Below are 70,888 nucleotides of genomic sequence, written 5' to 3'. Positions count from 1 at the left end.
CCAAAGCCTGGAGAACAAGCAGGAGTGGCAGTAGTTTTGTTACAACAGACGCTGTGTTCTGGAGCGGCTAGCACCAGCAGTTTTAGAGACGATTCCAAGGCTCACACGTAGTCTAAATAAAGTGGTTGGGTTGGTCAGGCATGGGATGCTCGGTTTTAGGGGCCAACCCTAGCTTATGGGGATACTGGGCATTTAGTTGTTCATTTGAAGGGAAACCCCTTTTCTCTTCACAGGTGGGGTGGAGTGGCCACTGGCCTTGTCTGTCCCCCATCGTGTTCCCTTCCCTTCCCCACCCCCAAAGCTAAGACTAGAACTGGTGATGAGAGAATATGCTGCAGCTATCATCCAGGAGGGAACCCTCTGGCAGGGAGAACCAGCCAAAGCTCCTCTCCTGCCCCTTTTGTGAACATTCACTTGAAATTATAAGTGGGGAAGAAAACAACCTGACTGCCCTTTGTCCTCTTTCCAGATGTGGCTGCGAAGACTAACATCTGTAACCATCTAGTCTTTCTGCTCTTTATTTTTCTAGACCCTAAGAACATAGGACATAAAAATGAAATGGGGGAGGGCCCTGACCCCTTGCTTCATGGCTCTTGTTCAGGAAAGTGAGGTGGGAATGAAGAATCCAATAAATACCTAGACTCCATCAGTCTACCACAGACCGGTAGCTCCCCCTGTCCTGGCCTGAGGCCTGTGGGAGCAGGGGCTACAGTGCCTTAGCCTTACACATAAGCCCTCTTCATTTGGGCCTGGTGGAGGCAGGTGGACTGCAGGATCCCCATACTGAACACATTACGCCCCATCCACCCAGTGACTTTGGAGGTGCCTTTCTCACCCTCCCCCCATCTGGGTGCCTTGTCTTCCCGTCCCTTTAAGAGCTCCTTTGGGAGAGGATTTTTCTTGATGCTGTCTCCACATTGCCCCTCCCCTTCCTCCAGTAGGAGCTTGAGCTATGGGAGATCAGAGAAGGCAAGGACAAGTGTAGTATTAGCCCCATGGAAGACGGCCAGAACCAACCTCAAGCTTCATCCCTGTTCACCCATCTGGTTGGACTACTTAAGGGGAACAAGGGCAATAGGCCTATTGCACTTTGTCCTAAGGGGACGCTACACAGGCCATCAGAGCAACTTTGACAAAAGATTGACTAGGGGCTTGTCTTCCTCTCTCTCCCAAAATAAAACTTGTCTTGGAGCCAGAAACCCCAGACATTGGAGCTGGGGGCAGTTGGGATGCTTCTTTGTATCCTCAGTGCAGTCTGAGTGTGAGAGGCCCCCGATTTTTCACCCAGAAGAGAAGCCCAGGGATAGAGAGAGGCAGATTTCCAAGGATGGTCAGTGAGTCTCTGCCCCAAGACATGTGCATAGAAGGCCCATGAGTCCCCTAGTCCTTGGGATAGGAACGGAGCAATTCCAGTTAAGACCTGGAAGCTAGGAGCCACATACCCTGAGTGTGAGTTAATACTCATCTTCTCTGAGGTTGGTCAGTGGTCATCTCCTTCAATTCAGCACCATCTTCAGCCCCAGTCCCAGGAGGAATGGGGGGGGGAGGGGAGGCTGTCCCACCTTTGCAAAGTCTCCTTGGGGATCAGTCTCTTTCATAAGCAATCGGAAAAAGAAAGCAGACCTCCTCTAGCCACTGCCGTCTCCCAGTGTCTTCTCTCTAACCATCAGGTCCTTTGCTTTTAATTAAAAAATAACACTAGTACTAAAGAAGGGTGTGGGAGGGGTAGCTGGTGGCCCTGGGTCCCTGGCCTGTTATGTGGGGCAGAGCAGGAAGCCGGAGAAGGACGAGTGGATGTACTCGGTAGAGTAGAGGCCGTTGGCTTGGTCTGAGGGCATCTGCACCCAGACCTGGTCATTGGTGCGAAGCTCAAGCACAGCTCCACCTGATGCCTGGTCCAGATAGCCTTTCTTGTACTCATCGTAAGTGTAGGTGGCAGGGACATTGTTCTTATAGAGAGCTACCCACACACTGGTGCCCTTGACATGCACATGGTAAGCAAAGTAATAGACACCACCAATGGGGCAGGTGAAGATGCCTGTGGCAGGGTTGTAACCGCTGTGGCCGTTGTACAGCGTCCGGTCAAACTTGACTGGCATCCCCGAAGCCGGGAAGGGTGAGGTGAGCACAGCAGTGAAAGCTGGGGCAACTCCGACTGAGAGTTCCCCAAGACCAGACTGGGGTTTGGCCCCTCTGCCATTACCTAGCACTGCCCCCTCAACCCCACCATTGGGCAAATGTAGACCTGCAATGCCCATCTCATCTAACCCCCCTGGGGGCCCAGGCGGACCAGGGGGTCCTGGAGGCCCTGGGGGGCCATTAAGTCCTGGGTTGCCAGGGATGCCAGGGGGGCCTGTAGGTCCAGCTAATCCTGGCTCACCCACCCTTCCTTCCCCTGGGGGACCTTGGAGGCCTGGCTCTCCTTTTAGGCCTGGAAGACCCTGAGGCCCTATGGGACCTGATGGGCCCTGAAGCCCAGGAATCCCTGAGGGTCCCCTCAGGCCAGGCTGGCCTGGAAGGCCTACCTCTCCTTTCTGTCCTAGCCCTCCTGCTGCACCTGGTCCCCCAGGAAGCCCAATGATACCTGGTTCTCCCTTGGGCCCACTTGGCCCTGGTGGTCCCTGTGCCCCAGGTAATCCCCTCTCTCCAACAATCCCGGGCTTTCCCACAATACCACTTGGCCCCTGGTCTCCTCGGATCCCAGGCACCCCTGGAGGCCCACTTGGCCCTGCCTCCCCCTTGGCCCCAGGTAGCCCATGCCTCCCTGGTAGTCCCATGGACCCAGGCAGGCCAGGAGGGCCCATAAGACCTTGAGGTCCTGGTTCACCTGGCTCACCATCCTCTCCTGGCTCACCTGTATCACCCAGCCCTCCTGGGATGCCTGCTGGGCCCCTTTCCCCTTTGAGGCCTGGGATCCCTGGCTTCCCATAGCCTGTAGGGCCTGGCAGGCCAGGAAGGCCCCTGATCCCAGGTTCTCCTTTTGCACCTACAGGCCCCTGGGGCCCAGGCACACCTATTGCCCCAGGTACCCCAATGCCATCTAGTCCTGGGGGACCCCTTGGGCCCAGTGCCCCTGGTTCCCCAGTTTGTCCAGGTCCCCCAGGGGCCCCAGTGGCTCCCTTGTCTCCTGGGGCACCTGGAAGCCCATCCAGGCCAGGTTTGCCCAAGCCCATGGGACCTGGAGGTCCTGGAGGGCCAGGGGGACCTCCATTGCCTGGGACACCTGGCTGGCCTGGTGTGCCCACCCCATTATCACCCTTGAGGCCTCTTTCCCCTCGAGGTCCTGGCTCTCCTCTGGGGCCTGGTTCTCCCCTAAAGCCTTGTGGACCCAGAGCACCCTGTGGACCTGGTTTGCCAGTGACAGCAATGCCTGATGGGCCTGGAAGTCCAGGGGGCCCTGGCAGTCCTCGAAGGCCCTGGTCTCCCCGAAGACCTGGCTCACCCTTGGGACCTGGTTCACCCTTGCTGCCCACTTTGCCTGGGACACCTGGGACACCTGGCTTACCCATCCTAGAGAAGCCTGGGGGGCCAGCGGGGCCTGGCTGACCATGCAGACCTGGCTTGCCTGTACCTGGCTTTCCCGGGTAACCAGGAGGTCCTGGAGGGCCCCGGGGGCCGGGCTTTCCAGGTGGTCCAGGTTCCCCTTTCAGGTCCATTGGCAGCATTGGTGGTGGCAATTCTGAGGAAAGAAATAGACAGGCAGGGTGTCCATGGTCAAAGGCCTTGGGAATGAGCTCACCCCCAGCACTTCTCCCCTTCCTACCCAGCCTAAGATAAAGAACCTCCAGGTTTTGAGGGCAGAAGTTGGGGAGATAAAAGACTCAACAAGCAGTGAGAGAAACCTCAGGAAGCTATCATGTGTGTGGAGAGGGCACATTTCCCTGTGGGAGACTCGTCCAATGGGACCGCTGAAGAGGCAATAGGATGTACTCATGTTCTGTAGTTCCCCCCAGTTAGAGATTGTGGCGGGAGGGGAACAGCTGTACACCTATAACTTGAGACAGTCTCTTTATTGACTTTCTCCCTCAGACCCCTAGCTGGGGCCCTCTGACTAAAGCAGACATTCCTGGGAGCTGGAGCTCCTTCAGTGGGAGGGAACTGATCCAGTATCTCATAGCTGCCCACTCAGAGCCCAACCCCCAGCCTTGCCCAGTCACCCAGAGGAGTGAAGCCCAAGGGCTGCAGGTGTATAGGGGGAGGGGTGTGCCCAAATTATAGAAAATCTTCTCCCCTGGGCATCTGAAAGAGGGAAAGGGATAAGATGACAAAGCCCCCAGATGACAGTCAGAATCTCCTCCCCCTTTGCCACTAGTATAAAGCTGTCACCGCTAGGCAGGATGGAAACCCAGAAAGGCAGACAAAGCATTTCACAGACACAATGGAGGTACTGACAGAGGCCAAGAGAACTAAGGAACAGGAGGAGCCATCCATCTCCTTTGACTGGCTCGGGACACAAGGTTAAGCTGAAGTCCCCACAACCCTTGAATGTGCTCCTTAGTCCAATGAGAGCAGTCCTAAGTAGGGACAGGGCAAAGAATGAAGAGGAAGGAGAACAGACTGAGAAGAGAAGCAGGAGTGGGAGAAGTGGCAGTGGCAGAAGGGGGAGTGGCAGGATATTTGCAGATGGAGATGTTGGGTGATTGTTGTTTGTCCTTACTTCAGATAGGACCATGACATTAGGGAGATGATGCCATGACATGCAAGTGAATTGGACTTAAGTGAGGGAGGGCTGAGCAAAGTTGCCAGCCTCACTTTCTCCTGGGGAGCCATCTGGGTCTAGTGGCCAGATATAGATCAGGAGAACTGGAGATGGCTCTGGATGCAGTGGGAGACCTTGTTCTTTTTAAGCTAAGGTCTTTAACAGGTCTCAGTTGACTGAGGCAACACTTCCTTCAGTGATTAAGGCTCGGTAAGAAATAAGGCAGAAAATGGCCTCTTTTACCTAGTCCAAAAAAAATCAGTCTGGGAGGGGAAGACTCTCAGGGTTTAGGCGAAGAAGCATAGGCAGAGGAGGAGGGAAAAGAGGAGGGAAAGGAGGGGTGGAGGAGAGAGGAGGGGCGGAGAGAAGAAGGAGGGGAGGGGCTGAAGGAGGGATGGGGCGAGGGGAAGGACAGGGAGAGGAGGGGCGAGGCCCAGGGAGGGGCGGGCCAGGAGACAGGGCGAGGCTGGGCAGAGGTGGTGCTTACCCAGATATTGGCCCTTGCCCTCCCGGAAGGGGGGCCCGGCTGGTCCTTTGACCATGGGCTGCACGTACTTCACTTGCGCGTAGCCTCCCCCACCAGCCCCTCCTCCAGCTGCCGCCCACAGCCCGGTCACCAGCAGCAACAGCAGCAGCAGCAGAGAAGGGGGCGAGGGCCCCGGAGGCATGGCGGCTCCCGCTCCTTTTGGGCTCCGGCTCCGGCTCAAGCTCTGGTTCTAAAGGCGATTCGCTCTGCTGGGAGGAACAGCAGAAGCTCAGTATGGTCACGGGCGCCGGGGCTTTCCAGGGAGATGAGGCTCTAGGGGTTCACTATGGGAAGGGGGCGAGGTGTCAGCAGGGTCACTACTGGGAGATGAGCAGGGCCACTGTTCGGAGAATATCAGGGTTACTACTGGAAGTTGATAAATCACTATTGGAAGGAAGTCAGCGTGATCACTATACAGCTAGTGGGGGTGATGAGGCTCTAAGCAAGACCTTAAGGAAAGGGAGCGTAGCAGCAGGAGGAGAGAAAGGCAAATGTTTCAGTTTTCCAACAAGAGAGAAGGCATATTCTGCAAACTATAGATCAGCGAGCTTGGCTTTGCTTCCTGGCAAAATGAAAAGGGGGAATCATAAAAGCTTTTTTAAAAAGGAGAACCAGAAAAGCTTTCATGACAGGTAGAATTTCTAGAGCGCCTTAAGGATTGCAAAGCATTTAATTTATCATCTCTTTTGAGCCTCACAACAATCCTAGGAGGTAGGGGTTATTATTAGACCCGTTTTACAGATAAGGAAACTGATCCTGAAAGAGGTTAAGTTATTCACCCAGGGGTATACAACTAGTAATAATAATACTATTAACTTGCAGTTATATGACACTGCTTTACAAATAGTATTTTATTTTATACTCACAATAACCCTGCGAGGTAGGTACTCATAATCTTCATTTTATAGATAAGGAAACTGAAGCAGACAGAGGTTAAGTGACTAGCCCAAGGTCACACAGCTAATAAGAATCTGAAACTGGATTTGATGTCCAGCCTTCTTGAGTTCATGTCCAATTCTCAGTCTACTTTGCCACAGGGGTATAAGACCCTATCAGGGAAATTCTGACTGCAGCTTTTTGCCAAGCTTTCGGCGAAGCATGTGACAAAGCTTCCCCTGTTTGTAAGATAGAGAACTGGGCTAGATGACAGTACAGTTAGGTGAACTGGCAATAAGTCAATGTCATCTTGAAGGGAAGTCTAACAGAGTGCTTCCAGGGGTCTGTTCTGGTCCACATGCAGTTCAATGTTTTTATAAATGATTTGAATGAAAGTAGAGGTGGCATGCTTATCAAAGTAGCAAGATGACAAGAAACTTGGAGGGGTAATTGACACATTAGATGATGGGAGTCTGGAGTCCCTCAAAAATCTCAGGCTAGAAAAATGTTTTAAATTTAAAAAAAAATATGAGATTTGGTAGGGATAATTGTGAAGTCCTATCCTCAATTTCCAAAAATTAACTCCACAAAAATAGGATGGGGGATATTAAACAACAATTTATGGGAAAAGCTGGGGGTTTTGTGTATTATAAGCACAATGTGAGTCAACAGTGTGACAAGGGAATTAAAAAATCAATTGGTCCCCTGGCTAGATTGTAGTTAGAGAGGGTCACTAATAGAGTTAGTACCCTCCCACTGAGGGAGATCTAGCCCCCAGGAATATCTGCTTCAGTCAAGAGGTCCCCAGCATTGGGAGTGGGGGTCTGAGGGAGAAGGTTGAGGGTAATGGAGGTGATGATCTTACTGTACTTTACCCTGGTCAACCATATCTGGGGCATTTCATTTACTTCTGGGCATCATATTTTGGAAAAATATTGAAAACCTGGAGCATGTCCAAAGATAGTAACCAGAAAGCTAAGACTGGAGTATATGCTTAATGAAGATTGATAAAAGGAACTGGGCTAAGGTCATTCACCTCACACACAGAAAACTGGTAAAGATGGCAGAGTCAGGCTGGAGAGGTGATGGTAAGATGGATACACTAATGCAGTGGTTATCAAATTTTTTAGTCTTAGGACTCCTTAACACTCAAAAATTGCTGAGGACCCCAAAGAGCTTTTGTTTATTTGGTTATAGCTATCAACATTTACTGTATTTGAAATTAAAACAAATTTTAAAGTATTAATTCAATTTAAAATAACAGTAATAAACCCACTAATATGAGCCTGAATCTCATTTTTAATGAAAATAATTTTATTTTCTAAGCCAAAAACTTTAATGAGAAGAGTGGTATTGTTTTACATATTTTTGCAAATCTCTTTAATGTCTGGCTTAACAGAAGACAGCTGGATTCTCCTATCTGCTTCTACATTCAATCTGTTATGATATATTGTTTTGGTTGAAGTATATGAAAAACATTCAGCCTCACACAGATATGTAGCTGGCAAAGGAAGGAAATATTTTAATATGCAAATAACATCTTAGTATTATGACAAAAATAGTTTTGACTTCATGGACCACCTGAAAGAGGCTCAGGAATCCCAGTGTGTCAAAGGACCATGTTTTGAGAACTGATTCACTAATGCATTGTTGGTGGAGCTGTAAATTAGTCCAGTCATTTTGAAAAGCAATTTGGAATTAGGCTAAGAAAGTATTTAAAATGCCCATACTCTTTGGCCTAGAGATCTCACTGCTAGGAACATACCGTAAAGTAATAACTGACAAAAAGAAAGGCTTCAAATACACTAACATATTTATAGCAGTACTTCTTACAAGAAGTAACCCTGATTATTGTCTATGAATATAATTCAGTATTAACCAGGTTGTAAGAAATGACTATGATGAATCACAGAGAAGCAGAAGATCTACAAGAACTGATGCAGAGTGAAGTAAACAGAACTAGGGAAACCACATACACAATTATTTATAAGAATGTAAACTGGATGAACAACCACAACAAAATCATTGAAAAAAACGCTGTTGAATTATAAAAACTAAGCCTGTCCCCAAAGAAGGGAAATAAGAGGCCACCTTCTCCTACTTCTTTGCAAAGGCAGAAGACTGGCTGTGGAACAGTATGTAGGTCAGATTTTTTTTTTTAATATGTTGCTTAGTTTTGCTGAACTGTTTTTTCTTTTCCTTTCCTTCTGCCTTCTAGAAGCCAGGAAGACGAGAGTTCAAGCCCTGCCTCTGACACATGCTGGCTGTCTGATGCAGAGCAAGCCTCCCAATGCTCCAGGCAATTCTCCAACCCTGGATGTAGTAGAAATGGTGTCAGCCTCCTTTGGCAAAAGGAGTTTCCTCACCTGAGTGCTCACCAAGAAAAAGTCCACTCCCTATCCCTGGGGGAGGACCAATACAAACAAAAGCTATCAACAATTTTTTTTTAAAGAAATGGTGGGGGAGGGGCAGCTAGGTGACTTTTTTTTAAGGAAATGGGGGGCCAGCTAGGTGGTGAAGTGAATAGAGCACCAGCCCTGGAGTCAGGAGGACATGAGTTCAAATGTGACCTCAGACACTTGACACTTACTAGCTGTGTGACCTTGGGCAAGTCACTTAACCCCAATTATCCTGCCTTTCCCCCTCCAAAAAAAAAAAAGAAAATGGGGATGTTTAGTCTGGAAAATAAAAATAGAAGGCAGAGGCAACTTCATAGTTGCTATTAAGAATCTGAAGAATTATCATGTGAAATTTGTTCTCCTTGGTGCCAGGGGACAGCAATGGTCAGGGCAGATTTAGGCTTTCCTAAGGCAAAGCTTCTTCATCATTGGAGCTCTCCCCAAGACTCAAAGGTGTCTTCAAGACAGAAGGAGTATGATCCTCCCTTCTGGAAAATCTTCCTGTGGAGGCTGGATCACCACATGTTCAGCATTCTTGTAGAACTATATAGGAGCCAGTTTCCAGCTCAGAGAGTCAGTGAATCTATTTGGGTCCACTAGAGAAGGGGGCAGTACTATTACTCTTATGGCACAGTCAGCAGTCACCGGAGATCAGCATGGTCTCTCTTAAAGGGGAGTACAAAGACCTGGGTTCAAATCCTGGCCCTGACATTAGGTGTGTGATTATAGTCCAGTCAGCCTCTATTTCCTCTTCTGTAAAGTGGAGACAATATTGGTACTTGGCACATAGGAGGTGCATTTGTGAATGATGATGGTGATGACTATGTAGTAATACTTGCTGTATTACATGTAATATATGTTGTTTTGAGGCTCAGATGAGATAAAATGCGTGAAGTGCTTTGCAAATATTAGAGGGCTCTAGTAATGTCAGCTGATGTTATTATAGAGAGAGGACCTAGAGTCAGGAAGATCTTGGTTCAAGTCTTGCCTCTTACACGAGGTTTTATGACCTTGGACAAGCCCCTTAACCTCTCAGCGCCCCAGGCACTGGGAGTTGGTGAGCAGGTGTTCATCTTCATTCCTAGACCTAGTTTTATCACTGGGAGCTCCTTATACCAATGCAACCCACAGGCCTGATCTGAAACATTATATTGTCACTTTTAGTGAAGCTGGATTTAGTGTGGAAAGTGGAGAGGAGAGGAATCAGAGAAGAACGGAACATTAAAACTGGGAGGGACCTTAGTTATTGTTTTATCCAGTGTCCTTACTTTTTAAGAGGAGAAAACTGAGCCCCAGGGAGGGGCTGGATCACAGGGTCAGTTAGGAAAGGAAGAGAAATAGAGGTTTTGAAGGAGAAGACTGGGGAATTGGGGGGTGGGGGGTGGAGATGGCTGAGAGGACTGTGGAGGTAGTGAGAGGAGGGTTTGGAGCCTGAGCCATGACTGTGGGTTGAACCAGGTAAGACAAATACAGGAAGTGCTGATTCAGGGGGTTTGGGAGGAGTCCACTCTGTATTGTGACAGCTGTAAACCCTTAAAGGAGATTTTTCCCCCCTTTCACCAAATCCCTGTGAAATAGAGTTTTATCCAAGTCAGCGATTCTGCAGTAAAAGTCTGGCTGGAGCCAGAAAACAGCCAGAATTGTCTTGGGCCAGGGCCCTCCCTGCTTTCCTGCCCATGGAGGGGCCAGATAGCAGGCCAAGATGGTGGAGTTCACCCCTGTCCTTCCTGAGGGGTTCCTGAAGATTGTGAATGTTTCTAGGGCTGGACTGTCTTTTGCCTTCTTTTATATCCCTAGCACTTAGCACAGTGCCTGGCACATAGTAGGCATTTGGTAAGTGTTTATTGATTGACTGACTAGCTGTACTGAAGGGTGGAGGAAATACTGATTTTCATGACATTTACATGTCCATTTGTTTCTCATCTGACTTTTTAACTGCTGAGGGGATGGGACCAGTAGAGCAGATGGGGAAGGGTTGGGTAGAGGTCTTTTCCCTCCAGACACCCTCCTGACCAATAAGATTGAAGGATTAAATCCAGGCTCAGAACCTAGAAGGATCTTGGAAACCATCAAGCCCAATGCTTAAACTCAGACTCAGAGAGGGGAAGAAACCTGCCCTATCCCAAATAATCAGTAACTGTCAGAAATGGGCTTTAGCTACTGTACCATGAACCTTGTCCAATATCACATAACGAGTCAGCAAGAGGGAGCCCCATCTTCCAGTCTCCTCCTCACCTCTTCCTCATTGCCATTCTTTTTTTCAGGGCCCAGGATAGTAAGGGAGTGTCCAGAAGTGGAGATAGTCATAGAATTAGCTAGAAGAAAAGCCACCAGACTCCTGCCCTCTCCAAGGATGCCAAACTCCTGGAATTCACTCCTTCCAAGATGTGTTCTCCTCTACCTCCTTCAGAGCTTAGGACCACAAGCACTAGCCTTGCCAGGGTTCTGGGGCCCTTCTGAAGTTGCCATGGTTCTCCTTTCCTCACCTTCCTTCAGGATTACATAAGAAGGATCAATCCCCACCTTACGATGGAAATGCTCAGAATCCTCCCAGGTGCTGTCTCACTGCTGCAACTTCCTGGGCCTCACAACCTTTCCCCATTAGGTCTAGCTTAGAGAAGGAAATGGTTAGGCCTCACCTAGGCCAGTGTATCACAAAGAGAACCCAACACAGCTGGGAAGGACATACAGGTCATGTCTCCCACTCTCCCTTTACCCAGACTCCCTTGGTCACCTGTGCCATTGAGTGTCATGTTTCTCATGTCAGAAAATTCATGTTGATATCTCAATGCCATCCAGTTGGCATTTCTATTTCCCTGATCTGACTCAAGATGGGTGATGGGGAGTGGTGGAAGGTATGCGGTACTTGGGGTCCTAGATTCTTCCAAAGGAAGCTTTCTTCTTTGCTCACTGTTCAGCATTCCCACATCGTTGTGGCCCATAGTCTCTGCTCCCAGAAACCTCCTCCCCTCACAACCAAGGGGCCTCCACTGAAGTACTCCCAACTGTAATCCATGCCTCCCCCTTTTCCCTCTTCCCCATCATGGCCCCAGATCTCCCAGACCCAAGAGTGTGGGGAGTCCGGCTGCCTTCGAGGTGCATAACTCGGTCAGCCCCAGGGCCTGGCCAAACCACAGGTATTTTATGAGACATTTCCTGTTATGGAGATATTTCTGTGGGGATTCTTGCTGCTCCATTCTGTTACTGCCCCCCACTTTCATACTTCCCACCCCCATTGCCTTGTCTCTCTCTATCTCTGCCACAGTTGGTCTATGTCTAGTTCATATCTGTCTTTTTTTTTTTTTGGGCAACTGTACTAAGCACCTCCCTTGGGATCAGTTGGAGATCAGGAAAAAACTGAGTTTCCAGGCCTAACCCTCTGATTCCTACCCTTTCAGTTGGGGGGAGCTAACAAGATAGGTATGTGAGGCCAGAAAGGGGATTGGTGGTATCAGAAGTAGGGCCCATGTATCCACAGACTGGGCAGCCCGGTCCTTGGCTCCCACTTCTGCAGAAAGAAAAATCTAGGGAGATTTTTAGGGAGATGATAGTGCTTCTACCTCTGCCCTGCGCAGAGCACATGTGATGCAGGATTGTGGGCATCTCTGGGGTCACAATTCAGGAGGAACGTTGACAAGCTGGAGAATGTGCAAGATGGTGAGGGAATTTAAAACAACTGTGCCCTATGAGGAAAAATGGAAGGAAGTGAGAATATTTGACTTGGAGAAGAGAAGCTTTAGAGGAGACACAATTGTTGACTTCAAGTATATGAAGATCTGCCATGTGGAAGAGGTATTGTTCTGTTTGGCCCCAGAAGACATAACTGGGAACACTAGAGAGGAGTGGGATGCAGTGTTAAAGAGGCTAATTTCATTTTTATATAAGGAAGAGTGTATTAATGATACATTTCTTGGGGAAGGACTGTCTATTTGACAAGAACTGCTGGGAAAAAGAGGAAAGTAGCTTGGCAAAAAAAAAGTTCATACAAACATCTTACACCACATAGATTTCAAAATGATATTCAAGTTAAATGTAAAAGGTCATATAAAAAAATCTAACAAAGTAGATGAGGGTACCTTTTGCAACTATGGCTAGAGGAAGAATTTTAACTGAGAAGGTCACAAAAGTTAAACTAAGTAATGTCAATTATTTGAATTTGTTTTCCAAAACAAACTATCACAGGAACAAAATCAGCATAGAATAAGAAGGGAAAGTGTTGACTGATAAAAAAATTTTTGATATTATGTAAAGTCTGGTATCAAAGATATGCAGGGAATTAACACCCATATATAAAGACCAAGAAATATCCCCCAAAGCATAAGTGGTCAAATGACATTAATAAACAGTTCTTTAAAAGAACTGCATACATTAACAATCATTTGACTGCTCTAAACTGCTAGTAAGAGAAGTGAAAAATAAAAAAAACCACTGAGTTTTTACCTTATAACCAACAAAAGTGGCAAAGATGACAATAGTCAGTGTTGGAAGGGCTGTGGGAAAGCAGGCACTTGAATTGGCCTGGTGATTCTGCAAAACAATTAGCAATTATAACCCTGCCCCCCCCCAAAAAAATGTGACTACTTCTTCCCATCAATCAAAACTCTTCAAGGATGTGGAGGAGTGAGCGCCTACTGCTAGGCACATATCCCAAGGAAGTCAAAGACCGAAAGGTCTCATGTAAACAAAAATATTCACAGAAGCACTTTTTGCAGTATCAAAGAATTAGAAACAAAGAGAATGCCTGTAGGTCAATGGCTAAAGAAATTATGGTACCTGAATAAAATGTAATATTACTGAGCCATAAGAAATAACAAATACGGGAAATTCAGAGAAACATGGGAAGATATATATGAATTGACACAAGATAAATTTAAACAGAACCAGAAAAACAATATGTACAATCACTACCAAAAAAACCCTTAAACTGAATGATGTATAGTTTTAATGATCAAGGTTGGGCCCAGAAAAGAGATGAGAAAACATCCTTCTCTCCTTCCATTGGAGAGGTAGGGGATTGCATGTATGAAATGTTTCCTATGCTGTCAGACATGGTTGATGGATCAATTGGGTTTTTTTAAACTTTGTAAAATTTTTTTGTAAATTTTTATTTCTTACAAGGGATAACTCACTGGGTAAGGAAGCAGGAAAGGGGTAAAAAATGAATGTGAGGCAGTTCAGTGTAGTGGACAGGGTGTTGGACTTGGAGTCAGGAAGACCTGAATGCAAATCCTGCCTCAGAAATTTACTGGCTGGACTTAACTTCTTGCAGGTTCCTTTGCTTTAAAACAGGAACAATAAAAGCATCTATCTCACAGGGATGTAGGTATCAAATAAGATAATATGCATAAAGTACTTCGAAAACCATAAAGGGTGACAGAAAATTGTTAATGTAAGGACAGAAAATGTTAATACCAAATGTAATATGGACTGCTACTCGCTTAAATGATCCTAGTAATGTCAGAATTTCAGTAATGTCCTTACATTCCTACTTTTAAGACATTTCTCTTGATTAGGTTGAGCTGAACCCCACCCTAGGTACACCCCGCCCCATCCCCACCTAGGGATTTTGCCTTGTGCCAGGCTCAGCTCAAGTTGTGTCTCAGCTTCTAGTGTTCTTGCCCCCTTTCCATTGGGATTTATGGCACAAAGGCCAAAACAGCCAGAATAAAGTGGCTTTCCTTGCCCAGATTGCCAAGGGCCACTGGGGTCACATGACCAGGCCTTGCTACCTCATACTGTCTCCTCCCCTTCTCCTCCTAAAACTATAAAAACTTTTTCGTGGTTCTCTTTGGCTGGAGATCCACTGGACATCCCCCGGGGTGGAAGGTTTGCTATCCTGTTGTCTCAATTAAAGACGCCCTATTCCTCAACTCATGGCTTTGATTTATTTCAGGACTTGACAAGGGCTGTATAAATGTTCGACACTATCATTATTGTGGGGAAACAAAAGGCATCAACACTGAAAACAAAACAACTTCCTATCAATCAGAACAGTCCCACCAAGGATATACCTGTCACTGAAGATACTTCAGGAAAAGCTGATCGATTCTCCTTCAGAGATGGTGTGGAGGGGTGAGAGGTTAGACCAGATGGCCTCTAAAATCCCTTTCAGTTCTTCAAGTCCTCATCCCTAAAGCCTGGGAGCCTGGGTTCCTATTCAAGACCCTCTTCCTATCTACAAGAAAAATAGGCTCTGAATTCCTAGAAGGGACATCTCCACCCCCCAGCCCACGACTGACACTATGTTCCACCCTCTAAGGCAGGGGTGGGGAACCTGCGGCTTCCAGACCACACGTGGCCTTCTAGGTCCTTGGGCGCAGCCTTTTGACTGAGTCCAAGTTTTACAGAACAAATCCTTTCATTAAAGGGATTTGGATTTACTTGAGAACATAGAGGGCTACATGTCTAAGGCATTGGTCTCTAATGGTTTTTGTGCTGTGGAGCCCTCAGAATGAGGTATTTAAATGTACAACATAAAATACATTGGATTACAAAAGAAACCAATAATACAGGGTGTCCCAAAAGTCTTAATATAGTTTTAAGCTTTAATAGCCTTGTAACAATTGTATTGAAATGCAATTACCAAAAGATTTTTTTTTCCTTAAAGTTGACAGATCCCTGATTAAGAACTGGAGCTTGAAGGCCTGGCCTGAGAATCTGGATCCAGGCTTGGCTACTTATTTGCTGTGTAAATTTGGGAAAACCCTTTTCCCTCTTTCCGGGCTTTAGCGCCCCCTTTTATACAATGAGGGGTCAGGGAGCGGTTGGATTAGCTAATCTCTAAAATCTCTTCCTGATGTGATATTCTGTGATCTACTGCTGCCTGTCCCCATCATCCATCATCCTAAGGGAAGCCTTAGGCTCAATGTGGGTGGTACCGAATCCCTTGACTACTGTCAGAATAACCCAAGTATTATCATCTATGGCTCACAGACCTGTGGGCTGGGTGCTGGCCTGAAGCCCCAGGTCTGGCTTTCAGCTATTCTTTTCTCTCTCAACAGCTTGAACTCAGTCAGAGTTCCACTGGATCCTTTGATCTCCCTTTTTCGCCAAGGTCTTTAATCAAAGGCTCATCAAGTGAGGGATAAATCAGACCCAGAGTTTAATAAGGAACTGTCAGGAGGCCCACAGGCAACCTGACCACCCCAGAACCCAGTGTCTTCTTATTCCAGTCCAGTCTGAACTTCAAAGGAGATTCCTCTGACTAGCAGGGCTTTCCTGAAGTCATCTGATCCATCCTCCTGCCTCTAGGTAGGACTGACCCCACATTAAAGATCTCACCATCTCCCTCCCTCACCTGCCCCAAGGTCTTGCTGTAGCTGTCTCTTATGTCCATTAAGTCTCTTTCCAAAGACTAGGAAATTCTCCCTTTTGATCAACCTCAAACTTTCTAGCTCCATCCCTTGCAGTGGATAGTTCATGATCTTAGCCCTGGGCTAAGAGACAGGAAGGAGACCTAGGTTTTAGTCCCAGATGCATTGCTTTCCTAGCCGTGGGCAAGTCACTTCCTCCCTTTTTGAGCCATAAAATGGGAACAGTAATACATGCAGTATGGAGAGAAGCATCTTTCTGAGGGTCAAATGAGAGAGTGTATGTAAACATGGGAGAGTGGGAGCAAGGCATTTTGCATTCTAGACAAAGTTTGAAAAATGACTCTCCGTGTGTGACTGTCCCCTGGAGGTCCTACACCCCCACTTCCCCCTTACTTCTACAATTTGACTTCTTATAAAATAGTGGGAGGAAGCTTGGTGTAGTAGAAATAGGGTAAAATCTGGAATCGGAAGACCCGTGTTCGAGTCTGAGCTTTGTTCCGTGGCCCAACTTCACCCTCTCTAGGCTTCAGTTGCCTCAACATTAAGATAAGATTATTAGAAGTGGTAGCGTGGAAAAAATATTTAAGTCAAATATCTCCTATAAGATATATGGGAAAACAAACACAAATATATGATGAGAACCCCAACAGATAAATGATCAAAGAATATGGACAAACAGTTGTCCAAAAATGATAAACTATTCAGCACCGTGTGAAAGTATAAATAACTAATAACAAGATGAAAGAAATGAAAGTTGAAGCAACTCTAAGGTTCTACCTAATACCTAGCAAGTTGGCAAAGAAGATGAAAGTTGGGAATAGTCAATGTTAGAAGGGGTTGTAAAAGACAGGCACACTAAGTTAGCAGAACTTTGAATTAGTCCAAGCAATTTGGAATTATGCTAAAAAGTAACTAAAATGATCATTACTCTGATCTGGAGATCCTACTGTAGGTCATGTCCCCCTGGAGGTCAAAGTCAGAAAGAAAGGTCCCATAGACACCAAAATATTTTTAGCAGCAATTATTTAGCAGCAAATATTTTCTTTTTAGAGTAGCAAAGAACTCCAAACAAAGTAGATACCCATCTATATGGAAATGGCTAAAAAAAAAGTTTTGGTACATAAAAGTAATGGAATTTTACTGAGATGTAAGAAACAACGAATATGAAGAGAAGCATGGAAAAACTTATATGAACTGATGCCAAGGGAAGTAACTAGAGCCTAGAAAGCAACATATGAATAGACTACAACAACAACAGCTGAATGCTGTGTAATCATAAAGACCAAGTATGGCCTCAAAGGAACAAGATGAAAAAGTTCCTTCCTTTACAGAGGTGGATGACTATAGCTGTGGAAGAGTACTAGAGTACGTGTAATGTTAGACTGGACTGCTGGTTTGTTGGTTTGCTTTGCTGAACGAACTGTTTTCCCTCCTCTTTTTCTTTCTTTGTTGCTGGTTCAACTGGAAGGGAAGGTAGAGGGAAATATTTCGAAATGAAGAAGATGCAAAAAAAATACCAATTCAAATTTTAAAAAATAAAACAGAAGTGTTAGACTCAATGAGTTTTAAGGTCCCTTTTGGTTCTGAGGTTAGACAAACCTATTGGGAGAAGCTAGGTGATATAGTTGATAAGGAATCAGTCCTGGAGTCAGGAGGACCTGAGTTCAAATCTAGCCTCAGATACTTATTAGCTATGTGACATTGAACATGTCACTTAACCCCCATTGCCTCAAAAAAAAGTTAGACAACTATTGCAAATGTAATGTGTGACAATGGACATAGTGGAAGTCTTCAAGTTCAAGAACCAAATACCACTTGTAGAACCTATAATGATAGGTAGATGAATTGCCCTGGCCGAGACACTTAATCCCTATGTGCTTCAAGTATCTTCCTATGTCTTTTTCCTAAGTCATAAGTGGTTCCATTTCTTTAATATGGAAATAATCCTTTCTGTTTGTAGAGAGCTTTAGGATTTGCAAAGTATTTTTCATCCATCATTTCATTTGAGCTTCGTAACAGCCTTGCGAAGTAGATGCTATTATCATTCCCATTTCACAGAGGAGGAAGATGAGGCACTGAGGAAGTTAAACATTTTTCCTAGGGCACCACTATCTGGCATGCAATTTGAACCCAGGTCTTCCTGACCTCAAATCCAACATTCTAGCCACTATCATCACAATGCTACAAGCCATGGAGCCTAGGATTAGCTGGTATTAAAAATATGTGAATTCATCAAAAAGTCTTATTAAAATGTGCCCCTTCCTGCTACTCCTCCCAGTTTCACCCTAAACCCCTGCCTACCTAGCCTAGCCCCAGGCTTAGGTTGGGAAAGTACTTTGTAAAGCTCTGTACAAATATAAGAGATTATTGTCATTATTACAGTTATTCATTCCAGAAAGGTCCAGCCCTGAGGCAAGAAGGAGATGGGAGGTAAATACCTAAGGTTCCTCCCAGTCCAAGCATTTCATCATTTCTACTTGCAAATGCTGTGTCCTCAGAAAGGTCCTCCTAGAGTGCTTACATCTATGCTAATCTCTCTTTTCTTGAATTCTCAGAACAGTCAGCATATGTATTGAGGTCCCAGGAGGGTCCCTAATTATTTCCTAAGTTTTGTCTCCCCAACCAAGGCAGAAATGAGGAGGCCTTCTCCTCTTCTCTAACCTGATGGCATTAGCCTAGTGCACCCTAGCCATGGCAGAAAGAAGAGTTGAAGTCAGTGGGACTTCTTGCCTCCTTCCAGCCGGGCCTTGAGAAATGGCTTGAGGCCTCGGACTGAACCAAACCTGGAAGCTTAACCCTTCCCACCTAGAGTTAAGGATGGGTCCTCTTCAGGGCCCTTGTACAGAGGATATGTGAATAAAATTATTGTTTTTCTGCAATCTGCCCCTTGGAGAAGGATGCTTCTACTCCCAACTCTGGAGAGACTTCAAGAAGATTCTTTCTTTCTAGCTCTTCCTTATCTCCAGCTCCATCTCTCCACTCCATGACACATCCCCTCAAAGTTCTCAGGCTCTCCCCTCCCTCTGAGACCATCTAATAGTTCCCAGACTTCCAGCCTAGAGTAGAATTTTATAAGCAGTGTAACTGGACAAGCAAGGAACAATGGAGAGGAATTCTTGGGCAACTCTGTATCTGGACAGACTCCTAACAGAAGGCTGTTATATAGACGCTGTCAGGGCCTTTAAGAAATATCCACCCTTGCAAAGGAAAAGAGAAAGGGGGGCAAATTTGGAGATCTCTCTTTCTCCTTAGTTCTCAATTTCTAGGCTAGGCTCTCCAAGGGCATATATATATTCATGAGTTTTGGAGAGCACCCTCTCGGCCAAAAAGAAAAAAAGACGCAGCAGCAGCAGCAGCCAAGCAGGAGCTGGGAGAGGGAGAGAAGCAACCTCTAGGACCAAGGTGTGGAAGATGCAGAAGGGGACCGCTTGAGCTGCGGTGGCCGGAAGGGGGCAGTCTAGGGCTGGAGGTGGGGAGAAACCACCTGCCAAATACTCCTTGGGGAGGGAGAGCCCAAGCCTTTCTGCCTGCTCTGGGACCAGGCAACTTCCCAACCTCCCCCGGAGGCAGGAGCCTCTGCGCAGGCTGAGAGGGCTGTGGTTTCCAAGACTGGGGCTCAGAGTCTCCGGGTTGGGCCGGTGGATTGGGGGAGCAGCTCTTTGCACTTGTAGCTCCTTCACCCTCCACACCCCCCGAAAACCCCCAAACCCCAAACAAACAAACAAAAGCAGCCTGGGAACCGAGAGAGCCAGCAAGGCTGCATGGGATCTGGAGCCTTGGAATCCGGATTTTGGCGTCGGTCTGCAGCCGGCTTGGGACCCCAGACCCAGGACCTCGGGGACCTGGAAGCCTGGATCCTGGAGTTTCAGAGGGAGGCCGGTCCCCAGGCAGAGCCGAGCCGAGCCGAGCCGAGCCGAGCCGAACAGACCAGTTGCCAAGGGGGCGGTTGGGAAATAGTTTACAAATGAGAAAAAGCTGCTTCCGAGCTGGGTTTCCATTCAAACCGCCGTCTACAGTGAGGGGGCGGGGGCGCCGCGGAGCGCCGAGCCAGCGCCTGTGTCCTGCGGCTCGCCAGCCCGTCAGCCAGCAGAGCGCGGAGTGGTCACCGGGAAACGAACCAAGCGGCGCATTTTTCCTCGCAGCAGGAGGGAGTATGGTTAGACAGCAGGGAGGACAGGGGAGTGACTAGCAAGAAGCGAGCCAAGACCAGCACGTACATACCTTTAAATTGGGGCACTCTTCGCAGAGATGTCACCAGTCCAGGGCCCTGAGGACAGAGGAAGGCAGAAAGTGAGGACAGAGGGGTTGGGAGGGATGCAAAAGGGAGCTTCTTCCTTCCAGTTCCAACACCCCAAAGGAGGGCATACTTCCCCCTTTCCTCAGCTGCTTCCTTCTTCCGTCATCCCAAGCAGTAGGGTTCAGTAGGAATAGCCTGGAAGTTCTGGGAGCCCCTAAAAACTCAAGGTGAGGAGAGATCACTTTCCCCTTCATTCCCAACAGTTTTAAGGTTACATCAGAGATCGATGATCCTTCTCTCCAGAAAGAAAGTCTTTTCCTCCCACTCGGACCCCTCAAAAAACCCTAGATTGAATCCAAGACTTTGGAGAGGGTGGGTGGGTAGTCTTCCCCTGCAGGGAGTCTCAGCCAGTACTTTGCCACTCTCTCCCTAGCCCTCCATCTGTTCACATGGAAACTCTGACGGTTCCATTCCCCTAGTCACTGGCTGCCAGAAACCCTCAACAGTCTGGGCCCACAGCTCTGTGGGTTTGTTCCGGAACCTTGGGGCTGCTCCCCACCCGTCCCCAGAATCTTTCTTGTACTCCACCTTCCACCCTTCCCTTCCTCTCCCCTCCCCGAAGCCTATGGTGCAGCCAGCCTCCCTCCCCACCATGCTGTCTGTTCCCCTAAGCCTGGAATGCCCTTCCCACTCCTTTCAGTTCAAATCCACATACATTTATTAAGCAGCCACCAAGTCCTGGGCTATAAACACTAAAAGGAAACAGTTCCCTGCCCTCACAATCTTCATTCTACTAGACTATTGACATTTTATCCATTCTCTAAAAGCCCAATTCAGATGCCACTTATCCAGGGAGTCTTTCTCTGCTTGAACCTCACACAGTACTTTCCTTTGAAACTTTCTAATTCCCTTATCAGGCAATACAGTATGTCAAAGTTACCTGGGTTTCCCCTACTGAACTGTCAACTCCGTGACCACAGGGGTGATGTTCTACCTAAATTTGGTATCTCTCCTAGTACCAAGAACAAGCACAGTGCCATTCACATAATAATTTAGTGATGATGATGATGATGGTGATGATGATGATGACTAACATGGGGCAGGGGGCACAGTGAAGAGTGGATAGAGCTTCAGAATCAGAAAGACCTAGGTTTAAGTCCTGCCCCTTTCAAAATTTTCCCAGTGTCCCAAGGCAGCCATGGATCTGCTTCAGAAAACAGATTTTTACACACTGGGTACCCCCTAAACCAATGAAATGCAAGTCCAGTTAAAAAATAAAAACAGCATCTGAAATTTAAGTAGCCAAAATCTGCGGAGTACTTATCTCATTTGGACCTCACTGTATCTCTACAAAATAGATATTATCATCAGCATTCTACAGATGAAGAACTGAGGCTCAGAAAGCTTGATTTCATCACAGAGGTAGTGTCAGAGACAGGATTTGAACCCAAGTCTTTCTGATTCTAAATCCGGTACTTTACCCAGTGTTTGTTGATGCTTGGTGAATGGAATTTAATTGACTCCACTCTATCCATCTCCTATCCCTTACCAACCTTCCCTAGCACTATAAGATGCTGTCAAATACTTTTGCTGGAGCAATCATAGGGCTAAGTTGAAGGACTGAGGAGAGGTGGAAGGAAAAGAGAAAGAAGGGGAGGGAGGAAGAGTACAGCCCACAGAATTCTGTCTCAGAACTTTTACTGAGAATTCTGATTCTACTAAAGAATGCTCCCCCTCTCCTCCCAGCCTAAATCTTAAGCAGAAGGCTCACCTTAGGGCCCCAAGCCCAGATGGGCATTCATGACAGGCTTTCCTCTCTATGGGGTGTGAGGAGAATACTAGCAGCCTGAGAATATTGAGGACGGTGGTTCTCAGAGGTCTGTGTCTCTAGTGAGTTCTTCCTGAAGTCTGAGGGTCCCTCTGACTCTGGTATCATCTTCTATTATGGGAACCAGGCAGATTGGCAACCCAGCTCAGAGTCGACCAGGAAACTGAGGAGGGAATTAAGAACTTACATAGAACCAGTCAATAGAGCCTTCTAGTGCTTCCCTGATCCAGATCATTCCAGAATTCCAGATTAAATACCCTTCCAGTGAAAGCCACAGAGACAAGGAGCCTAGGGAGCCCCCCATCCAGGGCCTGGGATAGGGAAGTCCTGGGGACAGCAACATACAGGAGCACCAGCAGCTGAGTAGCCTTGAATAAGTCACTTAACCAGTCTCACAGATGGGTTTCCACATATGTGAAATGGGGGATGGGGTGGGGGAGGGAAGTAGCACAGGTAGCTAGGTGGCACAATGGACCTGGAATTAGGACTCAGCTTTCTGAGTTCAAATCTGGACTTGGTCTTACTAGCTGTGTGACCCTGGGCAAGTCCCTGGAGAAGGAAATGGCAAACCACTCCAGTATCTCTGCCAAGAAAACCTTAAATGGCATCACAAAGAGATGTGACTGAAAAAATGACAACCACAGCAACGATCAAATGAGCTAACATATGTAAAACGCTTTGCGAACCATAGAGAGCTGTAAAGGCTAGCTATCATTATGATTGCAGGCAGCTGAGTGATGCGGGGGTAGTGCTGGATTTGGAGTCAGGAAGCCTTGAATTTGAATCCTACAAACAAGCTGCTGTTGTTGTTGTCCCTGTACGTGGCCTTGGAGCTGGCTGTGTTGCCCGGCTGTATGCATCTGTGTGCATGGGTTTTGCCTGTGCCTCAGGGTTCATGAATATGTTTGGGAGGGGGCAGCTAGAGAGCTGGCCTTGGAGAAGTCAGGTGAGTTCAAGTCCACCTCGGCCATAGCTGGCTGTGGAAGCCTGCAAACATCACTTAACCTCTGAGGGCCCCAGGACTTCTCTAAGACTAGAAGTGGTAGGCAAAGCAGGGGCTGACCCAAATTGAAGAAGGAATTCTTCCCCCGGGGAGCTCACTCCCGGATGAAGTCACAGATTTGGCAAAATCGTCATCTCCATCAGGCTCTATCTGTGTGTGTTGGTCTGAATTTCCTTCTGTCTGAATGTTCTCAGCATGTGGCCCCCTTTGTGGCAGTGGAAAGGTGTTCCAGGGGCTGTGATGGGGAGGGAAGGGCTTGGCCTCTCCCCTCCAGTCCCAGTGAGCATACCTGCTGCCTGCCCTTGATCTGTTGGGCAGAGTCAAAACCTGATGGGAGATGGAGTCCTGAGTGACCTCCTGGAGGCCTGGCTCCCTCTGGTCTGAGTGGAATGGGAGTAGGCTGCAGCAGAATTGAGGAGTAGCAATCCCATCTCTCAGTCTCTATTCCAGAGCTCAGTAGTTGCTTCAGTCCCAAGACCACAAGCATTTCCTGCACTAGCATTTCCTGGTCTGGGCTGCAAGGGTCCCAGTGGGACTCCCATTTTCCCTCAGGAGGCCCAGGGCACTGGTTGAGGTGCCTCATTAGCACCCTCCCCCATGCTGAACAGACAGCGGGCACCTCCTTAATGCTCTAGGCTGGCCACAATGGGGGGCATTGTTCTCAGCTTGGTTCCTCTAATCTAGGCTGGGGGAGGGGCAGGGGTAAGGAGGGGCAGGAGAAGTTTCTTCTTTCCTTCATCCCTAGTCCACCCGTGGGACAGGAGGAGATCATACCCATTGCCCCCTGGTCATCACATAAGTCCCAATTGAACAGAAGTCTTCTTGTGACCAAATTCTCTCCATTCCCCACAGCATTCCTAGGTTTCCCCTCCCAATAACCTCTCTCTGAACAATCCATCAATGTGTTTGAGAATGTGAGGATGAGTAACTGTCAGGTAGCCAGCAAAATGGAGCGCTTAGAGCATTAGCCTTGAGGCCAGGAAAGCTCTGGGATCAAATTCTGCCTTAGACACCGATCTGTTACCCTTGGCAAGCCAGAACATTTGAGATCTAAAGCTGGGAGGGATCTCAGAGACCATCCTCCATTTTATAGAGGAGGAAACGGAAGCCCACAGAAGTGACTTGCCCAAATTCACACAGGTAGTAATAGTAGAGCCTGAACCTGAATCCAGATCCTCAGTGAATCAACATTTATTAAGCACCTACTGCATACAGGCCACTGTGCTTCTCAGCTGAAACACAAACTTGAGATTCAATATGGGCCCTGATCTCAAGGAGCTTACATTCCAGATGTTTCCTCTCCTTTTAGTTAACACCCTCCCCCGGACTCATTTTTCCCCTCCTTATACTCCGTTTTCCAGGATCACTTCTTCTCATAAGCTCATCAGTAAAGAAGAAGCCCCCACTTCCTGATGGAGTAGTCTCTCCATCCTTAATAGGTGAATTTGGGAGCGTGATAAGGGAGGGAGAGGAGATGGTGCTGGGATCTCATTTTCCCCTCTGATCCCAAGGCTCCATCTTTGCCACTATTCTACCTCCCCTTTTCAGCTCCCTCCCCTCTCTACCCCCAACTCAGGCTCAGGAGGCCACTTGGGGACATTCCCGATGCATTCCCGCAGTAAGTCGCCTGGATTTGCTGTGCTCCAGGAAATATGAAAAGAATGTTTTACATGAGCCCAAGTCTCCTGAACTGGCCTTGGTCCAAGTGCCCACGCGAGGCTGTTTAGCCTGGGGCCTCCCTTCCACTCAAGCCAATGCAAATCCATGATTTGGTGAGGAAGCCCTCCCCACAGCCAGGGCCAGCTTCACCTGTTCAGACACCTGAGGGGGAGGGGCGGAGGCTGAGTGGCCTGAAGAAATGGGGAGCTGCTAGAATGGCAGGGGAGGCAGGAGGAAGCAGGGAGACTGAGGGAGGCCAAAAAACCTACCCTTCCTTGGAAATCTTTCTAGATAGAAGGGGCTTCCATGTCCTTATTGGGGCAAGATCCCCTTGAAGCAGGAGCTAAGCAGTCTCCATACATTGTCACCCAGGGGGACAAAGTCCTTGTCAGAAAGAGGTCAGTGAATGACCTCATCTAGACCAGGACAGGGGCTGTCTATACTGTCCTGGGAATTCTCTAAGGAAGTCTAAAGCTATTTCACCTCAGCCTCTTCCCTTAAAGGAATGAAATACTGCTTTTCTTCTCTGCATATGCTTCTCCCCTGGAGACCCCCTGGTGTGAGGCTGGGTGGTTAGTCAGGACTATCCCTTCACTTAGTGATTCTTTGTGTGAGGGGACAAAAGTGCCTCCTCCTCCCCCACACACACACTCTGACAAAATCTCAAATGCCTCACACGACCAATTCTGAGCCTAGGGGCCTAGGCTGCTACTGCATATGGGTCATAGGACTGACCTGAAAAGGTCATCTCTCCCATCTCCTTTGCCCTAGACTAAACACACTCCCTCCACCACTCCATCCCTGCCCCTCCCTGCTTCAGCTGAATGGATAGAGTGCTGGTCATGGGTCAGGAAGATCTGAGTTCAAATCTTGTCTCTGATATTTACTATCTGGGTGAACCCTCTGAACCTCAGTTTCATCATCTGTTAAATTCATATGATACAACTTGTCTCACAGAATTCTTGTGAGAATAAAATGAAATATTATCTGCAAATCACTTTGCTAATCTTAAGGCACTGTATAAATATTACTATTATTGTTATTCAAACATTCCCAGACACACTGGGATCTTTTCCCATTTTTACTGTCACATCCTCTCTCCCCTCCCAAGAAAAGGAGCCACTAGCCTCCTTCCACCTGACTTTGATCCCTTTTCCTAAAGCCCAGTCTTGGATCCTCACCTAAGTTTCAGAGCTCCCTCAGAGCTGAGGTATTTGAGACCTTGGCCCCTCCTTCTTCCTAGAATCCCATAATCTTAAGAGATGTAGAAGGGATTCTTGGCCAGATGTGGGTTGAACTAGAGCTCCTGTGAGGTTGCTTCTAGCTCTAAACTTTTTCTTATTCTGGAAGGGAACTCAATCGAACCTAGTCTTACCTGAGGCTGAATCCTTTCCATAAGCTACAGGACAAATGATTCTTTAGCCTCTTTACTGCAGACCTGCAGCATTGGGAGGCTCATTGCTCTCCCAAAGCAACTCATTGCATGTTAGCAGGAATTCTTAGAAAGTTTTCCCTTTACATTGAGCTAAAATATACCTCCCTGGCACAATTCCCCATTGATCTAGTTCTCTGTTCTGAGTGGGCTAGAAAAAGCTTACTCCCTCTTCCATGTGACAGCAGGTTAGATACTTGGAGACTGCTGTCATATTCCTTTATGTCTCCCTACATTCCATTTGGGCATGTAGTCCTGAACTCTAATCACTAGAAGAAAGAATGCAGGAATCATAGATTTAGAGCCAAAAGGGTCTTAGAGGCCATTTTTTCCTAACTCTGATTTTACAGATGAGGAAACTGAGGTCCAGAGAGATTAAGTCAATTTCCCATAGGTAAGTGGCACTGCCACAGTAAGTGGCAGAGGTGAAATTTGAATCCAGGTCCTCCGGATTTGGAGTCCTCTGGACTCCAAATCACTGGTTTATTGGACTAAAATGCCTCTCATAGGAGAGGAGATGAGTCCAGTAGGTAGTAGGGAGTATGAATGAGAGATATGAAGAACATCTGAGAAGTGGGCAGAGCACAAGGACTTCTTGATTCTATCTACCTCACCCAGGTTTTTAGGGTCATTCCCCTTTCTGAGTATTTCCTCAGGAGTGACTTCTACCTTTCAGCATCATTGGATTAGATGACCTCTAAGGTCTCCAACCTAGCTCTTGATCAGCAACCTTATGATTTTGTCCTCTTCTTTCTCCTCCCTATCATCTCCTCTTCATAACCCCCTTCTCTCTTTCCTCTGCTCAGATTTCCTTTCTTTTCTAGTGATGAGCCACCATCAAGTGACCTCATCAAGTGAGCCAGCTACTGGTTAGGACAAGGAGCTGTGGACCTGAGAGCAGAAACAAGGGGAGCGGTGGTGGTGCTGGTGGTGGTGGTTGTATAAATGTGTGTGTATGTGGATACATACGCACATGTATACATATATAATATATACATGCATGTATAATACATACACACATATATGTATATATATACCAAAGTCATCTGATGAGGTAATCTTGAAGGATTGGGAGGAAGAGGTAGGAAGGAAGGAAGGAGGGAGGGAGCAATGAAATAAGATCCAGAGAGACTAGCTAGATGCTAATCAGATACTTAACAGAATATTTTCCATCAGAATCATACACTTAGATCTGAAAGGGACCTTAGTGGCTAATTAGTTCAAGCCTCTCATTTTACAGACGAGGAAACTGAGACACAAAAGGTTAAGTGACTTGCCCACGGTCACGGAGGGGACATATAGGTGGTGATGGATACCGTGTGCATACGTTAATGGAGTCATGATCTCAAGGCTATGAGCACTTCCTCCATCAAACACAATCCATCCCATCCCTCTCAGTCCTAGCAGATTCTTGTCCATCCATACAATTCACCAGATAGGATCTGACCAATGTGCCCAAGGCCTTCCCTGGAGTCTTTCCACATTCTGTGGGTGCTCCTGCAGCATTTAGGCTGCAAGCCTGTTATGCTTTGATCTTACTCCATAGCCCACCCACATGCCTTTTCAGCTCTATGGGGCCTCGTCTCTTTCATTCCACTCCTTGTCAGTAGAGGAGCTGCAGTTTAATCACAACCACCATGCAATTAGACACAGCCATTCATTATAGCATAGGCACTACCTGTTCTCCCTTCCATTACTATTGCATTATCATCCTCACATAAGTAAGAGCTGGGTTACATTGTTACAACAAACACATCGCTACTTTCAAATCACAGTAAGCCTCCCCCCCCCCAAAGTAGTTACTGTATCTCCCCTCAAATTGTCACCATCTAGATAGATTGTTACTCTCTATAGACACTAGCTTTACTCTATACTCTATATAGCCACATTGTTACTCTCTACATGGTTACTATTAGCTACATTATTTCATGGTACACAGTTATTACCTAACTATATCTTATTATATAGATATATTGTTGCTCCTTTATACTCATAGCAGTCTTATTGGGCTACATTATCCCACAAGTCTCTCCTACTTCCAACATGTGATTTCATCAGTATAGAGGAGTTCCCTGTGAGAAAATTCCCTCTTCTAATGTAGATGGGCAGTTGGTGGCACAGTGGATAAAGGGCAGGGCCTGGAGTACAGAAGTCCTGAGTTCTAATTTGGCCTTAGACACTTCCTAGCAGTGTGACCTTTGGTAAGTCACTTCACCCTGCTTGTCTCAGTTTCCTCATCTAAAAAGCATCATCTTTGCCAAGAAAATCCTAAATGGGGTCACAAAGAGTGGGACACAACAAAAATGAGCAATGAAACAACAAAAGTAGTTAAGCCAACTGTCTGTACTTTATAGTCTTCAAGGGCTGCCTGAAAGGTTATTGAAAGGTTAAATGATGTTCTCAGGGTCTGCCTGACCACAAAGTTGGCCCTCTATCTACTCTGCCATGCTGTCTATCTGTATTCTATTCCAGGCAGGATACAAGTTAAATTGTCTTTTGGAGGGGAAGAAAGGATTAGGATCCAAACTTGCAGAGAACTCTTGGTAAAGAAGCTCCCTCTACAAAATACCTAGACTGCAATTTGCAGAGTTGCCAGTGGGTCACTGAGAGGGTTAAGTCACTTGCTCTGAGTCAAAGAGTCCACACATGTTAAAGGCAGGATTTGAACCCAGCTCTTCCTGACACCAAAGCTGGCTTTCTACCTAGAAAGACATGAAGCCCTTTGAGGGATACAAAGCCAGAAATGAATTTGTCTCTGCCTCAGGGAGTCTATATAGTACATGGTTACTATCAGAACACATTATTACCTCTCACATCATTACTACCTGGGTCTATTATTCATTTACTCACTTTGAATTCTGCTTTTACTAATTACATACATTGGAATCTGGTTCAGGTAAATGAGACATTTTAGGCATATAGTTCTAGATGTCTCTTATATCTGCTCCCTCTCCTCTGCTCGCAAAGCCACTATAGTAGTTCAGGCCCTTATATGCAGTGGTCTCCTAATTGGTTTCTCTGCTTCCAGCTTCTCCTCTCTCTAATCCATTCTCCAAACAGTGAGTGAATAAATGAGTGAATAAGTGAACACAGATGCCAAAATAAACTTCCTAATTACTACAAGTCTAACCATGTTATTCTCTCACTCAAAAAAACGTCAGTGACTTCCCATTGTCAACAGGATAAAACAGACACTCATGATCCTGGCATTCAAAGCCCCTCACAATACGGCAACAATCTACTTCTTGCACTTTATTTCATAATACCCCCTTCTTGCCTGGCCTTGAGTACTTCAGACTGGGACCAAACTGGACTAATAGCTGCTACCAGATCATATCCGCTGTTCTACTTTTCCCATGCCTTTGCACATGCTGGATTCCAAAACTTGCAAAATGTGAACTCCCTATGTTTACCTGTTAATAAATATCCCCTTTCTTTATGGAACAATACACCTTCTCCATGGAACCTTCCATGGTTTCCCAGCTAGAAATTATCTTTTCTTTAGAGTTGGAAGGGACCTCATCATCCACACAATTCAACATGTAATTGAATCTACGATATCTACAAGAAGGGATCTGACAGCCTCTACCAGAATACCTCCAGTGACGGGAAGCTCACTATCTCCAGACACAGCACAATTCATTTTGTGATAGCTCTGGTTACTATAGCAAGCCTCTCCAGCTCTCTGGACCTTTGTGCTTGTCACATTCTGACTTTTATTACAGTCGTTTGTGTTTGTGTCATATCTTCCTGCTATATTACGAGCATCTTGAAGACAGAGACTGGAGATATATATGAGTTTGTTTTCACTTTTTTTTATTAGGGAGATATGTACGTAGGAGGCTTAATAAGTTTTTTGAGGTGAATTGAATTGAAAAGTCTGTTTTAACTCTAAATCTATGATAGTCATTCTGGGCTCTCCCATCTCCCTCCTCTGCTCTTCCATCCAACATCTCTGCTCTAGAAGAGAACAGAATATTGTCCAGGTTCTTCTTGTCAGAAGCAATATCCCTCATCCCCACCCCACCTCCACATTGATCAGGGACACAGTCTGGAGGGAGCTGAGCAAAAGAGACAGTGGGTGGAGGTGGTAGAAGCTTTTCATCTTTCTGAGGATAGGGGAGCCCAGAAGAGATTCAGGAAGCACTACCTAGCTTTCTCTCAATCTCTCAATCAATCCATCTCTCTCTCTCTCTCTCTCTCTCTCTCTCTCCCCCCTCCTATCTCTCTGTCCCTCATCCCTTTTTCTTCACTGCCTCTCTGTCCCTCTCTCCCTGACCTATGCCTCTGTCCTTGCCCCCATCTATCTCTGCTCTTGTCTCTCTTTTCCAGTTTCTCTGAACCTCTATCCCTCTGTTTCAGTTTGTTTCTTTCTGTCTTCAATGTAACAAGTATTTATTACCTACTATATGTAAGTCACCATGTTTCCCACATCCTTCTCTTTGTCCCTGTTTTTCTATCCCTTTGCTTCTGCTCCCTAGGTCCCATTTTCTATCTGGCTCTGTCCCTCTGGTTCCCTCTTCCCGTGTCCCTGTACCTCAATTCCATTCTTATTTCCTGGAGCTCTTTTCTTCTGCCTCTCTATTCCTATTTCTCTTTCAAGTTCTCTGACTGCTCTTCTGCCCATCTGTCCACCTTTCTTTCCCGCTGTCTCCATTATACTATCCCCAACTCTCTGTTGTATGTATGTGTGTGTGTGTGTGTGTGTGTGTGTGTATAGAGAGAGAATATATCAATAGTGTTCAGCTTTCAAATCAATGTCTTACTACAGCAATGTCCAGCACATGCAAAATTTGTAAAAATTCAGGTCAACTTACATTGAAGCATTAGTTATTTTTTCCTCTCTCTGTGTCCCTCCACCCCTCTGATCCCTGGTCTCTCTGGCTCTCCATCCAGTCCTTCTCTCCATCCTTCCTCTGCCTCTTGGTTACCCTGACCCTCAGCAGTGAGCCGTGGCATCAGGACTGATTGGTAACAAGCCCCAGGAAGTTCACAAATGGCTGAACCATTCTGGGCTTCTCTTTTTTAAATGTGTAAATCCCATAGAAAAGGTAAATGCATAAGCACACAATGACACTATCACACACACATATTCATATTTACAAGCAATCATTTGCACACACAACACACACACACACACACACACACACACAAACAGAATAGCCCCCTTCACATATACCTGTACCCACCCAGACACATTCTCCCATGCCTACTCACTTAAATACAAACCCATGTGCATATTCACTCACATTGCCGCCATATACCTGACTCACAAAAACATAGCACATGGCTCCTGCTAGGTCCTTCATGAATGCACACATGCATGTCTTATCACTGGGCTGACTTCCTATTGTCTATTATTTCCAGAACTACCCCTTCCCCCTGAATATCTGATCTGCCAGGCAGGAGCCTCAGTAAACCCTACACTTAGAAGCATCAAGGAGACCTCAAAGATTAGGATGATCTATATACAATGCCCCCCTCCCTGCCCTCTCCTCCTAGGCTATCCTGGTGACCAGACCTGAAAGCAGACAATCTCCCAAGAGAGATGGAACCTTTGCCCAGGGGAGACTAAGGACACTCTCTTCTGAACATGTGCCCCAGCCAGCTGGAGGAGCAACTCTCAACTGGCTTTAGGAGTTGAGTGTCAATAGGGCCTGGTTGGACTGCCAGAGAAAAGCTGGGAGGAGGCTTCAGGCCTTTGCCTCACTGGATCTAGCTCCCAAGACAGAAGGAGAAAGGCAGGGAGGACTGGAGGATTGGCAGTAATTAGACCTCAAGCTGACAAACCAATTTAGGGATCTTTCCCCTCCCCCTTCCTCACAGACACATTCATTTCATTTTTTCCCCCTTCTCTCTCCTCTGAGCCAAAGAGAGGAAACACTCATTTTCACTGCTGTGGATGGACTGAAATAGGAGACAGAGGCGCTCAGTATGTGTGTGTCTGGGTGTTTTAGGATCTGTGTGTGTCTGCACGTGTGAGTGTCTCTGCTGTACCCAAGAGTGTGTGTGCCTGTGTGTGTTCCTGGATGGTTACTGTCAGCATGTCTGTGGGAGATTTTGGGTAAACGGCCAAGCATGTTTGTCTTTCCCTGCAGGATTCCATCTCCCAACCAGATTCACTGCCCTGACATTGCTCTTCTGGTACCAGACTCCCTGAAGTCAGCCCAGTTGTGCTCCTGCTTCCTTCAGCACATAGAGCTCAGCTCTTTTCTGAGAGCTCCCTGCTTATCCATCCCTTTGCCAAGCCCTTTGGAAGAACTTGGAGGAAGGAATTCTCCTTACACACTCACATTCACTCACACACACATAGCCTTCTCCATATGGTCTAACCTGGTACAGGAAACAAGATCACTGGGAGACCCCCTTCCTCTTTTTCCTCTGAATATCTGGTTGGTTTGCGTTCAGTTCAGTTTGGCATTAAGAAGCTGAATAAAATGACCTCAGAGGGGTCTACACCTTCTCCCCTCTCCCCAGACTCATTCATCATAATAAGCCTGAGACAAGCATATAGATTCTGGGCTCCCTGCAAGTCTAGCTAAGTCTAGCTAATGCTAAGCCTAGCTCTTGGGCCTCCACATAACTTTTGGCCCTCCATTCTGTCTGTCCTCTGAGTCTCCACCTTCCTCCTGTCCTTAACCCTGGGTCTTACCCCAAGACTGGAGAGGAAGGGGAGAAAGCCCAACATTCCATAGAACCCACAGTCACCCAGCTGCAGTGGGTTGAAACCAGGAAAACAGCTGGAGAGCCCCAGACTGAAAGGGGGGGGGGAGCATGGAACGACAGAGACAGAAGATGACAGAGATGAACAGGAAGATAGAAAGAAACAGGGAAAGAGAAATAGTGGGAAGCAGCACAGACCAAAAGAGACAGAGGCTGAGACCCATACAAGAGAATGAGAAGAAGCCCCTGCCTATGCCTGGGGCATGAGTTTTAGGAGAGGGTGCCCTGTGGTCTTGCTGTCCTGCCAATACTCAGCTATGTCCCCAGCTGAGGTCAATTCATGTAAACTACCACTCAGGGTCTCTGGAACCAGGCAGAACTTAGGAGTCCTGGTCACTTGAGTGATTATCAGTGGCAGATGCTTACACTCTTAGTCTGGATCGCCGAAGGCACAGAAGCCAGCAAAGGACCCCAGGCTAGGGACAGCCCTTCTCCACACTTGTAATCTTCCTCTTCCAGCTGGAATGGGAGAAGTGGAGGCTCTTTCTCATGCTCACCACTGGTTTGGCCCTAAGTGGTGAGGTGAGGGCTAAATTTGGGAGAGAGCCTCCCTCCCCCTCACCTGTTTACCTCTTCCCCCACACCCCGAACCCTGACCTCTTGCTGCTCTGTCAATCCTCCTTTCACTCACTATGTCCCCAGCTGAGGTCATTTCATGTAACTCTTTTCAAGACCCCTGTTCCTGGCCCCCAATTCTTAAGACACCTAACTCTCAGGTCCCCCACTCATAGTTCCTTACTCCCCATCCCCCTTTCCTGACCTCCTCCATCGTCTGGTCCCAGGCCTAACGACTCTTTCCCCAGCTCCACTTCCTGACCTCATAGGTCTCTCTGTCCCCAAGCCCAGATACCCCTCTCCCTGGCTCCGCTCCTCGTGCCCTTGGCCCCAGTCCCAGCTCCCCTTCTCCCTGGCCTCCACTCCTCGTGCCCCTCGCCCTGTTCCTCAGCTCCCCCCTTTCCCTGGCCCCACTCCAGGATCCCCTCTCCTTGCCTCCCTCTCCCCAGCCGAGTTTCCAGCCACTCACTCTCCGAAGCCCTGAGCCGTCGGCTAGGCTCGGTCTCAGCCGGGAGAAATGTGCTGAAGGCGAGGAGGGCGGGAGGGCCAGCGCTGCGGGGCGCTCAGGCTGACGTGGGGAATCTCCGGAGCCTCGCAACTCCTCACCCTCCCCAACACACAAACACTTACACATCAGTCACCCCAACCTCCCCCGGCCCCAGGCTATACTGGGCTCCTTATCCCGGAAAAAACACTTGTGGTCCGGGAGCAAAGCCCCTCTATCCTTCCCCCCGATCCCACTTGCAATGGTCAGGGACCCAGACATCCAGGCTACCTGGCATTCAGGGACAACCCTACAGTGAAGGATCCGTCTATGACCCATCCGAAAACACCCTTTGGGCCAGGGACCCTGGCGTCCGAGCTGTCTGACGTTCAGTTGGAACGAAGCAGATGCTCAGCACCCAGCGCCCCTGTCAGGCGTGGCAGCCTACCTTGTGCCCGGCTCAGACCATGCCTTCGGACCCCGAGCCACGCCCTTCCAGCCCTAGGACAGTTCGAGTGGGTGCTTACCTGGGCTGTCACTCCGTCGGTCCGTCCGTCGGGCCGGGCCGGGGCTCCTCACGCTCCCATGGGGCCTCCTGGGGCCCCAGCGGAGCCCGGCCCGAGGCCCGCAGCAGCCCTGCCTCCTTCCCTGCCTCCCTCCGCGCCTCAACCCCTCAGGCAGACTCGGGCTCGGACTCCAGGATATCCGTCAGAGCCGAGCCGAGCCCACGGGATCTGAGCCGGGCGGGCCGGGCAGGCGAGCGAGCGCCACGGGTCCTGGGGAGCAGAGAGGAGCGGAGCGGAGCGGACCCTGGCCAGGGCCTGGCAGGGCAAGGCCGAGCAGGGCAGGGCAGGGCAGGGCAAGGTCGGGCAGAGCAGGGCAGTGCGGGCAGCTCCCAAGCCCGAGAGGAGCAGACGGCTCCTGCTGCGGGAGGTGAAGGCTAGACGGGACAGAGGGAGGGAGGGAGGGACGAAGGAAGGGAGGGGGAGAGGAGGAGGGAGGGAGCAGGAGCGCAAGATGGGGAGAGGGAGGGGAAGAGGGGCTGGAGCTTCGGGTGAGGGCCAGGAGAGGGGGCTGCGGCGGCAGCTGTCGACTTATTTTTTTAATTGTCTAGATCTTTTAGTCTGTCTCTCTGTCACACAGTCTATATAGACTCTAACTCTGATTCTATTTGAGTCTTACACTGTCTCTAGTTTCTTTCCCCCAATGGAAAAACCATTTGCCTTTGCCTGGGACTAGTCTGTTGTGTACTCAGTGCCCAGAGCTTGGAATTGGGGTTCATGTGGTGCTAGGGGGAAGGGGCGGGTATCCTGCCTGGAGAGAACGGTTCTGTTCTTTCTTCGACTGAAGCCAAAGGTTCCTTGGAAGAGGTTGTCACCCAAAGATTCTTGGACCACATAGCTTCAGTACTTCTCATCTCCATCTGGGCTTCTACTCAGGCTCACTTCCCTGCGCCCAGTTAATATTAAATCCCAAACTCCTCCTCCAAGAGTTAAGGGTTCCCAAGACAAAGGGTGTTCTCACATTCTCTCTGCCTCACCTTGGCCACAGGAGGATGCCCCTCAGTCGGCCCCACCCTTCAAATCAATCACTGGAGACCTACCGGAAAGGACCAAAGGATTTTTTTACCTAGTCTAAAGTCAGGCTCTCAGGCACATGAAATAGACCAGTAGGACAACTGGGAGCTTAGAGCAGCTGACCCCTGGGCACCTGCCTCTGCTGTCCATTTGGAGTCTTCTTTTTCCCTCTTCCTCCCCCACCCAAGCTTTGGACATTTTGGTTTCAGGTCTTGCCCTTTTTTCCTTACCTGGGAACTAACCAGGAGGCTCTTCTCTACTGTCTGCTTCCCTTTCCAGGATTATCTGATACTTTCCCATGTACTCAAGTAATCTTGAGGCCAGAGGGCTTGTTAGAATTCACACAAAAATGACAAGAACCGAGCCTCTGAAATCCATTTCCTTCTATTCCTGTCCCTTACCTAGCTGAAGTCCTGGGGTCCCAGAGAATTAGACTGTCCTCACATAAAAGTGGCATCTTCTCATTTTTCCACACCCTTCATCTAGTCTCAGTCTATGAAATAATATCTGTAAAGCATTTAGCACATGGTGGGTGCTTTATAAATGCCTGTTCCCTTCTCCTCCCTCCCCCTTTTTCCTTCCCTTTCATCCATCTGCTCGGAATCCAATCTGCACATATTCACACTCACAGGACACACTATGAGTGTGTCATACATGGATACTCCTAAACAGTAACTACAGTCACTCTCATTGATGTCCACTCACGTCCAGTTGGATACATTCACAACTTCACAATTGTGGAAGGAAGGAAGGAAGGAAACATTTATTAAGCACTTACCTGGACTCGGAATCAGGAAGACTCATCTTTCTGAGTTTAAATTTGTCCACGGCCACTTACTAACTGTGTGACCCTAGGCAAGCCACTTAACCCTGTTTGCTTCAGTTTCCTCATCTGTCAAATGAGCTGGAGAAGGAAATGGCAAACCACTCCAGTGTCTTTGCCAAGACAATCCCAAATGGGATCCTGAAGAGTCAGACACAACTAAAAAATGACTGAATAACAACTAGCACTTCCTATGTGCCAGGCACCACGCTAAGTGCTTTCCAAATATTATTTGATCCTGACAACAACTCTGGGAGATAGGTGCCAGCCTACTTTACAGTTGAGGAAACTGAGACAAACATGTTGAATGACTTGCCTAGGGTGATACAGCTGTTGTCTGAGGCCATATTTTAACCAAAACCTTCCTGGCCCAGCACTCTATCCACTGTACTATCTAGCTGCCTCTACTGTGGTCACCCATATAACAATAGCTCATGTTTAAAGAAGGCTTTTTTATATTTCATCTGATCCTCATAACTCTTCAGAGGAGATGCTATTGTGATCTCCACATTACAGAGAGGGAACTGAGACTCAGAGAGGTTGTGAGGCAAGGTAATACAGGGGAAAGAACTTTGGCTCCAGAGTCCAAAGACCTAGGTTCCGATATCACATCTGATACTGCAGGTGTGACCTTGGACAAGTCACTTGAGCCCCAGGTTTTTTATCTCTAAAATAATATAGTTGGATTACATATCCTCTGAGGTCCCTGCCAGCCCTAGAATGGGGACCTAGAGTCCTACGACTCACCAAAGGTCACTCAGCAACTGGTATCTGAAGTGAATTTTGATTGCAGGTCTTTCCTTCCCTCAAGGTCCTCAAAGGAGAATGAGATTGAACAGTCAGACTGGCTGGAAGCCAACCAGGAGAGAATAGTGTCAGGAAAAGCCAGAGAAGAGAGAGACAGAGAGGGCAGCGGTGTTAAATGTAGCAGATAGGCTGAGGTGATGAGGGCCAAGCATCAGATCAGGCAATTCAGAGATCATGAGGAACTTTGGAAAGAGAAGTTTCAGTTGAAGATGAGGTTGGAAACCAAATTGCAGAGAGTTAAGAAAAGAGTGAGAGAAAAGGAATCAGAAGCATCTATTGTAGACAATCTAGATTCAGCTGAATGATGAGGTCAGAATCTGGGTTGCAAAGGACTGAGGCAGAGGAGAAGAATGTTAAGAGCTTTTTTAAGACATTGGCTGAGAAAAAGAAGAGCTCAAGGAAGATAGCTTTAGAGGATGGTGAAGTCTAGTGAATGGTTTTTGTTGGTTTTGCTTTTGTTGGTTTTTTGTTTTTAGGATAAGGAGACTTGGGTATGTTTGAAGGCAGGAGGAGAGGAACAGGCTGATGAGGAGAGGGGAGTTTTTTTGCGGGGAAAGGGAAATAATTGAGGATGCAATCTGATGGAGAAGAAACAAAGTGATGGGATCAAGAGCAATGGTCCAAGTGTGAGATGATGAAAGCCTGCCCCAGCACATTGGCGGTGTCAGAGGAGAGAAATTACAGAAATTAAATCAACAAGACTTCGCAACAGATTGGATATGGGGGAGAGAGGAGTGTGAGAAAGAGTGAGAAGCTGGGGATGACACCTAGGCTGCAAGCCTGGATGACTGGTATAGTGATTTCTTCAATAGTAATGGGGAAGATAGGAAGAGAGGAAGGTTTAAGGGCAGTCGGAGTTGTGAGGCTGGGACTCAGGAGATGGGTTAGGCCTGGACAAATAGATCCGAGAATAATCTAAATAGAGATGATAATTGAGTCTATGGGAACTGACAAGATTTTCAGGCAAAATACTATAGAGGGAGAAGATAAGAACACCCAGAATAGACCCAAGGGGGACCCTCTTGGTTATCAGGTTGTTGCTGTTTGTCCTTCATTCTCAAAGAGGACCATGACATCTGGAAGGCTGCGCTACGACTTGCAAGTGAGGGAGGGCTGTACAGTCACCAGCCCCACTTCCTCCTCTGGAGCCATCTGGGTCCAGTGGCCAGATATAGATCAGCACGACTGGAGACAGCCCCCAGTTATCCAGTATGAAATAGATGAAGATCCCAGCAAAGAAGACTAAGGAGATATCATTATGAAAACCTAGAGAGAGGAGAGCATTAAGAAGATGAGGGTTATATACAGTGTCAAAGTCTACAAAGAGGACAAGAAGAATGAAGCTTGAGAAAAGACCATTAGATTTGGCAATTCAGAGATCATTAATAACTTTGGAGAGGGCAGTTTCAGTTGAATGATGCCAAATTGCAGAGGATTAAGAAAAGAGTGTGAGAAAAGGAAGTGGAAGCATCTATTGAAGACAATCTTCTCAAAGACTGTAGCCATGAAAGGGAGAGGAGATAGAGAACGATGGGTAGTAGAAGTGGACAGATCAAGTGAGGGTTTTTGAGGATCAGGGAGATATGAACACGTTTGTAGGCTATGGGGAAGTAGCCAAAGGACAGGGAGAGTTTGAAGATAAATGAAAGAGTATGGGCTAGAGAGGAGGCAATCTTTTGGAGGAGATAGGATGGAATGGGATCACTTGTGCATATAAAGGGGCTTGCCTTAGCAAGGAGAAGGGCCACCTCTTCGTGTGAGAAAGGGATGAAGGAGATAGTCGGGGACAGCAACTGATTGATATGGGAGAAGGAGGGGAGAGAGGGAGCTCTTGGGGGAGGCCAGGTTCTTAGCTGAGAGGGTTGGGGGGAGGGAGAGCCATGAGAGGTTTGAGGAGAGATGAAAAGGTTTGGCTGATTAGGGGGTGTAAAAGGATTGCCTAGAAGAAGAAGCAGAGATATTATGTAACAAATTTCTAGTGGACCAGTTCGCACAGTTTCATGATTTTCTCTAGCTTTTTGCAGGATTCAAGGAGGAGCAAGGGCAGCTTTTGATGAGAACAATTCAAGGCTGGTGTTTAGAAGGTTAAGTCTTCTGATAGGATGCTGGGGAAGGGGAAGAGAAGTCAGCATAGAATTGAACTTCCCATCTCTTAGTCAGCCTCTCACCTTGTAAGAATTGGATGGGGTGATCCACTAAACTTTCTTCCAACTCTGATGTTCTGTGGTGCTGAGAGAGCCAGGAGGGCTGGAGTTGCCAAAGTAGGATTCCTGTGGGGTATGGCCATGTGAAGTGGTCCTTGGAAGCTGAGGAAGCTTTGGAGACGAAGGGGAGGAGAGAGGAGTGAATCCAGGTATTGGTGGGGAGGGACAGAGTGGTCATGGAGGAAGGGCAGAGTGGTCATGGGGGGAAAGGCAGAGTGGTCATGGGGGAGGGGCAGAGTGTCCTGAGATGGGGAAGTCCTTTATTCATTCATCCAGTGGATATTATTAAAGAGCACTGTGTACCCAGTGCTTGACTCTGGTCTTCCCATGGGTGGCCACCTCTCTTTCTGTTTCCCAGTCTTGAATCCTGAGTCTATGGTGTGGCTCCATCCTGGAGAGCTTGGGGTTTGGTACATTTGAGCAACAGAGTAAGAAGAGAGGAAAGCAAAGGGCTAAGTTGTGCGAGAGCAGATGGCCATGGGAGGGGGAAAGAATTCCAGACCTAGACTGGATGATTTAAGAAGAAAAGGTCAGTTTTCTTCTGACCAACCTAGGAATGCTTCATGGAGTAGGTGGCATTTCAGGCCTAGCTGTTTGGCTGGAAATCTCTTCGATGGGACTGAAGGGCTGTAAACACCCTCTCTGTGCTCTGGCTCCTGGAGCCCCTGTAGAGGAAGAGAGCTTGGACTTGGCTGAGCCAGGGTGCCCTAAGAGCATCGAGAGGAATGAGGGAACCCCCCTAGCCCCCAACAGAGGCTGGAGAGCACCTGGTTTATGGTCCTAATAAATGTTGATGGGAAGAGTCCTGGCCAGTTATTTATGGGCAATAAAGCTAAGAGCCAGGGTGAAGCTCCAGCCGGACTGGCCAGGCTAGGTTCAGTGTTGGCTCAAGACTGGAAAGGGGGAAGTGACTGTCTTGGATCTCTCAGTGATGGGCTGGCTGAAAAACTGGGGGCCTATTCTTAGCACAGACCCCCTCCCCCTGGCTTCTTTCTGAGCCAAAACCACTTGTGAGCTCCATGGGGCCAGGGGGCAGTGCTGGGGAGGCCTTCGGCACCACTCCTGAAGTGTTCAGCTACTGGGGGTGCGGGGGCGCACAGCAGTCCCCAGAGACCTCAGCCAGGCATGAGGCCAGGATCCACAGCAGAAATGTTTTCTTACTCCCACCCCCCTTTTTGTCTGGCTGCTCCTTCCTTGACTTTACAAGCTCTCAAATAAAGGCTCAAAGATAGAGACCTAGTGCAAACCTCCATTTCCTGATCTGAAGAATGGGCTGATTCATTTTCTCATCCCCGCTCATCCCCACCCCTGTCCTGCTCAGTAGTCCTTCCTTTCTAGGCTGGGGTTGGTACAGATTATGGCTCTAAACCCCCAAACCTCCTACCTTGGCAAGTGTGATTTGATCTCCTGGCCCAGAGCCTCCTTAATCCAGCTGGGTCCCCAGGCATCCCCACCCCTTGTCAGCACCTCCCCTTTCCCCTCCACCCTAGCCTGGCTGGCCCTCCCACTTTGCTGTCTGCTGGCCAAATTACACACAGTTTCTCCTTTAAACTCCTTCCTTCAATCTGGGCTCTGTCTCCTCATCTTTCTCCCCTGCCCCACCCCCATTAGTCTCCCTTCCATTCTTACTCCTTCTCTTGTTTTCCCTTACATACACATACCCTGCCTCTAAATTGGGTTTCTTCTATCTAAGGTTCAGTGATGGGATGGGAGATTAATGAAGAGGATAAAGGTTTGGTGAGGGTGTAAGGGCTCAATGACAGAGGTAGGGTGGCTCAGTGATTGGGGATGGAGGCCCAATCGAGGAGTTGGAAGTTCAGTGACAGAGATGAGGGACTCAGTGAGAGGGACAGGGATGTAATGAAGGGGTTGCAGGCTCAGAGGACTGAATGAAAGGGATGGGACCTCTTAACAGGATTTTTACTAAGCCTAATTTCCTTTCTCAGAGCTCACTGAGAGGATGAGGAGTCAGTGAGGGGGATGAGAGATTAATGAAAAGCTTAGTAACCAGGCCTAGCCCAGACTCTGGAAAATTCCCAAGGTCAGAGAAATCAGCCTTTTCCTTGGGGGTCAACCCCAAACCTCATTCTCAGCACTCACCATTCTTATCCTCAGCCCAGATTCTCTCTGATCATGGATGCTCTTCAGGATACCACCTCTTCAGTCTGAATTCCCACATAGTCAGGGTTAAGAGGCTAGAGGAATACTCAATCTGGCAGCTGACCTTACATGTCCAGCTCTAGCCCAGCCTTCGCCCAGCTACTTCTTCCAGGTACCCAAATCCCTTAGAATTCCTAGTTCTAGGAAAGAAAGGCCCCCTTCACTGCCTTTTCCTGGCTCTTAGATGGCTATGGAATGGGGAGGAGCAGAGTGGAACACAGATGTCCCCTAGCCTTACTCCAGTGAGCAAGACTGGCTGCCAACCTGGGAATCCAGGGGGAATGAGAGGACCAGGCCTCAGGGAGGGAGGGAGTGGGGGCAAGGCATATTCTTCTACTTGTCTTTTCTTCAGATTTTCAGAGACAAAGCAGCCTAACAAAGGTTTGTAACCTGCCCTCATTTCCTCTCTTCGAACTCCAACACCATCCCCCCCCAAAAAAAAACCAGAACCATCCCCTGCCTCCATCTTCCAGCCTTGCCAGAGCCTAGGCTAGGAGATTCCACTGAAATAACAGTTCAGATCCTGAAGGAAGCCAGACCTGGCACTGAATGGACAGTCCGTCGGGGGAATGGCACTTGGGGATGAGGGTTGTTTGGGAAGAGGGAGGATAAACTGTTTTTCCAGCTGTAGGACTGAGGAGGGTATGAGTCAAGATCCCCTCACCTGGGAGAAGGGAAATTGTCTGCCTCTGACCCCACACCGACTGCTGCTGAGGCCCCATCCCATCTCAACCTGCTCTCTCTACCAAATGTTCTTGTTTCTACCAAAAGCACCACTGGCCTTTATTCTGCAGTCTCATAACCTGGGCATTATGCTGGACTCCTCTCTCCCTCATCCCACATAGCCAATCAACTGCTAAATCTTGCTTTCCTATCTCCTCAGCATCTCTCAATTATGTTCCCTTCTCACTACTCACATTGTCACCACTTGAATTCAAACCCTCATTGTCTTTTGCCTGGACCATCGCAATGGCCTCCTAATTGGGAACCTTGCCCCACGTCATTTTGATACCTGCCTGTGGTAAATGGGTTATGTCTTTTGATTCATGGGTAAATTGGATTTAAGTGAGGCAGAGTTACATGAAGTCCTTGGCCTCACTCTCTCTTCCAGTCATCACAGTCCGGTGGCAGGACAGAGTCAAGATGACTGGTAATGGCTCAAGATGCAGTGGATGACCTTGGCATCTTTGATGTCTAACCAAGCTTTAAGGGATCCACAGCACCTGCTTCAGCCGCCTTTGTGACCGTTGGAACAAATTGATCTCATCTGCCCATTTCACAGGGGAGGTCTTCACAGTTTGGGGTACACATCCCCCTAATTCCCTGACAGGTTTGAGATCCCTCAGTTACCCTCAGCCTGGTTTAGCCCATCCACTGAAATGGTTTACTGGGTTGTGGCTCCTGAATGTGCTTCAGCTTCTTGGAGCCACAGGTGAGAGTCAGGTAGATCAGGTGGACACCAAAGGTGGATGAACAGCCCTAAAAAGGGGTCAGCAGTCCTCAAACCAGAGGTGCTGGTCTTCCCTGAACACACCCTACACCCCTACCTGCCCATAGCCTCTATAGACATAGCAAAGTAATTTTCTTTAATGTAGATAGGTCCTTCCGACTCCAGGTCTAGTACTCTCCCCTCTGTATCAGCCAACTGCCCCATAATTGGAGCTCCAGTGCAGATCAGAGACTGAAAGGAGGAGTTGAAATGTGGCTGTGGGTGGGGGTTCCTTTTATGAGCTTGAGAACAGGGGTTTTATGCATACCTGAAGGAGTTGATATGTATGGAAAGGCAAGGGTCTTTATGAGGACCAGAACCCTCATCTCAGGGCCAGTGGGCCTTCCATGTCATTCTTTCTTTTCTTGTGGCATATACCTTCTTCCTTTCACTTCGACCCCGGCACTGGTCACACTCCCTCCTTTTATTTTCCAATATGTACAACCAAGTGCCCTGTGTCAAGATCTCCATCCCATGACAGGATTGTTTCACTCAGCTCATTGGGGAGATCATATACCTTCACCCAGCACCTACAACTTACATCATGAGTAGAAAGGAACCCAGGACCCAAAAGGTCAGAAATCCTTATTGTGGCAACATCTACCTTTAAAACGTATACAACTTACCTCTCTCAGCCTCAGATTCCTCATTTGCATAATAAAAGCAGGGTTGGGTGAGATGGTGTCTTCTGGCTCTACATATGTGTTCACACTATCTTCCTTTAAAAAACAATGAACTTTTGTCAGTGTCAACCTCAAAAGTCTTGTGGCCTGATTTTATTGGGGAAAAACACTGAGATTTCTTTTGGAATTTAGTGTCAGGGAGTGGGAATAGAAATGAACAGTTGGCTTTCTTTTCCTGGAGATAGGAATACTTTAGAGGTGACAGCTAAGAGAGATAGAGCTCATCTAACTTGGAAATCCAGTGCTCCGCTGATCAGCTCAGGATTGTTTTCTGCTGCCTGGTTTTCTGTCACTTCCCGTTCCATCCTTCATTAGCTTTTAGAGCCCTGGGCAACCTGACCCTACTCCACCTCTCTAGACACGATCTATTCCCTTCCCACACTCCACAATCCAGCCAAACTGGCTTTCCCTTCATTCTTTGCAATCTCCACGCTTTTGCATTAGCTATCCTTCATGACTAGAATGCTCTCCCTCTTTCTCTGTCCCTCACAGAGGAAACATGCCACCTTCTACATCAGGGCTTCTTAACCTTTTTGTATGGTGGACCCCTTTGGCAGTCTGGTGATACCTGTGGACCCCCTTATCAGAATAATGTTTTTAAGTGAATAAAATAAAATACATAGGATTCCAAAGGAAACCAATGATATTGAAATACAGTCTGATCTTTACAGTAAGTTTCTCTGAAAAAGGTCTACTTTCCAAGATATGGAAAAAATTGATTCAAATGTATAAGAAACAACTCCATTCCTCACTTGATTAATAGCCTAAGAATGTGAACAGACAGTTCTCAAGGGAAGAAACGCTTATAATCCCTAGATATATTAAAAAATGCTCCAAATCACTGCTAATCCATGAAATGCAAATTAAATCAATTCTGAGATTCTACCTCACACCCATCAGACTGGCGAAGATTACCAAAAAAAGGAAAATGATAAATTTTAGGACTGGGAAAACACTGATGGTGGACCTGTGAATGGGAACAACTTTTCTGGAAAGCAATTTGGGGTTATATACAAAAAGTCAGTGAACAATGTGTGCCATTTGACCCTGCTATACCACTGCCAGGTCTACATCTAAAGGAGATCAAGGAAAGATAAACAAAGAAATTTTGTGGTGGCAAAAAAACAAACCCCAAAATTGGAAACTAAGGGGATGTTCATCAGTGACATCCCCTGAATAGGGGAATGACTAGGTTGTGGTATATGAATATGATGGATTACTATTGTGCTGTAAGAAATGAGGTAAAAGAGGACTTCAAAAAGACATGGGAAGGCTTGAATGAACTGATGCAGACTGAAGCAAGCAGAACCAGGACAATAATTTACACCATAATTTTGATGAGGAATGAATTGAGTAAACAATTTATATAATAACAACCCCGTGAAAACAAGTTATTTTGGGGGGGCAGGGCAATTGGGGTTAAGTGACTTGTCCAAGGTCACACAGCTGGTAAGCATGTCCTGTGTCTGAAGCTGGATTTGAACTCAGATCCTGCTGACTCCAGGGCCAGTGCTCTACTCACTGTGCCACCTAGCTGCCCCCCAAACAAGTTATTTTGAAAGTTGTAAGAACTCTGGGCAATGCAATGACTATCTACAATTTCAGAGGCGTAATGACAAAACATATTATTTATTCCAGAGAGATGATAGATTTTGGGTGCAGAATAAGATACTGATATTTTTGTATAAGGCCATTGAAGGAACTTATTTTGCTTGACTATGCATATTTATTACAAGAAAATTTTTTTCTTTCTGATGGGGGTGGGTGGAGGGAGAGAAAATAGATTTCTGTTCATTTTTTTAAAAACAGAGGTGGAAGGGGGCTACAGATGTGGAATATTGCATGTGGTTCCAGATGAGGTCACCACGTTATTAATATTACCTTGTTACAAGAGATCTCTCATGACATGGGAGTAATCTGAGTTTATATAAGCTAAAAACAGAATGTACCCATGAAACTTAAAAGGAATTCAGTCCTCAGACAGGCAAATTGTTATCATATGAAGGCTAATGGCAGATTCAATTAGCCACAGCAATTTTGAAGTAGTGATGAGGGTAAGAAATATTTCAGAAATATCTGTAACAACTGTAATGTGATATGAAAACATCTGTGATTTCTATTTGTGACAGTCACAGTTACCCACATATGGGGGGGGGGCAGCAAAGGCAACAAACATTTATTAAGTGCCTTTTTATGTATCAATCCTTTACAAATATTGTCTCATATTTAATACTACTGTAGTGTGTTATCTTCATTCATAATGGAAGGGAATGCTAAATTTCAGTTAGAGGTTAGTAAAAAGAAAGGTTTTTTCCCCATAAAAGGTTAAGAACTGTTTCTACTTTCCTGACCCCCACAACTGCCTTGCATTTATCCTGCATATATTTATTCTGGATATATTTATGTTTGTACATAGTATCTTTCCCCATAGCATGTAAGCTCCTTGAGAGCAGGAGTGATTCCATTTTTTTTTTTGTCTGTGTGTTCTGGACACATAGTAGGTGCCTAATAAATGCTTGTTGTTGGATTGCTTGGTTAAGTCCTGACTATAAGGCCAGCCCCCTCATCATTATACCAAACTGCTTCTTGTAACATATAATAAGAACTTAATAGATGTTTGTTGAAAAATTGAACTGGATTGCTTAAAAAAATAGATTTTTTTTGGAGGCAATCTGGGTTAAGTGACTTGCCCAGGGTCACGCAGCTAGTAAGTGTCCGAGGCTGTGGATTGATTTTAAAATGTCATAGTTAGAGGGTTCATTAGAAATTATCTAGTTTGATCTCCTCATACACAGGGGGAAACCGAGACTTAGAAAGGACAGACTTTGCCAGAGGTCACGTGGTGGATGAATCAGCCTTAGTGGGCAGTGTCCAAGCCCAAAAAGAAGAGTGGGCTGGGGGAGGGGGAGTCATGAGCAGAGCCTGATAACTTGGTTGTGAGGTCATTTAATAAGGGTCAAAGGGACATACTGATGGGTGTAGCTGTGATTCTCAAGATGTTAGGGACTTTGACTGCAAAAGGGGAGACTGAGGTAAGACAGTAGAAGGTAATTAATGATCCTAAGAACTGTTGGATCTAGGAACAGGGTTGTCAGGGGAAGGCGAACTACCCGAGGATGGTGGCGGGGGGTGGGGTGGGGGGTGGTGGTGCATCTTTAAAGTTGAGAGCCATATCACTCAGACTGTGCTCAAAGGCAACGGTAGCAGGATAGACAAATTGACCTCTCAGGAGCCAATCCCTGGCACAAACCTCACTTCCTTCAGCATTTCCTTCTAGTGTGTGATGTGGGGCTGAGAGAGCATTGGATCTAGCCCCAGGGCTGGTCCTAGGTCAGAGAGAGGGGGAAGAGAGAGCCCTTGAAATGCTGGAGGTGTGCCTGGCTAGCCTTGAGGAAGGCATCCCAGAATGGGTGAGAGGCAATCTCCACCCCTATTCCTAGGTTTCTCTGGACACTCAGTCCTGGGGATAAACCCCCCCAGAACTAGGAGAATGCTTCTTGCTAGGGGGCCTCATGCCAGGAATGTGAGATGGGAAATCCTGGAGGGCAGCAGTGGGGGTGGTGGTGGTAACAATGTGGGTATTGATGCTCCCATATAGGCCCCACATTCCAGGCAGCCTGGCCCCTACCCAGCCCTAGTCCCCTTCTATCCACGGACCTACCAGAGAGGGGCCTGCACTCCTTTGTCAGTTCATGCTCCCAGTCCCCTGAATGCAGCTCTGGGGGCTGGGTGGGTAGGGAGTAGACAGAGGACTTCCCCTGGGGGTCCATGCAGAGGGATGCCCTGTTGGCCTCATTCATGGGATGGTGCGATTCAAGCTGCCAGACATTAGGCCCTGTGTCCTATTCTCTTCAGGACAGTGGGTGGGTACAGAGGGCAGTTATGTAGATACCCCCATGCTTCCCTCTTGGCCTCTTCCCTCTCCCAGAGGTTGTACAAGAGGGTTCCTTCCCTTACTGAGCCCATTCTGGTAAGATGCCAGTGGCTCTTGGCCCCTGAAGAGCGTGTGTGCCTCCCAAGCCCTTCCAGGCACCAAAGTGAGGCTTGTGCCCCAGCCCACAGCCATGCTGACCCCAGGGTGTTGGGACAGCTGCTGAACACTGTGACACGGGGCCAGGATGGGCATTCTCAGCTCCTCAATTGTTTACTCAGTAAACCCTAGGGCAGAAAGTGGGGTCACCAGCCTCCTGCCTGGGCCAGGGGTCACTGATACCACTCCTGGTCTATGGAATCACAAGGAGCCCATAAAATGTTGGATCTTTTGGGGAGAGTTTGGAGGGAGGAGGGCAGGGCAGTTGGCGTTAAGTGACTTGCCCAAGGTCACACAGCTAGTATATGTGTGTCAAGTGTCTGAGGCCAGATTTGAACTCAGGACCTTCTGACTCCAGGGCTGGTGCTCTACTCACTGCACCACGTAGCTGCCCCAAAAACGTCAGATAGATCTTAACCACTCTTAACCAGCTGTGAGAAAGCCCAGGGCTTAGGCTGCCTCCCAGCCTGGGCCCTTTGCCCCTTTCATCTCTGTCTCTGCCCCAGTCTCTCTATCTCTTCTGTCTCTGCCTCTGTTTCTCTGCTTGTCTTTACCTCTACCTCTATGTTCCACCCTGTCTCTGCCCCTCTGTCTGTCTCTACCTCAGTCTTCCTCTACCTCTTTCTGCATCTCTTTCTCTACTTCCACCTTCATTTCTCTCTACCTCTTTCTGCCTCTGTCTTTCTGTCTCTGTTTCTTGTCCCCGACTCTGCTTGTGTCTGGTTCTACCTGTCTCTGCTTGTCATTCTCTCTACTTATATATCTTGGTCCGTCTCTCTCCCTGTCTCTCTTTGTCTATACCTCTGTCTCTGCCTCTGCCCCTCCTTGTCTCCATCTTGGTTCCAAGTCCCTTCATTGAGCAGCTCTCACGTGTGATGCCCTGTGTGCAGGTGGGGAAGAGGAGGGCAGGAGAGAGGAAGGTTGACGAAGGAAACGAGGCTCTCTTGGGTTCCTTTTAGCTTGAAAGCCCATAGTCATGTGATGTTCCTCCTTAGCCCCTGCCCTCATGGAATTCACAAGCTCCTAGTTTCCTGTCTGTATTTTTCTCAGACTCTATCTATCTGTTTTGTCTGTCTATCTAAATCCCCACAAAGATAGGGACTCATACTCAGTGACGTCCTCACTTTTTATCTCCCTGAATTCTCTTTTCAGGCCTCCACACTGCCTACACCTGAGCTAAAAGCTGTCCATCAGTAAGTGGGTCCCAGGATGAGCTAGGAGGGTTCCCATCTCACTCTGTGGCCTGGCCTGGCTCTCACTACTCCACGAGGTCGGGGGGCATAGTGGCATAGGGAGGGAGGCCAGAGAAGGGAAGCTGTCTCCACCGATGTATGACATGGGTGTGCAAATATGGCTTGGGTGGGAAAGGGTGACTTCTTGTCCCTGTCCCTCCTGGGAGACACCTTGTCTCTGCCCCTCTTCCCCCCCCCCCAGCCCAAGTCCCTGGAGCCCCTATTTTTACTTGTGTCTCACTAGATAGAAAAACCAAGCCTATAATAAGAGGAGGGTATAGAGGCAGGAAAGGCCTGTGTGATTCTGGACTGAGTTTGGAACACCTCTGAAAGGACTGGAAACCTCAGGACATCTTGTCCAACCCCCAGCCTCCTGACACAGCACAATGGTGTCTCCGCTTCTAGTGTGGTATCAGAGAATTCCATGGTCTTAGAGTCGGAAGATCTGGGTTCAAATACTGGGTCTCCCACTTAGCTGTGTGACCTTGGACAAGTTTTCACGTGATCTCTCTAGCCTCAGTTTACCCATCTAATTGGACCAGATGATCTTTAAGTTCCTTTCCAGTCCGAACATTTTGTGATTCTTTTGGGAAGAATATTCCATGGGCTTCTATGATTTCTGGTAGGTTCTTCTTGGTATCTACTTTCAGCTTCTTCTAGTTTTCTATAGGAGGAGACAGAGACCCAACAGGTGCTCAGGGAGAGGAGGAAGGGGTTATTTCACAGGGGGATCACCCTCTTCTCCAATCTTTCTCTGAAATCTTGAGTCACCAGGTGACCCCACCTGGTCCTGAAAACCTCTCCTTCCTTCCTTCCTTCCTTCCTTCCTTCCTTCCTTCCTTCCTTCCTTCCTTCCTTCCTTCCTTCCTTCTTTCCATCCTTTCTTCCTTCCTTCCATCCTTCCTTCCTTTCCTCTTTCTTTCTTTCTCTTTCTTTCTCTCTCTCTTTCTTTCTTTCTCCCTTCCTCTTCCCTTTCTTTCTTTCTTTCTTTCTTTCTTTCTTTCTTTCTTTCTTTCTTTCTTTCTTTCTCTTCCTTCCTTCCTCCCTTTCTTTTTCTTTCTTCCTTTCTTCCTTCCTTCCTTCTTTCTTTCCTTCTTCCTTCCTTCCTTTCTTCCTTTCTTTCTTCCTTCCTTCCTTTCTTTCTTTCTTCCTTTCTCTTGTGCCCTATTCTGCCCAAACCATCCCTCAGCTCATGGCCCCATCCTCAAAAATGCCAGCTATGCGACAAGAATCAAGGTTGCCCTAAATATTTCTGATTTTTTTAAAAAAACAATTTTGCTTCAATCACCATTTAAACTTGAACACATGTGTCCAGACCACCCAGAGACCTAGTTGGAGGGGTGAGAGAGAGGCCCAGCTAGGAGATGGGAGACTCACAGGCTAATCCAGGCCAGGTCAGGCCAATGTAGGGGCAGCTCCAAAGGGAAGGAAGAGAGAAAGGGGGAAATGAGATCATCTCCTAGATGGTGGCCTGGCCCTTGTGAGCCTAGAGGCCAGGATGAACTAATTGGAAGGTGCCTTTCAATGGGTTCTCAGCTTGGGGGTCCCTCCATAGGGTAGTTCTTTGGGCACCCTCCCCAAGGGTTCTTCTGGGGATCCTTTTTGTACCTCTCAAAAGGTCTAACAGGTGGTGTGTCTTTTTTCATGGTGCACTTTCCAGGGTCCCTTTCCAAGACACTCAGGGACAGAAGGGTCTCGCAATATGGACTCCCTCTGTCCAGAGCCCAGAAGGAACCTTGGAAGGTTATCTTGCCCATGCCCAATCCACTTTTCTGGGTTCCGTTCTTTGATTTCTGTATTGCCTTGTTTATATAGATTCTGTTAAATAGAATTTGAAAATAGCTTTTAAAATCTCCCTTGTACAACCCCCCCTTTTCTGTCTCCCCATCTCCATTCTTTTTACTTTATGTCTACCTCTTTGCTCATTCCTCTCCCGGATGTGTTTCTCTGCTCCAGGTGCCCACTGCTTCCTTTCAATATCCTTATTGAGGTAGGGGTTACAATGTCCTGCCCTCCTCACCCTCAAAACTAATCAGTGTGGGGATCTCCTTTAGGAAGCCCAAATGGGAGGTCCATTGGGAAGACCAATGGGGCCTGGGTAATGATTCCATGGCCCCTTTCTGCTCACCGGCCCCTCTCCAAATATGTTCATATACCTCCTCCTGAACTTCTCTGGACTTCAGTTTCCTGATCTAGCTGAACTAGATGGCATCCAAGGTCCTATTCTCTGTGAGGTATCTCTGAAGTCTGGTATGTCTCTGTGATGGGTGGCTGGGCCATTTCTCTTGGGGGTTGGAGAATGGGAGGGGGAAGAGCTTGTTGAGAGAATGGGGAAATTTTCCTCCTTCTGAGAAGTGAGTTGGGCTGTGTAGGCTGGGGAATGGGTCTTGTCAGCTGCCTTGGGTATCATCAGAGAAGGCTGCCTGGAGAAGGCAGGCAAAGGAGGTTCATTTCACCAAGATAAAGGAGGGAGAGAACTGAGCAGTTAAGTAAGGGGAGGCAGAGAAGGCCTTCCAGAAGGGCTGGAGCAGACAGGTAGGAGGAGGAGCTGCCTGCCCATGTCTGTGTCTCCAGGCCTGTCCGCCATGTAGCCTGCTCTCTCTCTCTCTCTGTCTCTCTCTCTTTCTCTCTGTCTCTGTCTCTCTCGCTCTCTCAGTCTCCACTCCCAGCATCCTCCTATCCCTTGGTCCCAAGGCCTCCCCATCCCCTGCTCTGGCTGAGCTGGCCCCAGCCCGCTCCCCCCCAATCATACCACAATCCCCCCCAGAGCCGAGCCCTGAGCCCAAGCCACGAAAGTTTCCTCTCTCCTCCTGCCAGGTTAAATTGCCCTCTCGGAATGCAACTGCAGCTTTCCCCCGCAAGCTGCCTCTCCCCTCCTGGGCAGCCGCCTCCATGGTATGCATCCCGGCCTGGGGTCCGGACTGGCGGAACATCAAAGCCCAGGGTAGCCAATAACCTCAAGCATTGGAAACCCTTCCATCCGTCCTTTCCTGCCAGTGGCCGCCCGCTGCCCGCTTGGCTGCCCCCCGCCTGCCTAGAGCTAAGCTGAGCTGGGCTGGACTGAGAGGAGCAGGCCCTGGGCCTGCCCGCCCCATTTGTTTCCTATAAACAGCACATGGGAATGTTTAGGAGGCTGGGGAGGACTTTTTCTCCGGGCCAGGCCTCCTCCCCCTCCTCCTGCCCCACAACTACCACAACCACTCCCCCCGTCTACAATGAGCTACTTGTTAGAAGACAACTTTAATTTTGCTTAATGCAATTTCTGCTGGGTCTGGGGGGGTGGGGAGAGGGTGGGGAAGGGGTGGCTGGACTCACTCCTTTGACCCCAGCTCTGTAGCCTGCTCATTCCTGAGGATGGGAGGGGAGCAGTCCCAGACCTGGATGCCAGACTGGGGAAGGATGGAGGGACAGACAGCCTGGCACAAGTCAGAGCCCAGGGTAGGCATGGGCAAGGAGATCTCAGGATCACCGAGAGCAGAGCAAGAAGATGAAACTTATTTTACAGATAAAGAAACTGAGGCCCAAGGTCACATAGCTAGTAAGCAGCAGAGGTGGGGGTTGACTCCCCCCTCCCCCACCATCCAGAGCTCTTTTCACTCACTGATGCGGCCTCACCACTTCCAAGTCTATTTCCCCAATCTTCCCCCAACATCCCTATGATGAGATTCATAGCCAGACCCTCTAGAAATCCGGGTAATCCCTGCTCTGGCCAGAGGTGGTCCCTCTTGTTCTCATATAGTCCTGGGAGAGGAAATCCTACAGCTCATGCTGGTGGGAAGTTCTGACAATAATAATAATGATCATGATAGCTGGTATTTATATCGTGCTTGGAGGTTTGCAAAACATTTCATGCGTGGCAATGGTTTGATCCTCACAACAGCCCTGTGAGGTAGGTGCTATTATTATCCCCATTTTACAGATGGAGAAACTGAGTCACACAGACATGAAATGACTTGTCCAAGGTCACAGAGTTATTAAGTGTCTGGGATAGGATTTGAACTCAGGTTTTCTTGACTCTAAGTCCTGGTGAGCTATCCCCCAGCCATATTGCCCTGGTGCTGCTAATAATCAGGGTCCCCTTTGATTTCTCACTCTTACAGCCCTGGTTTTTCACACTTCCCTTTTTACCCTCCCTGAAACCACATGATCTGTGTTAGGAAATCCAGCCTCAGGCTCAGTGACCGGGGCTTCCCAATGTCCTCCCCAGCAGTTCCTCTAAGGGAAAAGGATAACCATGGCAGGGTCACAGAAGCGCCAGATCCTCCTGCTGGAAGGGGCCACAGAGCATAGCTATAACCTACACCCCATAGGACCACAGAAGGATCCCCTCCGTGACATCCCATTGGGCATTCTCCCAGCCTCTGATTAGACACCTCTACCAATGTGGAGCTAACTTGTAAGATGACTGTTCACCCTTTTGGACATCCCTGCTTACCAGGCTCCCAGGCCTCACTGTCCCTGCTGTCTCTCAGAACCAGCCTGGAGATGGGGTTGCTCAGGTCAGAGGGCCAAACTGAGAGGGACCCCACACTGGGCTATTCTGGGGGTGGGTTTAGGGCAGCACAAGGCAGACAGCACAGTGTGTGTGGATGGATGGTCTCCAAACATCTAGGGAGGCTTTAAGAAGGTGAGAGCGCCTCTGCTGGGGGCAGCCAAGGCATCAGTGGGTCTTCCTGGGGGTGGAGGTGGGGGGAATTTTAGGATAGTAAATTTAGAGCTGGGAGGGGCTTTAGAGATCACTGAGTTTAACCTTCTCCTATTAGAGATAAGGAAACTCACGCACCCAGATTGGTTAAGGGACTTGCTGAGGGTCACACAGTGAGGTAGGATTTTAAGGGCAGCCCTTCCAAGTCCAGGACTGTATTTGTTCTGCTACTTCAGGAGACCTAAGGCACCAGGACTCTGCTCCAGCCAAACCAAGGAGGGTGTCAGCCCTAGCCTGGGCCTGACTTGGCCTGGCTTGGGGAATTTTTCTCACCCTCCTGATTTCTAAGTCCAGGTCAGCTCAGCCAAGTATGCAGAGATCTTGGCTATTAGCCCACCATGCTTCCAGTCTCTCAACGGCAGCCAGTGATCCAGGATACCTAGTGGATGAAGGCTCTAGCAGGCTGTCCAGGTGGGGCTGGTGGGGGGTGGGCTGGGGGCAGTGGTCAGTTTACTGCTATTCTATCTCCTCCTGCCCCTAATCAAGGGGCCAGCAGTTCCAGTCTCCTGCAGACCTCCTGGCACTTCAGGAGCCCCTTGAGGATTTCTACTAGCCTGCCTCTATGTGGAGGATGGTGAGGGGGGTCTTTACCTGTGATTTATCTCCCTCTATTCATGCACATCAACAACTGTTCTGCATCAAGTCCTAGAGGCCTTGGAGGTATGGAAAGGCCAAGTGCCCAGGGTCTTTGTGCCTGTGGGTGTCAGACAGGGGACTTGAATGTGCGTCTACCTGACTCTGAGAACAGTTCTCTATCCACTGGGACATACTGCCTCTACTCACATAGCCCACAAATGATCCAAGGGAAATCAGGTCAGGTCCCAAAGAAATTAGTGGGGAAGGGTTGGAAGAGTAGAGAAAATTTCTAAAGAGTAAAGAAACTGCCCCAACCCCAACCAGGGCCCCAGCTGTGGCAGGCCATGTTGGCAGAGTTCTGAAGCTCTGTGCCATGTGGGGAGGGGGGTTATAGGCTATAAAACAGGGGCCCTGGGGAGACTGATCCACTTCCCTCCCACTCCCCATAAGGGCGGCCCCTGCTGCGGCCCTTGCCTGTATTACTCTGTGGGCGCCAGGAAGCCAACTTCCATGGGTTTTTACTCTTTGCCTGTGAGTGGATTGGTTAGGGGATGCTAGCCCTAGGTGCAGAAGGCCCAGTTACCAGTGATTGGGGGGGAACCTTATAAATGAAGCTTTGTTTCCATGGCTCCACGAGCCATAAAGCTGCCTGGCTGAGGGGGAAAGGAAATATCCCAAGATCTGACATTGTATAAACAGCCCACTTGGAAAGTGGGTGGTGTTGGGGGAGCAGAAGGGAGAGGTCCCTGTTATGTGTATGTGGTGGGGAGGGGGGGAGGGTGGAGAGGCAAGGCTGATGTCTCCCAAGGCTTACTTCCAGAAACCACCAGACTTGGAAGCAGAGGACCTGAATTCAAAAATCCAGATTTGTTCAACCTGTGGGACCATGGGCCAATCTCTTCCCTCCCTGGCCTCGTTTGCTCATCTGTGAAATGAGGAAGTTGATCTCCAAGTCCCTTCCAGGTCCAAGTCCAACGTCTCTATGATCACTAAATCATCAAAGTTGTCACCCTTTACCTGTCCTACTCCCCAACATCCCCCCATAGCTTTCTGTGGGTTCCTTCAAAAACTGACCTGCCTGCAGGCACGGCCATCCCTAGCTTCTGAGAGACAGAAAAGGAAATTTAGATTTCCGCTATGTAAATGGATGGAGAAGTCTTCAGATGGCTGCTGTCAGGCATTGTCCATTTCCATGTCTTTAGGGAAGAAAACCTGGACAGAAGTTATTAAAAAAAAAAACCCAACACCTTTGTTACTTTGATAAGTCTGGCAACTAGGGCTTTCAGAGGCCCCCAGGCCTTCCTGCATAGAGCAGACAGGTGGACCCACATTCCTTTCCCTGAATATTCACTGTGGACTGATAGAACCCAGAATATTTGGAAATACTCAGCATGAGTGGGTGTCAACCTGCTGTCCCCTCCTGTGGCCCAGGAAGCCAGAGCCACCTGCTCCATGCAGATAAGAGGAGCCTTTGGGAGGAGTGGTCACCCTGCTCACTCCCCACTCCAGGAGGGTCTCAGTGGTTGCAGGGGAGCAGCTAACGACAGCTTGAGTGTGAGAAGGCTGAGCCAGCTTCCTCTGTCCAGCCTAGCCCATTTCTGCTGCCTACCCCACCCAGCCTGGGGTGGACAAGCTGGGCAATGGGGTTCTCAAGCTAAGCAGCAACAGGCCTTCTCAGCTGAAACGATGCTTTGAGCCAGAAACAACTTGAGCCTAAGAAAATTTGGATCCTACTTGCCTCTAACCCCAAATGTGGGATCGAATTCGGATTCAGGGCCCTAGGCTTCATGCCACGGACTCTTTATTGCCACAACCGACAACAGGGGACATTTTACACATTCCTGCCATCTTTCCCCACAGAATTCACTTGGTGCTTTGTGAGGCCCTGGAGGAGAGGACAAACAGTGTTAACCTCTCCCCAAATTCACCACTGGCAGCGCCCCCCCCCCCCCCCCCCCCCCCGCCCAAGGCTTTTCTGTCTTCTGTTGCTGACCATTCCCAGAACCGAGTAGCATCTCAAACCCACCAACATGGGGTGGGGAGCCTGTAGCCTTCGACCTCAGTATTTTCACTGGCTCTCCTAGTAGCATTTAGGAAAACTGGTTTTGGCGCTGACTAGGATTTGAACAGCTGTTACTAGTTGTTTGTCTGTGGGCAAGTCATTTCTTCTCTGAACCCGTTTTCTCATCTATAAAACATGGGTACACAATCGACGTTACAGGAATGTGGTGGAAAAGCACTTTGTGAGTCCTGAAGTGCTGTAGAAATGCGAACTATCACTTCAAAAACCCCAAGGGCTTGGGTCTCCCCTTGGGGAATTTTCAGACACCAGAGGCCCCGAGGCGCCCCCTGCCCCAGGACCAGCACACACATCACTGAATATTCCATGGTTGGCTGCCAGGGTCTCAGAACTCTCTGTTCTCTTGAGGAGAGCTCTTACTTGAGCACCAAAGGCAAGGCCAGGCTTTGGAGACCAATACTGGACCTTGCCTGCTAAGTGTGTCAGGCTGGCCCCCTTCACCCCTGCAACAGAATCCACAGGCCAGTTGGGTGGAGCTGAGCAGAGAGCATTAGGAAATGGATGTGTCTGGGATTGTGCTTATGAACGTGTCTTTATTGAAGAGTGTGTGTATATGTGCGCATATAAAAAGATGGACCCTCTGTGAAAAGAGGCCTTACTACCTCCAAAGCGGAACAGGAGACAAATACCTGGGTGCATTCCCAGAAGTCAGCGTTTCCTGCACTGCTGGCTCGGTCTCTTCTGGCCAGCACTACTGCTCGTCACCAAGGATTGAGAGCCTCCTCCCCTTCCAGGTGCCCGCCCACCCAGCTTGCTGATGACTCTCATGAGCTCACAGGAGTTAGAGAAATGGACAGATGCGCCAGGCTTTTTTCCCAATCGGGTCAAAGAAGGTTTTGCTTTGGAAAATTCAATCAGGAATATAAAGTTAGCTTGAGCTCCTTCTAATCCAAGAAGTAAAGAAGTTTCCGTCCTAGCAGTTAGGGGAAGAGGAGAGACAAGGACCTTGTCCCTGGAGTATGAGACAATACCCACTGCGCAGAGTGAGATCAGTAGTACACACTTGTGGGATAAGTGGAATATATCACACAAGTCTGTTTTTTATTAGCATGGAAAATGGAAACAAGATTAGAAGAATATATAACATCTTAAAGAGTCACTGAGTCCTCTAAGGTGGGGGCACTTAGCCTTTACAACCCCAGGGGAGGGTTGAGAATTAGCAAGTGCCCTAGCTGGTCATCTCCACTGCCCCCAAATGGTTATTCTTCTCCTGCTGGGAGATTGTCCTCAATTCGCTTGATGAACCGCATCCTGATTTCTGTCACCCCGTCTCCTTTCAGTGTGTCCTGAACAAACTTCACATCCACTGCCATCTGGACCTGTGAAAAGGAGAAAAACAGCTGTGGGCAGAGCCAGCTGCCTGACTGGCCAGTCCACCTCTTCTTACCAATGGCTCTAGCATTTTAAAAATGTTAAGTTTTATTGGTATTTCTTTTTTTTTAATCAGTAAATTCTGGATATGCACCCTCTTCACTACTACCCCTCCCAGGGAGCTTCCCCTTGTAATCAAAAAAACTGCACAGCTACCTCAGCCACTCATGTGATCAGAGCCCTTCACCTCTCAGAGGGAAGGAGGGAGGTGGGCCTCCTGGGGCGGGGAGACCCAGGCTGGCTAGTTCAGACACAGAGCTTTCCCACCTCATTTAACGCTCTTCTCACTTCCATTAATTCAATCATCTCATCCTGCTCAGAGGCCTTCCCATCAGTCTACACACATCCCCCTGCATTTCTTTGAACACCTCCTATTAGCCTAACTTACGATGCAATAATATTCCAGCACCTTCAGATGCTACAATTTGTTCAGTCGCTTTGCGGCTCAGGGGACTCACTTTCTTTACAGTTGTCTGCAGGCATAAAAGGGGCTGCTCTCAGGAATACTGTGGTTTCTATGGGCCCTGTCTGACTTGCCTCTCCTCAAGGCATGTGCCCAGCAGTGGAGATCTCAGGCCAAGGGTGTGAAGAAGGGGATGGCTTCGCTTGCATGCATCCAAATGGCTTCCAAGACATTTAGACCAATGAGCAGTTCCACTAATATCACATTCCTGTGGTCACTCTAACACTATTTCCATCTTATGGCATCTTTGCCAATTTGCTGGGTGTGAGGTGAAACTCCAGATTTGTTTTAATTTGTATTTCAGTTTATTAGTGATTTATGTAGCTGTTGAAGGTCTGCAATTCTACTTTTGAGGACTGTTTCTACCCTTTGACCTCTTATCTACTATGACGAAGCCAGGACACTTTCCCCAGACTAAGCCTTCCTTAGCCATCTTTTCCCTCCCTTAAAAACTCAACACTGCTCCCAGCCTCCCCTCAGATGGCTTATGCAGTACATTTTGTGACTCTTAAAGGCTTCAGAAAACATCACCAATTACTCCATGTCAGTGATGACCTTTTCTGCAGTGGCCTCAGTGAAGGGTCACTACTAACAGCTCTAGGTGGTGGCTAGCATCCAACTGAGGCCTGAGCTTTTTAGAGCCTGTCCAAGGCAGCTGGTGGTGCAGAGAATAGAGAGCTGGGCCTGGAGTCTGGAAGGCCTGAGTTCAAATCCAGCCTCAGTCACTTACTAGCTAGGTAATCCAGGGCAAAGCGCTTCACCTGTGCTTACCTCAGTTCTCTCTACTGAAAGTGGGGTGATAAGAAAACTTAGCTCAAAGGATTGTTGTGAGGATCGCATGATATTTGTAAAAAGCACATAGTAGGCACTATATTAAATGCTTATTCCTTTCCCTCTTCATTCACCTCTCTGTTCCCTTCTTGCCCCAAATCATTTATTTATAGACAGACCACAAATGCCCCCAGGAAAGTAAGGGTCCCCCTCCTCTCATATTCATCATGAGAAAGTCAACCAGGGCTATGGCAGGGACCCCAGTAAGGGTTAGGGGAAGCTCTCGGACCTCCAGGGAGTGCAGTCAAGGAAGGAGGCCCAACACTAAGCAGAAAGTCGTGGGCAGGTCAGCCTCCTCCAGCCCCACTCCTAGAAGGAAAGAGTTGCACTCACCATCTCCAGGGCTCCCCTCAACACCCCACACAAGAGATTGGAATAAATGAGGGATGAGTGGTTATCAGGAAGCTCCACAAAATCCACCAGGGGGTTGTTTTCCAAGATCAAAGAGAATTCGTCACCCGCCGGGCTCCAGTTGGTGATGCTTGGGGTGATGCCCAGGTACATTTTAAAAGCTACCTATTAGAGGTACACAGAGCAGCAGGGGTAAAGATGGGGCATTGAGAGATCCTCCTTTCTCTTCCTTCCCATGGTACCTTCCTAGGTAAGGTGACTATACTGGCAATACAGGGGAATGGGAGGCAGGGGAATGAAACTTTGGGCTGAGGGTTCACCCTCCAGAAATAATCAATGGAAAAGTATTTCTGCCCATCCAAGTCTATGTGCTCTGGAGCAACAAAGTGGAGGCTGAAGCTCCCAGGGGAAAGCACCGCTCACTGTTTCTTAAACAAATGGTGGCTAGCATTATAAGCATCTGACCCAAATGCAGAAAGAAAATTCAGAGAAAACAGTCATAGCTACCCAAGCGGTAGCTTCTCCACCTCCTCACAAAGGGGACCTTAGGTCATGCTGTGCATTTCTTCCTAGGGCAGAATCACTCTGGACACATCATTTTCTCTGTATAGGAGGTCACCTCCTCATCAGTTAAATAGATGGACCAATGTGGGTTTTACACTGCAAGGAGGATGGCTGTCTCACAGCTATTTGAGCCTGACAGTATGTGATAAGAAGAAGTGGTCTCTATGCTGAAACAGAAAGAGCCTCTTTCCATGACTGACCTGAAAAGAACTGCCAACAGAACACTTCACATTTTTGCGACATTGAGGAAAAGCTGATTTTGATTTAAGTGGATTTTAGAATTCATAGGGGGTGTGTCCTATGGCTATCCCCCTCCCTCACAACTCAGCCATCTCTTAGCCAGCTCCTAGAGGTACTAGAAGCAAGACCCAAAGTGTTCTGCAACTCTAATGGCTATTAATTAGCTGCCCAGTATAGCCAGAGCCCCTTCTGAAAGAATGAAGGAGGCAATGCCTGGGGGCCCTTGGGAGATGACCTTGGCAATAACATCTGCTGTTTCCCGAAAGTCATGGCACCTGCCAACGTTTGACCGAGCCAGGAAATCTTCAATCAATCGGACACCAATATTGTAGCCCCTAGAAAGGTGATCAGACAACAACAAATCACAGGGTAACCTCAGGAATAGGCGGTTGTCACAGCTCAGGGATGGGAGCAAAGGATTCTAAAGCTTCACAATAAATCTACCTAGTAAAAGTACAACCAAAGAGCTGGCATTGAATGAGAACAGCTTCCAAGGAAGCCTCTCCCAAGTTCCAGAAGGACAATGTGGTCCCAGAGCACAGCATACCTCCCTCCCCACACCCCAACTTCCCAAAGAAGAAAAGTTCTTGCTTCAGGCACAACTCACTCACATTTTGTCCAGTTGTTTGTTCACATCTTCATCATTTTCATAGTCCTTGCAAAGCTGAGTGACCAGGGCTCCATAGGTCAGGGTGAAAAGCTCAGAACTCTAAATGAGATTCAAAAGGCAGTCAGCACCAAACACAGGAAAAGAAAGGACTGTGTAAATGGGGTAAAAGACACTGGTGCTACTTTCAGGCTTCAGAAGAAAGTCACCTGTCTGCTGGGAGAAAAAGTTGACTCCAGCAAAGTTGCAGTGAGCCTGGACACCCAGTACTCTGCCCAGGACTAACCCAACAGAATTTGGGCTAGGCTCATTTAGGGAAAGGGTGGAGAAGGGCGCTTTGCCCAAGAGCTCCTGTCTAGCAGTCAAATGCCAACAACTCATGCTAACTACTGGCCAAGGCTGGATTCCACATAACAGAGGCTGCCATCCCCTGGTACAGAGCCCATAGCTCAGACATAGACCACAAGACCCTAACTCAGGAGATGAACCATGGCTCCCCCTGGTGTCCTTCTTGGACTGTGAATCCAAGACATTAGAAGACAGCAGAATGTTCCATCATTTATCAATTATCCTTTGCTCATTAGCAGGCAATTTGAAGGGTTTCTTCAGAGTCCCCAGGGAACGCCTGTCCAAATAACTAGACTATAGCCTCTGCAGTGTCTTTATAATAGCTCCAGCCCTTGGACAGCAAAAGGAACTGCTAGTCAGGAGGGAAGGAAACCAGGCCAGGGTGACCTGTACCCTCTACAACAACAGATTATAGCCTTCACCCTGAAAAACAGTATCAGGAAAAAAAAAGGTTCCCTCTCTACATATAGCTCCCATGTTTCCTGGGTGGAAATGACTTTGTCATGCACTGGGTTTGCTGGGTGTTGTGATGCTCTAGGCTGTGCAGTTTGGGAACAGGATGGGGAAGCAATGGAGGGGAGGGCTGCAACATCTGAAAACATTTTTGATCCAGCTCAAAATGTTGCCCTGAATGCCTTTCAACAACAGCTGTCAGACAATCACAGCAACTCTTTTCTCAGATAGATGAAGAAACCTATCACCTACCATGAGACGCAGAGATGCCGAAGGTAAAGGGAATGGCAAATACCAATACTACAGAATGAAAGCAGCAGGCAGGTGGAAAGAAGGGAAAAAAGACAGTATCAGCGTTAAATAAGAAAGACAGACACATATGGGCAAGACCACAATCTCTACAACTAGGTCACAAAGAAACAGCGCTGAAAACAGAGGCCAACCCAATATGCCCCCATCTAAATTGGGAGGTGAGTGAAGTAAATTAAGGCACTTAGAGAACTGCCATACTGAGATTAAGGCTCTTTGGAACTATGACACTGAGGACAAAGCCGAAGGTCTTAGGTCAAATGAGCACATCAGTTGCTTTGTCCCATCTCCCATTAATAAAATTACACTTTAGAATAAGTCAACTGGGGCAGCTAGGTGGTGCAGTGAGTAGAGTACTGGCCTTGGAGTCGGGAGGACCTGAGTTCAAATCCAGCCTCAGACACTTGACACACTTACTAGCTGTGTGACCTTGGGCAAGTCACTTAACCCCAATTGCCCTGCCTTCCCCCCTGCAAAAAACAAACAAAAAAAAACACAGAATAACACTTTATACACGTCCATGGTATGGTGCTGGGCTTGAATTAAGAGCAAAGAAGATCTGGGTTTGAATCCTGTTCCTGATACTAGCTATGTGACCACAGACAAGGAAGAATTTCTCCGAACCATAATTTCCTCCTCTATAAAATGGGTTTAATCATATTGGTAGAATCTACTTTACAGGGTTGTCATGAGGCTCAACAGAGTATATATAAAACACTTTTCAATCTTTAATTTGCTAAATAAATGTCAGCTCTTACTTTGAAGCACCACTGATTTTACAGGTGTGGGAACTCCCTGCACTGATATATGCCCTCCATACCTTCTCATTTTATGTTATTCAGGTCCATGTCTGCCCAACCTCCAGAGATTTATCTAGGGGGCTTTCCTTGGATTCTGTTAGTATCTTGGTGGAAGTAGTATAACCTAGGAGCTATCCCTTGTCTCTCATTGTGACTACATGTCTGCCCTACTCCTTTCCCAGTAATAATAGTGATACTTTCTTTTCCCAGAAAGCTTTTTACTGTTACTCCAGCTGATTCTCATAACACTCCTATGAAACAAGTTAAGCAGGTATTCCCACTTCACAGGTGATCTCCATGCAAGTCCTACTCCAATATGATGCTTCAGCAAAATGCACAACAAAGTGAAAGAGACTGGTCTAACCATACATACTGGGAAAACAAAAATGGATTAAAAAGAATATTTCTCAGATTACGATATGCAGTTGGCTATCAGTCTACAAAATTAGTCTATATATATATATATATATATACATATATATATATATATGTATGTATATATACACATACACATACACACACACACATACATATCTTGGACAGGCACCAAACTCATAACTGAACCGGAAGAGATATCATTGATCTCATTTGGGAAATTGCAAACTACTTGCTCATTCTTGCAAAAGCCTATTTCTTTAACACCAATATTCTCCAGGTGCTATCATATGGTTGAAAATCAAGGAATACCATGGGCTTGGCAAAATCAAAATTACAAATAACTAAAAGGCAATGGAAAGATGCATGATGGGTGTAAGTAGGCTGCAAAAATGTTATCACTGATGAACTGTATGTAAGAAGTGTCTGCTGAGGACTCATATGAATTAAAAAGAAAGTAGGCAGGTCATGAAGCAAGAATGAAACATAGAGAGATGGTCCATGTGGTACGCTGGTGCTTCCAAGATATTGAAAGACCAAGAGGAAAGCATTTAGCCCATTGAGTAGATCTTCTAGGTATAATTTATGAGAAAGTACAGACAATAATTGTATGGGATGAAAAGGCACGAAAGAATTAGGATCTGCATTGGTGGAGGAAACATCTACAATAACGAAATCACAAGTCCAAAGTATCAAATTTTAGAGATGAGGAAACTAAGGCCTGGAAAGGCAATGTAACCTACCCAAGCGCAGAGAGCTTTTTAGTGGTATAATCAAGATTATAACCCAGATCCCCAAAGTCCAGTGATCTATTTCACTAGGCTGTCTCCTACAACTTTATTGTTACTAATCACAATCTCTTTATAATACAACAATAACAATAATAATAATACACCCAAAACATTAAAACCAGTTGTGAAAGTCTGAGACAGTCATGCTAAGAATCACAAAGTTCCTTTAACTCAACTGAAAGATTCTAAGCAGGGCATCTCCAGGAGACAATTTACCAAACATGGCAAGTAAGGACAGGTATTAAGGAAAGAATTTTTTTTTCAGTAAAGTCAAAGACCTGGCATATGTAAGCCTTGGGCATGAATGGATGGAGTACATCCAGCAATTACCAGTCCAGAGATTTGGCCTTACTGCATTAAGTCATGAGAGCTTTCTATCCATTATTAACAACCTGAAGTCGAGATATCTGCCCTAAATGTCAGAAACCCCAGTCCACAGTGATGCCAAGTAATTTGCGAATCATAACCATTTATACTTTTCATATGAAGGCAACAAGCATTTTATTCATGCTGCTGCCCCCAATTCCCTGCCAAGAACAACAGGTACTAAGAAATAACAAAATCTTGCCCAGTATCATAAAGTCAGATTCTCCCAAATCTAAGATGGAAGCCCCTGACTTTTGATACTCTATTCGCCATCCTTATTTCTAGGTCTCCACTTAAGAACCCAAGTTTTCACACTTTAAAACATAAATATGCTACTTTCTGAGGGCTTTTGGGCAGCACAAATTAGGCTCTCAGAAGGAGCACCGAAAATCTGCTATTTGTCAGTTAACTTCTCCCAATTGAAACTGGGTTTCTACCCCTAAACTTAAAGAGTTTGATATGAATGATTAATTGCCCTTTGGAACCAGCATAGGAACCATGATTCTAATGTAGGAACAAATCAATCCAGCATTGGCCAGCATTCAATTCTCATAGCACATCTGTGAGATAAGTCAAATACTATTATCCCCATTTTACAGATGAAGAATAGTAACTTTAAGGATATGATTTTTCCCTGTTTGCAGGGAATGTTGGTAAATAAGGAGGACCTCTTTCCAGGTATCCCACTCTTTTGATCACCCATCCATTTTCCTCCTTCAGGTCTCAGACCTCAAAGGCCAACACCTCAGATCTCTAAGGAATGGAGATAATAAACTCAGGTTACTAACAATAAAGAATGGAGACGATGGTGATTAGGGTCACTGGCTGGTTTTTCACGAAGAATTAGGGAGTAGTCACAGACAGAAAAAAAAGCAAGTGAATTGCTTTTGTCTTTCAAATGCATAAAATAAAAAAAGGAACCCCATTAGGAGAATAGCTTAGCTTCCCAGTTCTACAAAAGAATTGGTCATCAGGGTTGAAATAAGTACCACAAGAAGCAGAAGTGGATTTTGTTGATATAATACTAGACAGGTAAAGCATCCTATCTAAGTCCACACCAACACTTAGACAGCTGACTCTGTATAGTGAGTGCTGTAGGTATGAATTATTTTCCTCAAGCAATGAAGGATGGAACGGGAAGTGACAGAAAACCAGGCAGCAGAAAACAATCCTGAGCTGATCAGCGGAGCACTGGATTTCCAAGTTAGATGAGCTCTATCTCTCTTAGCTGTAACCTCTAAAGTATTCCTATCTCCAGGAAAAGAAAGCCAACTGTTCATTTCTATTCCCACTCCCTGACACTAAATTCCAAAAGAAATCTCAGTGTTTTTCCCCAATAAAATCAGGCCACAAGACTTTTGAGGTTGACACTGACAAAAGTTCATTGTTTTTTAAAGGAAGATAGTGTGAACACATATGTAGAGCCAGAAGACACCATCTCATCCAACCCTGCTTTTATTATGCAAATGAGGAATCTGAGGCTAAGAGAGGTGAGTTGTATACGTTTTAAAGGTAGATGTTGCCACAATAAGGATTTCTGACCTTTTAGGTCCTGGGTTCCTTTCTACTCATGATGTAAGTTGTAGGTGCTGGGTGAAGGTATATGATCTCCCCAATGAGCTGAGTGAAACAATCCTGTCATGGGATGGAGATCTTGACACAGGGCACTTGGTTTTACATATTGGAAAATAAAAGGAGGGAGTGTGACCAGTGCCTGGGTCGAAGTGAAAGGAAGAAGGTATATGCCACAAGAAAAGAAAGAATGACATGGAAGGCCCACTGGCCCTGAGATGAGGGTTCTGGTCCTCATAAAGACCCTTGCCTTTCCATACATATCAACTCCTTCAGGTATGCATAAAACCCCTGTTCTCAAGCTCATAAAAGGAACCCCCACCCACAGCCACATTTCAACTCCTCCTTTCAGTCTCTGATCTGCACTGGAGCTCCAATTATGGGGCAGCTGGCTGATACAGAGAGGAGAGTACTAGACCTGGAGTCGGAAGGACCCGAGTTCAAATGTGACCTCAGATACTCACTGGCTGTGTGACCCTGGGCAAGTCACTTAACCCTGTTTGTTTCAGTTTCCTCATCTGTAAAATGAGCTGTAGAAGGAAATGGCAAACCATTCCAGTGTCTTTACCAGGAAAACCTCAAGTGGGGTCATGTTGAGTTGGACACAACTGAAATGACTGAACAACAACAAAGCTCCAATTACAGGCCTGCCCCTAGCCTGTGCTCCCCTCTAGCCTTATAGCTAGCCCTATAACAGACTTTCTTCTCCAGTTCCTTCAACCTCATAACAGACTCTCCCTCCATAAGGCTACCCTTTGGTCTCTATACACATCTTCTCTCAAGTCAGGTAGAGAGAGACATCTAACCCTGTTGCTGCCATTTCAGACCCTACCCTGAGTCTCCATATAGGCCTACCCTCCTTCTCCTCCCAGTTCTCATTGCAAGCACCCCCAACTCCCAGTCTTGGAAGAAGGTCCTCTCCTAATGTCAACATTCCTCGTTTAACTCCTCCCTTGCCTAGGGCATACCTCCAGAACACCCCCCACCCCCACCCCCCTTTCCCACTCCCTTAACCCACAGAATTCTCCCTTCCTGAAGTTTTCACTCAGTCCTGGGAAGCCCCTGACACAGCTGGCAGTCCGAGTTAAGTACTCTCTCCAACAGAGCACACCTCAATGACCCTCATGTCCCCTTCCTCACCTCCCTATCCCGTTTCTTCACCCGTACCCCTTAGTGCCCCCACCCCTCCTCAATGCCCCAGCTCTCTTGGTCCCCCTCTCTCTTCAACCCCCGACCCCTCATTCCAAAGGCACCCTCTTGTCAGCACCCCTTCCAAACCCACCCCCACCCCAATGCTCCAGGCAATCGACAAGCATTGACAGTTCCAGGCAGGATGCTACCCCATCCCCCAGGAGCTTTGGTCTTAGGGAGGGGAGATAACACGCAGGTGTTAAGCATCGCTTCCCCTTTCTCACCCCCAGCATCTCAGACTCTTCCTCCTCCCCCTCAGCACCTCTCCTCCTTCCTTTCGTGCCCCTCCCCCTCCGTATCTCCAGAGTCCCTTTTCCCTTAGCATCCTGTTCCCGCCCCCCTTGAGCACTCTGGCCCTTTGCCCACTCTGCACCCCAGATTCTGGTCCCTCACCACCACTCCTCCTCTTAGCCCCCTTCCCCCTCAGCCGCCCCTCCTCCTCAGTACCCCCTTCCTTTCCCCTCAGTGCCCATTCCCCTCCCCCTCAGCCCCCCTCTCATCCGTCCCTCTCCCTTCCCCTCCCGCTTTTAGTCTCCCCCTCAGCTCCCCCTCTAGCCCACCCCCCCCCCCGCCCCCGGCACTGGTCCCACGCCCCGCTCCCAGTTACCATTTTCTTGCTCTCAGTGCCTCGGTTCGCTTGCCTCGACATGGCGCCGGCCGCCCCCGCCTCAGGCCCGCTCACTTATTCCCCGGTGCCCCTACCCCCCTATCCCCCCCGAACTCCCCAGCCCGGTTCCGGCCCAGCAGCGGCAGCGCAGCCTGTGCCTCAGAGACTGACAGACCCCCTGACCCACTGCGCAGGCGCGGCCTGCTGCGGGGCACCACGGGAGTCGTGGTCCTGCTTTGAAGAGAAAAGGAAGCCGCCCTCTCTTCCCGAACCTCTTCCGGGGGTTGTGAACTACAATTCCCATAGGATCTTTCGGTAGCATCACTCCCCGGGGACCGTAGGACTACAGTTCCCGGTGTACCCTACGCGAGGCTGAGGAGGCCGGGGTTCGGCCTAGGCAAGAGCCTGCGCTTCGGAGTTCTGACCGCTAGGTGGTGCCCTCCACTTGCGGGAGAAACGGCTGTCCTGACATGCACTACCCAGCCCCAAATGGTCATGCCTCCCAATTCCCTCCTTTCGGTCCGAACTCCACTTCCCCAGATGAGAAAAACGGGGGTGTCTTTGCGATATACAAAATCTCCCTTTTCTGGTGTCTCACAGTCCTCTCAGAAATGTTCATTTTTAGGGTCAGCCGTGCTACTGCAACAGAAAGCCATATTATAAAAGGTTCGGCGTCCCAAGGAGGAAAAATTGGGGGTGGGGGAGGGGAGACACAAAGGGAGGCTTACCATTATCAGATGTCAGACTACATTGTAAAACAGTTACCATCTAATCAATATCTCATTGGTTCAGCGAGAGAAAAGTGGATCAGTGGAACATACTACATAAGCCAAGGCTTAGAAGGAACTGAACACACACTACCAAGAAAACTAGAAAGCAGCTTGGCAGAAAATATGATTAGACCATCATTTTATACCACATACTATCATAATAAGTCGACTATGCAGTCTAAACATAAAAGGTCACATCATAAAAAGAATCAAGAGTGAAATTAAGTAGACACTTTTCAGATCTGAGATTAGGGGAGCTAAACAAAGGCTGGAGAAGATCTAAAAAATAAATTATTTTGATTATATATTCTGGGCCACTCTTTTAGGTGGCCTATTTTCAGTTACAGCCTGGGTAGTCATCTATTCAAATCCACAACTCCAAAGCCCTATCAGAATACTTCTATAACAGACCAAAACAGATAACTCATGAATTCAAAGGAAAAGAATCCAAGCAGAATTCAGTGTAAGTAAGAAAGTTAATTACTTAGTAAAGAATTTGAATGGTTACTACCCTCGAATGTCGTCTTGTGTTCTAGTCAGCTCCCAGTTAACCCATCTGTCTCTCTAACACAGCGGAAGAGGTTCATATCAATTTATTCATGAGAAGATGTTACATCTGTGAGTACAGCAGGCTCTAACTATTTCTTTCCTTTCCTTTCTATCTCAATTCAGTAGCAATCTAAAGAGCACAGGCTTCTCAGCATATCCACTAGGGAATGCTGTTTTTCTAGGTGCAGGACTTTTTCAGGATTACCTTTGGTTTTTCTTAAGAATTGAAGGGGAAGTCACTTCATCTGCTTCTCTGCTCCCTAAGCTAGTTTGGCTTTGTAGCTCATATCCCTGCTCACTGCACATATTTATGGTGACCTGCTATCAGTTCTACATCACTGGTTTTCAGTCTCAATCCCGAGCTCCTGGATAGCCCAAGGCTGATATCAAGGCCCAAGGCTGATTTGACCTATTGGTCTGAAGTTCCCTTTCTGATCTTATGGATGGTTCAGCCTGGCTATTGCTGTTTCCAGTCCCCCAATGAATAGATGGTCTCTGTTTCCTTGAGGATATCCACAATCTCTTTGGCTGGCAGAAAAACAGAAATCTCTAGATTCATACCTCCCCTATTGTCCAAACAGAAGTCCAACTTCATATCAAGTGATCTTGGAAACTTCTGTGACCCTTGAGAGGATACCAACCTACAAGTTATCCTTTATTGGAATCTTAGTCCAAATTCTTTTTGTAGAAGCTATTGTCTGGTTCCAATAGTCCATCTCCAGTTGATGGACAGGCCCTTCTCAGGGACATGTAGATGGCTTTCCATTGCTTTTATCTTCCTGTTCACTAAGGAATGTGACTAACTCTTTTATGTTATGTTATATTATGTTATGTTATGTTATGTTATGTTATGTTATGTTAGCAGGTGATTGTGATATAGTCTTTGTAGGACTGATGCTTCTTTGGGCCCAGTTTGTAGACTGCAAGAGTGCCTAGTCATTCAGCTTCTTGGTATGAGTGGCTATCTTCTGGTGCACCATCTTATGTTTTCCCTGGATGCCAAGATTTCTTAGGATTTTATTTCCTAACTGGAGCTCCTAACAATGAAACATCATCATGCTGTCAATTATCTCATTTTGAGCTTTTCTGAGCTGAGGCCATAATCAGGTACTAGACTAGCTGAGACATACTGGCAGTGACTCTCCTCCTCCTCCTCCTCCTCCTCCTTCTGTGGGGGTGTAAGATCCACCCACAGCCAGCACCCAGAAAGCTGCCAACAGCACAGGTTCTTTTGATCTGCTTAACTAAGGAAAGCAAGGTGAAGGGGTTGACAAGCTTACTTTAATTCAGCATACAAATATCATTCACTTAGTTCAGGGGAAGAGACCAGCACACTGAACTTCAGAGCAAATTGCAAACAAATTACAAACATCAACAGACAGACCAAATACAGATTCATAGTTACCAACATCTAGGTTCAGCCTGGGAGCTCAGAACAAGGGCTGACCCAGAGTCACGCAAGCCACCACTGCTTTGAGAATGAGCTCCCAGGAAAGGAGGCAAACCCCTGGTTTTATATCTTTTTCAGCGTTGGGGATGAGTCACACATGCGACTCACCCACGTGACCTAAAATCATCACAAAGAGGTGACTTAAACCCACGTGGTCTAAGAGCCTCTGCTGTCCCAGATATGTAAACTAGGCCCTCCCTGGAGTTAGCCCCACCTTGGGCCCCACCTTAGTTGCCAATCCACACCCACTAAGGTTTTACACCTAACAGGGGTTTGGGCCTGGGGCTTAGCACCTAGTAAGGCTCAATGAAATATGCTGAATTACTCAAAGCAAACAAAAGCCAAACTCTTCAAGGGCACTTGTTGAACTAAGTGCTAAGGAGCCCATTTTGCTTACCAACACACTCCTCCTCCTCCTCTTTCTTCTTCTTCTCCTCCATGCAGTGTAGAGAATTCCTAGTGCAAAACTTCCTTTACTAGTGCAGCTCAGCAATGTCTCTGCAACTTTTGGTCTTAGAGAGTTCCCCAGGGCATTGAAAGGTTAAATGATTTTCCCAGGATCTGTGTTTTTATCTTAAGAAATACTCATGCACCAATCATTAGACAAGCATAGTTCCAGCCCAAACATCAACAAAGAAGTAAAAATCTGTGACATCATTCTTGGTGGTGACATTATATGGCTACGCTAGAAACATCATATGCCAACCCCAATGAGCCTTTTGTTTAGATTTCAGGTGCTGCCACCCCCATCCAGCATGTTCAGTAGCATTTGATTAAAAT

The 70,888-nt window shown here is 47.5% G+C and overlaps 2 protein-coding genes across 2 annotated transcripts; both read right to left on the bottom strand.

Moving 5' to 3' along the window:
* Positions 1–1,728: 1,728 nt before the first annotated feature.
* On the bottom strand, positions 1,729–5,367 carry COL8A2 (collagen type VIII alpha 2 chain). The gene is made up of 2 exons (XM_036747045.1): positions 5,187–5,367; positions 1,729–3,679 (listed from the first exon to the last, which is right to left on the bottom strand). The coding sequence occupies exons 1-2, from the start codon at positions 5,365–5,367 to the stop codon at positions 1,755–1,757; spliced, it is 2,106 nt and encodes a 701-aa protein (XP_036602940.1). The 3' UTR covers positions 1,729–1,754.
* Positions 5,368–57,084: 51,717 nt separating this feature from the next.
* TRAPPC3 (trafficking protein particle complex 3) lies at positions 57,085–67,524 on the bottom strand. Its single transcript, XM_036742494.1, has 5 exons — positions 67,340–67,524; positions 60,532–60,629; positions 60,156–60,255; positions 59,099–59,281; positions 57,085–57,419 (listed from the first exon to the last, which is right to left on the bottom strand). The coding sequence occupies exons 1-5, from the start codon at positions 67,379–67,381 to the stop codon at positions 57,300–57,302; spliced, it is 543 nt and encodes a 180-aa protein (XP_036598389.1). The 5' UTR covers positions 67,382–67,524; the 3' UTR covers positions 57,085–57,299.
* Positions 67,525–70,888: the final 3,364 nt, after the last annotated feature.

The sequence above is a fragment of the Trichosurus vulpecula genome, chromosome 2 (assembly GCF_011100635.1).
Source record: "Trichosurus vulpecula isolate mTriVul1 chromosome 2, mTriVul1.pri, whole genome shotgun sequence".
NCBI lineage: Eukaryota > Metazoa > Chordata > Mammalia > Diprotodontia > Phalangeridae > Trichosurus > Trichosurus vulpecula.
Note: the sequence above shows the minus strand (reverse complement) of the source record. Positions and strands in the feature narration are given on the sequence as shown.

What these genes read in the sequence shown, in the direction of transcription:
- COL8A2 (XM_036747045.1), bottom strand. Translation starts at nt 5,367, where the DNA reads ATGCCTCCGGGGCCCTCGCCCCCTTCTCTGCTGCTGCTGCTGTTGCTG. An exon ending in GGGCAAGGGCCAATATCTGG is followed by an intron (nt 3,680 to 5,186) that starts GTAAGCACCACC and finishes TTCTTTCCTCAG; the next exon opens with AATTGCCACCACCAATGCTG.
- TRAPPC3 (XM_036742494.1), bottom strand. Translation starts at nt 67,381, where the DNA reads ATGTCGAGGCAAGCGAACCGAGGCACTGAGAGCAAGAAAATG. An exon ending in CAGCAGATGTTATTGCCAAG is followed by an intron (nt 59,282 to 60,155) that starts GTCATCTCCCAA and finishes TACCTCTAATAG; the next exon opens with GTAGCTTTTAAAATGTACCT. An exon ending in TGAGGGGAGCCCTGGAGATG is followed by an intron (nt 57,420 to 59,098) that starts GTGAGTGCAACT and finishes TCCTTTTCACAG; the next exon opens with GTCCAGATGGCAGTGGATGT.